This window comes from Manacus vitellinus, unplaced genomic scaffold, assembly GCF_001715985.3.
Source record: "Manacus vitellinus isolate BGI_N305 unplaced genomic scaffold, ASM171598v3 scaffold_0_pilon, whole genome shotgun sequence".
NCBI lineage: Eukaryota > Metazoa > Chordata > Aves > Passeriformes > Pipridae > Manacus > Manacus vitellinus.
In genome coordinates this window covers 22,073,744-22,145,832 of record NW_021938789.1, presented here as the reverse complement: position 1 = coordinate 22,145,832, position 72,089 = coordinate 22,073,744, and the positions used below count along the sequence as shown (strand labels likewise).

The 72,089-nt window shown below is 41.6% G+C and overlaps 1 protein-coding gene across 1 annotated transcript; it reads left to right on the top strand.

Annotated features, from left to right (window-relative positions):
• The first annotated feature begins 19,448 nt into the window (after nt 1-19,448).
• KDR (kinase insert domain receptor) lies at nt 19,449-52,214 on the top strand. Its single transcript, XM_018069257.3, has 30 exons — nt 19,449-19,695; nt 20,499-20,589; nt 21,094-21,290; nt 22,441-22,565; nt 22,897-23,065; nt 24,304-24,443; nt 24,638-24,806; nt 26,266-26,377; nt 26,470-26,633; nt 27,451-27,607; nt 28,692-28,812; nt 29,407-29,515; nt 30,259-30,603; nt 31,411-31,557; nt 31,714-31,845; nt 33,496-33,602; nt 34,031-34,166; nt 34,428-34,532; nt 35,743-35,856; nt 36,908-36,996; nt 38,690-38,846; nt 40,314-40,414; nt 41,983-42,105; nt 42,243-42,354; nt 42,742-42,841; nt 42,958-43,063; nt 44,141-44,292; nt 47,757-47,853; nt 47,950-48,038; nt 48,900-52,214. The coding sequence occupies exons 1-30, from the start codon at nt 19,449-19,451 to the stop codon at nt 49,117-49,119; spliced, it is 4,233 nt and encodes a 1,410-aa protein (XP_017924746.3). The 3' UTR covers nt 49,120-52,214.
• Nucleotides 52,215-72,089: the final 19,875 nt, after the last annotated feature.

Below are 72,089 nucleotides of genomic sequence, written 5' to 3'. Positions count from 1 at the left end.
GCACACAGACCTACTCATCAGAATGTAATCTGGAAAATCTGGAACATTTTGCATTCTACTTCATCCATCGCGCAACCTCAAGATGCCACATCCTCCCTAACTGCCACCTGTGGCTCCTAATTCCAGAACTGCAGGCTAAACACTTGCACAATTTTCCAGCAACTTAAATTTCTACTCCTGGGCAAAATTCATTGCTTCAGTGACTCATCCTACAGCTGTTTTGTGTGGGAATGACAGTCACTCATGGTGATTCCATGTGTTCATTGATCTGCTTCTCATTACAGCAGGACAGACGGCCAGAAATCCTGCTACAATGGCTGCTGTATTAAGAGACTGTGTTGGCCCATTTTGTCTGAGTCTGCGAGACCAGTCCTGTGTTGGTGTACATAGTCCTGATGTGCAGGAACTTTCCCAGCCCTCCAACAAAAGGCTTTGCACTCCCATCTTGTCTTCATGATTCACAGGGATGCAAGGTTTTCCTGGTCTCTGCCTTTAGAGCTGCAGCCTTGGGAATGCATCATTCAACACATTGCCACAAGGAGGTGGGGAGTGGGGACTGCCCAGCTCCTGCCTGGTACAGTGGGGTGGAAGGATTCAGCAGGGGCACAGCTTCGTGCAGGAGAAATCCTGTTTCCTGTTTGTCCCCTTTTTAAAAGAAATCTAAGCCAACAGCAAATAAAAAACCTCTTGCTAAGACTTATAGACTTAGGACTGACTTAACACTGAAGCAGAACCCTTTCCAAATGTGGTCCCCTGGATGATGACAGAAAATTCTGGTATGGCAACAGAGAAAGGCTGCCTGTGTCTTTTCTCTGTAAGCAATCAGAGGGCTTCAGAGCTCAAACTTCAAGTGTGTAAGCCTTTCCTCTGCTACAAAAGCTATTTCTATTAATAAATACATAAAATTAAGGGAGAGCTTGGGGTCCCATCATTCCACCTCAGCATGCAATAACAGTTGTGGGTAAGCCCCATGTGAGAAATAAGTCCTCACAGCTGCTATCCTGTTAACTTTAGCTATTTTGTTATTTTGGCTAAGTTGTCAAAACGTTCATTTCCTGATGTCTGGGAAACTGGCTGAGCAGCATATACAGTGCTGGGCTCTGCTGCTTGCTCCTGAGATAGAGGGAGGCTGGGTATGAGAGTGCTGGCCTTCAGCAAGTGGTAATGCAAAGAAAGGACTGCTCTTACTTCCTCAGCAGCAATTTTATCTTATCTACACACACTGCTCTTTCCAAATCAAGACCAGCCTTTTCATTATTATAAACACTGGAGAGTGGGAAAATATTCCCTGAGGCAAGAAGCAGCACTTGAAGTAAAGCACTGTAATGGAAACTGCCACATGCAGCAAAATTCCTCACTCCTTAAGGCATATTCCTGCTCTCAGTGCAAAAGTTGCTTTTGCTCCAAATAACACACAGCCTAGGGTCAGCTCCCTGAGTCCAATGAGACCATATTAAAGGACAACATGTTGAGTCACAGCTTTATATCATGCAAGACTTGCTCTCATGAGGTACTGCAGCTGAGTGTCCAAGCTGCAGTCCCATGGTACATGTCAACATAATACATGTCAACCTCAAAACACTCTCCCTTTTTTTGTGAAAGGCATGGGAGACACATATATGCTTAAAACTGAGGACACATGCTCAAACATCTCTAGGAATATCAAGGGCAGGACCTTGTAAGACTGAACTAAACCAAACCATTGTAACTGGACGTATATGGGGTCAAAAGCATGATGCATTAGAGGTGATGTCCAAACTCAATTCCCTTCTTTAGAGAAGAAAGTTGCTTATTGAAAAACAAAGGGTTTTGTCACTGAACCCTATTAAATTTTCTGACCTCTCCCACCTCTTCTTCCTGCACTGTGGTGCTGCTGTTTTTATTAATTATTACTCTTACCGTGGATCTGCTTGTTGCTCACTGCTGTATGTTTTGCAGTGCTGGTGTATCATTTTACCCCACATTTGCTCCAGCAAAGTGACTGAGCCTGCCTGTAACTGGAAGACGGTGTTTGTGAGACCGTGGTCAAAGTGCACCGCACAGCACAGGATGACAGCCTCAAAGTCAGCCCTGCAGCTGTTGTGCTTCTTTGAAAAAGGCCTCAGTCAGCTCTTAAAAATTTGCTGATGTTATTTCATTTCCATCAAGCAGGCCAGGAGCCCCAGAGCTGTCTCTTTCCCCATCTGCTCTTGCCCTGCCTGCACACCTCACTGAGAGCTTGCTGGAAAGGTTTCCTCTCTCTTTCAGAGCCTGCTGGCACTCTGAACCAGGTTACTGTGGTGAGGTGTTCACAAGTGGTCAAAACTTGACACAGTCTTGAAATGTGATTGTATCAGATAAGATTTTGCTTTTTAGTAGGTATAAGCTTTTTTAATCATCAACTTGCAAAAGGGAGAAAGAAAAGCAAAACTTGTATGAAGTCAAGGTTGGTGAAAGCTGTTTGCAGAGCTGTCCTCCAGACTCTGTGCCCTCAGGAAGGAACAGGAGAGTACAAAGAGGGAATCGTGAATGTGATTCAGTCTGCAAAGGCAAGTGACACTGTTGCTTATACCAGTTCTGGAGATGATTTTTTTGGAAAACAGGAAGCTTTGCAGGGAGCATGATCCACTAGACTCAGTTGACACAGCAGCATTACGGTGCAATTACATGATTTACCAAATCAAACCTAACTGCTTTCTGTTAACAAGGGATCAATCGCTGCTTCCCAGCTTTTATCATACATTCCCTACTCTCTAGTAATTGCATGATTATGGGTTGTGTTGTTCTGTTGATCTGATGGAAAACTGTTTCTTGGAGGTGGGTCTGTGTTCTGCCAGATGAGCTCGATGGACTAACTCACTGTAACTGTATAATTATGACTGTAAAGGGAAGTAACAACTTATGCCGATGGGTGTAGCATGGGATTGTTCCCTTCCAGTGTGACCTGGATTATGCTGGAAAAGGTGAAATATTCAGCTTCATTTTCAGAGGCCACATCTGCAGCATTGGCAGGACAGCAGTATTCAGATTAGCCCTAAAAGCAGGACTAGGGATACCGGTGTCGAGAGTGGGAGGGATCTGTGTTTCCTCTAGGACCGTAACACTAATTCTGGCCCTAAGAAAGCCACAAGGATATATGGCTTAGGCTGGGGGAGAGGCTGGGACCATCTTTCTCAGAAGCAATCTCAGCTATCCCACATATGAAGCACAACATGAGGGCCTGAACCTCCTACTGTTTGTGGGCAATGTAGGTGAGTTACTACTAGTAAAACACAAGTCCTAAATCAAAGGTTTCCATTAATGTCAGTACATGTATGTCATGGTGAATGATTCAAGATTTTGAAAGCTGACCATCCAGCAGATTTGGCTATTGCTACAGCTATGTGGTCAAAAATTTGTTTAGCTGCCCGGAAACATAACTTCATAGTCATGTGCAGGTACGTTTACCATGGCAGGGAGCACAGTGGCACTCAATACATAAAAGGAAGATGAGAAATCAAGCCATGGCATCAACAACACACCTCTGAGCGAGCACAGAGATTTTGTGCCCATACTGGCAGTGACTGATTGTTGAGTATTTTTTATTAGCAAATGGTGAGCATGACTTGGTATCAGTAACATATAAGAAAGTGGAAGAGGGAGCTTCAAAACCACTTCTGTGTTCAGTGATGCTCCATTGTTGTCTTCCTTTAGAGGTGTTTGTCTGGATGTATGTATCACATGACTGGAAGGTCTCTAGCTACGTCTGTGTTGTGGAAAACCTCAGAAGCAGGATACATACCGGGGTAGATGTGATGGATTTAGGTGTCCAGTTCCCTATCTCTTCAGTCTTCTTCTGTCCCAAAGGATATTGCCCTTAATGAACCCTTGCAGTTTATAATCTTTTCACAAACTAGGCACTTATTCTGAGATATTTTATTTTGCTGGATTGTAAACCACATGGATTCAAAAGCTGTCACAGAGGTTGATAAGATGTCCTACAGCAAAAGCAGCAGCTTCTGAGAAATGGGTGACAGAAATCACCATGAGTTTCTCCAGCCCACAAATCAGACTTTTTTTTCAAAGAAAAACCAGCATTACTCTGTTTTCTTAACCATTTACATTTCTTTTAAAACAAGAGACTATGCATAAAATTTTGGGTATCTGTGGACTTATTTATGCCCAAGCAAGTACTTGGACAGTAGATAAAATCAAGGAAACAATAACTTGAAAATGTGTGAAAAAATACCAAAGCTTGCATGATTCCTGCCTAGAATGAGCATTAGGAAATTATCTGAACCATTGAAATGAAAGGCAAGATTTCAGCTTGTTTCACCATCAAAAGAATTGAGCCCCGAATGGGTGTAACTGTTATATGAAACAGTGTGCTGGACTGGATTGTCTGTGAAGAGGCTGATGCCTTCTGTAAGTCTAGTTTCACTTTTGAGCCTTGAGATTCTTTAATTTGCATTATTATATCTTAACGTACATTAATTATGCCTTAGTAATTAATTATTCTCTGATGACTAGAAATTTAGAATAGACAGGCAACTTTTACTGAAAAACCACCGAGGGAAAACTGTATGAGCCTTCCTGTATTTTAGTCTTTTTACTTTTACTCAGATTTAATAAGTATGGAAATTTCACCATATATTATGTTATCATTTTCCCCTTAGTTAATCTTGAGTCTTGAAAGCCCAATGTGCTTCAGATGTTTATGGGCAAATGTATAGTGAGTTTCACTGAGCTTACTATATAGAGCAGCGCCTGCTTTAAAATGCCCTATAGGAAGTGGGGTGGGCATACAAAATAAGAGCTCTGCTTCTGATAGTTTATTTTCCATCATTTTATTTTATCTAGGTCTGGGTGTGCTTGCCACTTTCACTGGAAATCCATGTTTATCTCTGAGTTTTAAGAAAGAATTCAAGAAGTAAAAATCAAGTGGAAATATCCCCCATAATAAAGGGGGCTATTAGAGCCTTTCCTACAAGATTCCTTTTATGTGTGAAATATTTATTAGTCCTTGCCTGTTCATTATTTGAAGGGATATCTGAACTGGTGTATCCTTAGGGAATCATGAGGGGAGCAGAGGGAATGTTTACAATGAAAATGGTGCTTAATCTCCATGAATGACAGGAAAAGATTAAGCAAACTACAGATAAACCATCTTATCATTCAGAAGTATACATGCTGAATGTGTTGTAAAATAAATACACCACTGCTGTTTAAATCCTTTGTGCATCAAAGGACCAGAGGGACAAAAAGAAAATATTCACCTTAAACAGGATTTATGTGGACTCTCCATCCAAAGATTTTAAAGAACTTCCATTGATCCACCACTTCAGTCTAGCATCTGAGCTTGTCTGGAGGTCCCTGTTGGACCTGGAAACTCTATCTGCATGTTGTGCTTCCTCCATAGCCAGAGTGATGCTGCTTCAGCAGCTCTGTATCTCTCTCCTCCACTGTGATTCAGAAATTAGACAAAGTGGCCTCTGGTCCACCAGGGTAGTCTATTATACAACACAGTAATCAACTCACATATTCAAGAAATGGGTGGCTTGGGGTTTATGCTCTTTTTGGTTAGTGGTAGCTCAAAACTGTGGTTGCTAACACTGGACTATCAGGCTCTAATACAACCTGTGAAAAACCTACGTACTTAGAGACTGTGACTTCTGGATTGACAATTGTAATTTTGAGAAGTGTTTCATAGCAGGAAAAATTTCTGTGCCTGTAAGACCTATATCAATTAGGTAAGAGCTAATCTGAAGGTTGTCTAACTCTTCAGATACTGTGTTATTTTCCCACTATAACCTCCTCTCTCACAACTACAGCATTTTTCTACCACTAAACTCACCAAACCTAGATGTTTACAGCTCTCATAAAAGTTCGTTTTGCAGAGCCTTTCCTAGAGTCTGACATCAAATGAAAGCTCTTCCTCATGCAGTCCATTACAAGTCCTCCAAGGCATAATGACTGCATTTCCAAAGTACCATATGGATATTACTAACGTTGATCACTGAGCTAAACATAGGGGCAGTTTCGTTTACCCCTGGAAGAGGACAATGTACAAACCCTTCAGTGTGATGGGTAGAGTGTGGAGGAGCCTGATTTGCTGTTGTATTGTGTAATCTCTCAAAGTAAATCTCTTCCAGGTTAAGGCTGTCCCCAAATATCACCTCCCAGATTTGACACAAGCTTTTCCATGTATCAGAACTTCACTGTCTAGCACTGAGTGTTAATGTTCACTTGGAAGAAAATGATGTCTCTGTTCCTACTGCATAAAAAGCCCCACCACACTTACAGTGGAGGATTATATCTTTCTCTATTACAGTTTATAAAAGTAATGACTTCAGGTAGATACTAGATGAAATCCAACCATTAAGAGTGAAATATAATCTGTTCATACTGAAGAAATCTAGATTAAATTTACCAGTGGAAATAACCTTACCATACATTCAAACCAATTGTAGCTGAATTCCAAAGATGTGCTCCTGCCCTGTGTACACAACTTTTGCAGTTGTGTCTTTTTTTATAAAACCAGCAGATTCCTATAGGCTGCACAAACACTTCCTGATAGATGGAAGTCGGTGTCCTTCTTTGCGTAGGTTCTTTCTCACATGTAACACTGACTGCTGCTTTTAAGAAAATAGATCTGACATCAGCTCAAGGGTGAAATTCTTTTTACTAGGTAGTGGAACTGTCTGTGTGAGGATCTATACACTGCAACCAGAAGATCATATTTCAGATGAAGAACTACTTTGCATTTCTTCTTTCATCACACTGAGCCAAAGTCATTATTGACTTCAGAGAAATTGGGATTACTGAATTTGGGTTACCGTCAAAAGGATTTTAAAGCAGAATAAGCCTGTCAGAAATGTTGGGGATTTTTTCTGTGTCTTTTGGGGGGTTAGTTTCAAGTGGCATTTTAGATACACTCGCATTAACCAGTGACTGATGTTCATGCAGAGTTTTCCAGTCTGCATCAATGCACAAGAGGTCAGAACTAGACTTCCTTTGGAAGCACTGTGGTTTCTTTGTGGAAGGCTCTGGCCTTTCATTTGTCTGTTATGTGCAATAAATAAATCCAAGGTGCTTTGGCATTTGGCACCTGAAGTACATTTGAACATAGTAATACATTAAAACATCTAGTTTCTGAGCAGCTGAACTAGCAGAGCTTATTTTCCCATGGACTTGTGTCCTCTTAGCAGTCCCTGCAGTGTGACCCCAGCTCTCATGCATATTTCCATGCCCATTGGGCCGGAGCTTTACCTGTGCTGTGAGCAGTGAGGAGCTAGGAAGAGGTTGACTGGCAGGCTGATATGTGTATGCCCATTAGCTGTCTGGCTGCTGTCAGAAGCATTACCTGTTGCCTAGAGGAATAGTGAGCTGAGCCTCTCTTCTCTGTCTAGATGTCCATTCCCACAGACATAATTAACTGTGATATTTCTAACCCTCTTTAAGAAAAATTGGTCAAAGAATTCAAAAGCCCAGGAGAGTGGGACTTAGAGATGGACAAACAATGTGATGGCACAGTTAATTTCTTTATGACAACAGGCTAAAGCTCGTAAGTGTAAAAATCTCTCCCAAGAATTTGAGCTATTTAGTTTGTTTCCCAGTTTGAACTGGGCATGGGGGAAACTGCAAGTCAGCACATATTAGACCACTTGCAGTCCTGCCTAAGGAAGAGTTCCAACTGGGAGCAGTAGGATTTCTCAGAGCAGTGAGGTTTGATTAGAAGTTCTCCATTCCCATCTTGCCCAAAAGACACACAAATGATCTTTGATTTGAAAATGTTCTTGATGCTCAATTAGGATTCCTTCTGAGTTTGGTTGCTTCATTTATGAAACTCATTTTTTCCACGTGTAACCACAAGTACACAGAAGACAATGTCAGTATCGAGAGAGATGCAGTCCTAGGCCAAGTGCTGTGGTGATAGAGTTAGAGGGATGGAAGTTAGCAGCTACTTCTAGGCAAAGAAGGATTTTGTGGTGGAGCCCTCATTAATATATTCTGGGCTTCTGTGGCTTTCTGAAGTCACTGTGCTGCTCCTTGGCCTGCCTTGTTCTCTTGAGGAACACAGCATTCATGGGGCACTCATCTGGGAGGACCTATTTCCACTGCTCAGTCACTGTCCTTCAATGATATAGCCTGAACAACAGCAAGTGGGCAGTAATTTCACTTGCTGTTGCACCAGGAGAGCAGCCATCTCAAGAGCTGGATCAATTAAGGTAAGAAAAAGATGATGTTGAACTGTAATTGGACTGAAGAGCCTTTTTTTCTTCCGTGCCTGAACATTTGGGAACAGATACGTTTCTGCTCCTGACTCTGCCTTTTTAGGCTTGTTTATTTCTCCATTAAATTATTTTCTTGATGATGTCTCCTGCTCACCTCCAGATGTGGCTATTCTCTTCTGTTTTCTAAGAAACAGCATCTCAGAAGGAGAGATGCTTATCCAGGAAAAATTACCAGAGAAAAAAAATAGCGGGAAAAAGTGGGATTGGGAATACTGTGCAAATGGTTTTTTTCTTTTTTTTTCTGGCACTCACAGCAGTGTCTCCCTTGAAAGAATAGGACAGATGGATTTGGAGAAACAGAGCTCTGCTTTTCAACACACACTGTAACCGTTGTGTGCCATTTTGCAAAGGCCAAGGTCCCCATCCCCATGAGGCATTCATCATCCTACCCAAAGAGGCAACGTGCCCGATGCTACATGGTCTTTGGCTCTTTTTTTACTGCTCAGCTATCCCTGCTGCACACTGCAGTGGAAACACTGATTTGTTTTCCATTCACAAGGGTAGTTTGAACCCAAATACATTCCCATCACACAGTTATCATATGGGCCGATGAAAATAATGAACCCTGGACATGGGGAAGGTACAGGATGTGGTTGTGCTAGCAGAGCCGGTGTGCAGGTGGCAAGCCCTCTCAGCAGAAGAGCCAAGGGTCAGGAAACATGTGGAGCTAAAGGGGCGGAAGAGAAAGTAGGGAGCCTGGGCTTAGTTTTCCTGATGACATGCATATCCAAGGGGAAGGCTGGAAGCTGCAGAAAGTGACTTTTGCTGACTGCACCAGGCGGGTGTGGTAAAGCTGCCTACTTATCTGTGCTCTCCTGGCCAGCTGGGGCCATGCTTCATAGATCAAATGGATTAAGGAAGGGAAACAGAATTCAAAGTCCTTTGACAGCTTTTAATCGGGAGCTGTCCTTCTTTTTTTTCCCTCCACTTGGTAGAAACCATATACCCATATTTTCCCACTCACTTCCTTTAATAACTAGATAATGTTATTATATACCAGTAGGTGTGTTATTCTCCTAGCATGTTTTGACATCCATACCTTGGATTTGCCTGAAATATTTGTGCACTATTTCAATCAAAATATTTTCAGAGGTTCACATGAAAAAAAAAAATCTAGTGACTGAAATGATGAGAAGAGGATAGCAAATTCACAGTGAATAAAGTAAATAACTTTATAAATTAGTTGAAGAGAAAAGATTGAGGAGACAGAGGCTTATTCTACATAGTGACTGTTCACACATCTGTGGATGTTAGACAGATTTGTTCTTCGCTGACTAGTTGCTACATTTTCTAGGTTAAAAAAGCCATTGTGATTTTTAAGAATTCAGAAATTGCAATTTTATGCTTAGATTCTCACCCTTTACAAATCAAATATTCCTGTATTTCGAAGACCGAAATAAAATAAGTCTTGTTGGCAGATATCAGTGACCCTGATCTCAATGTCTTCCTTCCTTGAACTGCTCAGTTACCTTTTTCTTGGCACACTACAGTCTGCAGATGTCAAAGAATAAGGAGGTGTGTGTTGTGTGGTGCTAACACTCCAGTGTTGGCACAGTACTTCCTGCAATAAAGGGTCTAATTTCAGGCTTATGGAGAATTCCTGCTGACTCACATCCTGTGGCATTTTATAGACAAAAGTCCAAAACCAGATAATCTAGGGTCCATGACAATCCTACAAAGTTTTCACCTTTTTCATCTAAATGGTTGCTTGCTCCACTCATTTCCAATGGCAGTAGTTGTGGTTTCAGGAGAAAGTTCTTCCTACTAATTTAAGCCTGGAGCCTTGGCATCCCTATCTACTGCACCCACGTAGTTTGCACCGTGTCATTCTTGGACTCACAATTCCCATCTCACCCCTTCTCCGTTGCCCAGTATTTCACTGGTGGTATCAGCTGCAAAAGCTACCACGGAATTATAGCCTCTGCAGAGAAAGCAATGCCTGGCAGTGCTCCACCACGTGGTCTCCTGTGTATCAGTTTTCCCGGTCTGTGGTGGTCTGTACCCAGGGCTTGCCTGGAAAATGTGATGCCAGCGATGGAAAGGAACAGAGCTGGACTCTTTCCTGGACTACTTCCTCACATGCTGGATGATTCTCTAGGAAACCCTCCAGCCCCTCCCAAGGGTCTGTTCTTTCCTTATAGTTTCTTTGGCATTGTTAGACTTAATCAGCTCCCTTTGAATCTGGACAGGAGTGTAACAAGTAAGGGTCACCTTGGTTACTCCCACAACTGAAAGGGTGGTAATGGTAATGTATTACTTATAAGCACTGAATCAGCAATTGAGTGAAATGAAATAATTTCAAAATGCTTATCAGCTATATTTACTGTGTAGTTAATAAATGCTATACTAGTAGAATTCCAGGAATGTTCCTGACCTCTCACAAAGTACAGATATATATGTGTGTTTATAAATGTATATATTATAGCCCCATATATATGAGTGTACAGTTACTGCTAGTCTTTTTAGAATAATCTCAACACAGTGCTAAGGTTGCTACTACATATGATCCTAAAATCTTCCTGGATAATGCACGGGCTCTGATCCCTTCATCTGCTATTAACTGTCTGGCTCTAACTTCAGTGAGGCTCAAACTGCTCATAAATATTCCTCTTCTCTTGTAGTAGAATTTGCACTTCTGTAATGAAGCATCATGTCCCAGTGGGCTCCTTTTGCTGCCTGCGGTTTTCAAAGGTCAGACTATATGTCCTAATATTTCCTTTTGGCCTTAGTGATAATTCTGTGAATTTTGCACATGGCTTGTTCAGGCATCCCTCTCCAGAAAACAGTGTGGAATGTATTTTTTAACCTTTGATGACAACCTTTGGTGAGACAAACTCAGCGAAGAATACAGTCAGTGCCTGGTCACTTCCTTGCCTTTCCTGTTGATACTTTTCTTCTGGTTCCCACATTGCCACACATCACCTATTAAGTGTTCAGAGGATTCATTTAGCAACAGCCACAGCAGAAAACAATGGGAAGGTGGATTGACACTTGCTATGATGTTTCTTCTTGAATGAGATATATGAGAAAATAGTCATGTGATTAAAAAAAAGGTGTAATCAGTCAGTCACCTTGTTCACAAAGGCAAAATATATAGCAACCAGAGTTTTGGGTTAGGGTTTCTGGCTTTGGGGTGAAGAATCTGATGTGAGGATTGAGGTAGTCTGCTTCTCCAGACTGTTGAAAGTTGATTTGTACCCCTGTAAACAGAGGAATTTGATCAGCAAAGAAGCCGTGATATTATCCCTGTTCCTTTTCAAACCTGATTAATTTGTGTCCTGAAAGGGAAGTCTGAACAGAAGCTGAATTTGCCCTGAGTGGACTAGTTCTTTTTTTTTTGGAACAAATGATGGCAAATATCTCATAAAAATGGGTACAAAATAAAACAAAGAAAATATTAAGAAGCAAATACATTATTAGTTGTGATGAACTTTTACATTTTGTAAAAAAAGGTGTTAAAAATCAACTTCTGTATTACAACTTTAAAGGGTTTAATCACACCTAAGATATCTGCTGTGCAAATAAATTTTGACCATATCATACTTAAAACAAAGCTTGCTCACTGCTGAGATAAAAATAGTTCTTCACAGGGACTCTGAGAGCCAGCTGTACTAGAAGTCTTTAGAAGAATGGAAGAAAGATCTCTCCTGTGTCTGTGGGAGCCCTTGCTGTGCCTTTTATGGATCTTAAAGTTCTTTATGTTCTTATGCCCCTACATTGTGTCCCGTAAGACAATTCAGGTACTATTCAGTTATCCTGGCTGTGAAAATGTTTGTGAAGAAAATTAATTACCTGGGAGGAACCAGTTTGGAAGTTTCCCCAAATGCTGTTTAAATGGACTGGCAAGAGTTAGTTGAGAAAGAAAGAAGTCACACGCTGTGTGCCATTGGCACTGATTTGGGAAAGTTGCTTGATACAATTTTGAACCGTCATTATAAAACGTTATTTGTACTTTGGCAACTACTGATACATTTTAGAAGTCCTCATCAAGTTATGCCAAGAGGTCTCTCCCAGGAATTTCTAGATGGAACTAGGGAGATGTGGCTAATGGTTTGAAGATTGGATGCTTGTTTGTTTGTTTGTTTGTTTTCTCAGTTTTGTTGCTGAACACATAAAAAATGACAACAAATCCAGTCACTTCAAGCCTTCCAAAAAAAGATATAGAAGAGGTATCAGCTCCCTCTGATCATATTAGTTCTTCTAGTTGAAAAGAAATATTGAAATGTTATTGTAGGCTGGATGAAGTGTTACATCTGACTCAATAAAGAAGTGCTTCATTTTTGGGCTGTCCTATTAAAGAACAGGGAACCACAAACTGTATTTCTATAAATTATGAATACATGCGACTTGAATAAACCTGAGAAGACCCTCTAATACTACTTCTAGTGTTAACCAGAATTAAATTTCGTCCCTGACAAAGATCTGATAGACCTGATCTTAAACACTGCAATTGATGTCAGTTCGAGACTGCACAGACAACATTATTCAGTGCTTAACTGCCCTGGAAGTCAGAAAATCTTCCCCATTATCTGAGATAAATCTCCTGTCCAGAAAATTATTTCCTCTCTTACCCTTGGTGGCTATAACGATAATAGGTCAGGGACTCCAGCCTTTCCCCGCTGGAAGGCTGTTATCACACCTGTCTGCCTGGTCTCTTCTTCTAGATTGAACAGTCTCAAAACTTTCAGCTTTTCCTTGTAGGCTGGGTTTTCACAATTTCTGACAGCAATTTGCTCTCCTTTGAGTTGCCTCCAGTTTCAACTTCTAATCCTGTTCCATGAAGTGCTGGCAGTTTTTTCCAGTTGGTGTGACCTGTAAATTTTAAGCCTGGTTCCCTAGGGAAATAGGACTTACCTAATCATGCGTGTCTGTTTATTTTTTCTATCTACTTGACTCATAATTTTTTAACTCTTCTGTCAGTTTCAAGCAAACATGACAGTGCTTAAATATCTCTAAGATATTCGGTTCATCAATATTTCGTTTAAGAAGTGGTAAGATGTAGGAGAGACATCTCATTAGACTGCAAACCAGTGAAAGGCTTCAACATGATAAAATCCTTAGCAGACACTGAGGCACCTCTATTGCAGAAACGTGTGACAAACAACAAACCCTTCATCTGGAGATTTTTCCTTATGTGATATTGGACACACAAACCCCCTGGGAGCTGTGTTGCATTGCTTCTACTCCTGACACAATGATGACTTGTAAGAATATGTTGGATATGCTGGCTCCCTGTAAGATACATTCATAATTTTTTTTTTATTTCATAACAAACTAGTAACATATACCTTTGGCAGTCTGTTTCCCAAGCATTTAGACTTCCACCACCACGTAAATTCAGCTGTGGGAGGCCTGGCTTCAGGTCTGGAGAAAGCCTTAGACACCACACTGTAGCAGATGGCAATTTCAGGTTTTCTGATGGTGCTGTTCCACATTGAACAAAATCCTTCAGAATTTGCAGTTGCAAGGTCCAGAATCCAGGTCATTCCCCAGGACTCTCTTTGTGAATAGTGTGATGCTTGTGCCTTTTTTCAGCTTTAATGAATATTAAGGGAACTTGCATAAAAACACATCCATCTGGACAAAGTGTCTAAGGATGCTGCTTTCCACTCCTGCAGCATGGAGGTGAGGGTACTCTTGTGAGGTGCAAGTAGCTTCATGGGAGGGGATGCAGTGAAAGCATGCTGCACCAGTGAAATGTAGAATAAAGGATTTTATCCTTCTCCAGAAGTTTTGTCAACCTGGGTTTGGAGACTTTTTTCACAGACTTTCAACTTTGAGCCCCATAAAAGAAAAAGAAAAAACAAGGGGGGAAAAGAAAAACAAATCGTAAAGCAAAGCAAAGCAAAACAAAAAAACAGGAAAAAAAATGGGGCATGTGACTTACTTCTGTGCAAAACTATGTGGCCTCTCCCTGTCACCAGTTGCCCATCCATTAGCCTAACTGATCCAACGCCCAGACACTGAATTACCCTCTGCTTCCTGCTCAGAAAGTGATGCTTCAGAGCTGCTTCCTGCTGCAAGTGGCAGAGAAATTTCCAGAGACTTCAGCCACATAAACAACTAAAGCATTTGTCTCTTCTCCACAAAGCCCTTGCCCCACAAAGGTTTGGTGGGGAAAACCAGCTTGGAAGGGAAAAAAAGGAACAACTCCTTGAGTGGAGGGTGAGTAGGACCCTGTTGTCCTGGCATATCAGTTATGCAGTTTTAGGTCGTGATGGGGACAAGCAAACAAACAGTGAAAGATGTTGAATTTTTCAAAGGTGTGTCCCTAAAATTCCACATGCCTCCAACCATAATTACATGCCTAGGATTGGAGAGACATATTCAAGGCACATTAGGGTAGTCTGGAGCTTGACAGCAATGAACCTACTCCTCCAGTTTTGTTACCATCAGCATCCAGCCAAGCTACAATAAAGCTGCTTTTGGGATGTCCATGCACGCCAAATTCACACCTCCTGTTTATAGATGGGCATAGCCAAATACAAGGCACGTGTCCCTAGATTCCAGCAAAGGTCGCAACATTTTTGGCATATTCTTAAAATAGAGTCATTCAGATCTCGACCTTTAGGCAACTCTCTCTGAAAATGGGTGAGTTTGTGCCGCCTTCTTCCTACTTCCATTCCTCTTCTCACTTGAGATAGTTATTATTTGATTTCTAGCTGGAAGGTTAGATTTTGTCCTTTGTAGTATCACTTGCAAACCAGCATGTTTTCTGGGGTCTATACATGAAGTATGTGTTATGGTAAATTTATTTCTGATTTTGCATGTCATTTACGTGAAAAATGATGGCATGCAATGTTAAATGCATGCCATCTCATTTTCTTGAAGCAGCATCTTGAATGTGCTTCCTTGTCTGCCTCAGCAAGGTTTATCAGTGTGCCGGTGATGTGTGCCTGAGGAAATCCACACTAAGGCCAAGGGTGCAGGCTGCTGCAATGGGGCGGTCTGCAATGTAGACAGAACTGAAGGTAGCATCCACCCTTGCCTTAGACACTGAGGTGCTTGTAGTCCCAGCTATAGCACAGAGGTATGACCAGGAGCAGGTACAGCTCTGGGGTGCCACATTCCATATGTATTCTGCATGGCATGTTGACCACTTGCAAACTTATCAAGCTACATGAGCAAGAAAGCACATAATCAGTGTTCCCAGGGTCAGCCCTTATCTCCCCCCAGGTTTGAATAATTTGAATAATTAATTTCAGCAATTTATCAAACAAAAGGCGTCTTGGCCGCTGCTGTGGCTGCAGTTGCTCTGGCCTCTAGCTGGACTCCTCAGCTGCCTGGGAGGCCCTGATGGGGCCAGAGAGTCTTAGAGAGCCGTGAGAGGTCAGGGAGGAGAGGGGAGGGGGCTTGTCCGGTTTCTCTGCTGCTTCTCGGTGTCTTATTTTTAATGAGCTTTTGGTGACCAGAGGAGCAGATACACAAACAAAATCTCATTGGCCCTGTTTGGCCAAGGCTTCATGCTCCCTCCCATTGTACGGACCATTCCCAGGGACCCTTCATGGACACAGAGCTTCCCCTGCATGCAGGCTGCAGCAGAAAGAGGCTGCAGGGAAGGAGGAGTGTTCCCAGGGACTGGGAACACACTTGTTTCAGAATGGAAGCTGCTTTCTGAGGGGGTCTGGGAGATGCTGTGTGAACAGGGAGTCAGTCTGACAAAACATGGAGTGATGCATAAGGTCTGATTTCATTCTGTCTGTTGGCTACTAGCTCTCCTGCAAGTCTCCATGTCCAGTCTCATGCCGGGCTGAGATCTGCTCCTTCCATTTTTTCACTGGCACTGTCTGGCCAAGGCAGGAACACTTTACTGAAGTACACCAGATTTTAAAAGTCTTGACGGGTTTTCCTGTTACTCAAGGCAGGTGAGGATGCTGAGACAGAGGCTAGGGTAGATTTAGAAGCCGTTGCATACTGTTTTCAGATTTAAATTCTCTCTGGGGAGGGAGGAAATCCCATCCTGTACTAACTGAATTACATTAATATGATTAGCTTCTCTCATTAGCTCCCCATGGTTCAGCACTGATAGTCTCTGGTGCAAAATGGGCTATACTAGATATTCTACAAGTCTAAAGGATAACACAAATGCCCGGGTGGAGATCACAGCCTAAAAGGCTGGATAAGAAAGCTGTCATCCCTTGAATCACTGGAGTTTTGGTTTTGTAACCAGACATCTGTATCCTGTAGCTATCACAGTAGCCGTAAATTAACATGAATCTTTCACTTGGATTTTAGGTAACTGTCTTTCTTCTGTGCTCAGGTTGATTTTTCTCTCAGAGGTTTCCCACAGCATCTTCCAGTGACAATCCACTTGAGAAAGACTCATCGAAGTTCAAAATAGGAAAATCAGTGTAGCAAAGTACATATGACATCGTACATCCTGTGTTGGTGTAGTCACCTCACATCTTTTCTAGCTCTCACTTACCCAGACACCTACCATTTTCCATGATTCTTGGTTCTAGTTTTTATTTGATCTTATGAGAGGATTAGTCTCACCAACACCACGTATGTAAGTAATTTGAATCAGATGAAAAACCCTACATCTGTTGAATGACACTCCAGAGTAAAGTTATTCTTGTGCTTAAATGTTTACAGGTTCAGGGCCCCACTCAAGTATCTGGAGTGTAAAGAAGTTTTTTTTCTTATTGGCCATGTCCCTGGTACTACAGTGAAGCAGCAGTTCCTGCAGCATTATTCTAGTTAATAAGATTTACTGACAGCCAGGCAAAGCACTGGAGCATTGTGTCCCACTTAGGAAACATGGTGTAAATTCTGAAATCTCACCGGGATCACTCAGTGAGTTAAAAACACTTTGTGCTTCTGAAATATGCAGTTCCCTGTGGATGCCCAACAGTTACAACATCAAAACTCCTTGCTACCTGCTGCTCAGTTCGGTGTGTGCACTGACCAGCCAAGAGGTTTGTGTGTTTGAGGGGTCAGCCTCCCTCCTTTAATTCCCTTCCTCAGGACACTGCAGGGCAGAAGGAGGCAGGGTACATGGCAAGTGCCAAAGGGCCTGGGGAAGTCTAGCATTCATCTATCTTGGCTTAGATACGCTTAGGGCAAACAGTGGGTATTTGCTCCCATAACGCTCAGGCACCAAAATAATTTTCAACAATGAAACCAGCCACCTCCCTTCAAAACACTCACTTAATAGCAATTAATGTGCATGAAAACAGAGCCCAAGTGGTATTGCAGCAAGTTCTAGCAGCACATCATCTGGCTAAATTTCAGAAGACACTTGTTAAAACCAATATAGTGACATATTTTCTACAGTTGCATTTTGGAAACTCACATAGGAATGCAGAAGACACTAAAGTGAGCTACCAGTGATTTTACTGTGTTCTATAGATCCTTAATAATTTCATGTAAATTGTTTTCAACTTACCCCTATAATTTCATTTTCTTTATTCACTAGCTCAACTGCATTTGAGGCAAACGGTTCTTGCAGGTCATCCATCCCCTATCAAATTTTTTTCTCTTTGTAGTCAAACCCAACGAAACCAGCATCATCACAAATAGTTACCAAAACTGGCTTTTTTAGCAGTAGGTACCCTTGGTTCTCACTAGGTATTTGTAATTAGCACAGAAACCCGATGTGCAGCCTAGTCTCAGCAAAGGTCAGTTGTTGAACTCATTGCCAGAGTTCCCAAAATCACTTAGAAATACCAATGACCTGACTTGTAGTACAGTGGATGTGGGGATATTAATGAAGGCTGCCAATATTCTGGTTTAGGAACTCATAAGAATAACAAGTGCACATTTTATTTGCATAGTGTTGACTTGCCTCTTGAATCACGAGTCTTCTTTGACTTTCCATGGATTTTATTGGATCCCTGGGAAAAACTTGGCTTCTCCCACTCCCTATATCTTTCTGTGAGCAACAAGGGTGTAATTTCAAAGGAAATTACACTCAACCACCAGTACGGTAAAACAGCTGGAATTGCATTGCATGCAAAATAAAATCACTGCTTCATTAACTTAGTCATCTGGGGACAAGCTCCTATGCAGATTTCCAGGGAAAGAGGAAAAGGTAGCATATAAAAATACATATATGTATACGTGTACATAGTTATGTATGCAGCTGTGTGTTTCTATTTACCTGATTGTCTACCTTTTTAGCTATGCATCTCTCTTTGCAGATGTATTTATTTCTCCCAGAGGCTTTACAGTTATGTGTATGGATAATGAATTAATAACCATGTGTTTATTTTTCCTGAAGGACAATCCCACAAACTTCTCTGTAACAGTCACTGGTTAGTAATTTTGATAAAAAGGTATGGTTCCAGTTGGGGGGGCTCATTTTAGTAAAACAAAGCCAACATTTGGTATGAGATGGGAATGGATACTGACATGGGGAGCATCCCACAGAAAGCAGGATGTGCTGGGGGGTGGGAAGGGTGACTTTTGCAGGCAGTTGTTGGATCCCATCAACTGAGATGTGGCCAGTTAGGGTGATGGGTACATGCTACATGATTAGAAGACTCCCATTTTGCGGACTCAGCACTGACACCGTCTGACAAACCCGGTGGGATGAAGTCGCTGCCAGCAGGAAGATGACCGTGTCCCACCGACAGTGCCCAATGGGGCTGGCACTGGGGATCTTTTCTATTGAGGGGATTTTAACAAACTCCAAAAACGCACGACGAAGCACCAGGCGACCCTGAATTTCAGTGCTGAGGCTCTCCTGCCGCCGAACAGGGAGGAGGGAAAGCTCCCGGGGCCCCTCCGAACCAGGGCATCCCCGGCGGGATGCGCCGTGAGGACCGAGGGGGCGGGGCCACGGTGGGGTGGGCGGGGCCTCTTCCCGGGCCCCGCCCCGGGCACAAGAGGGGCGGTGCCGCTTCCCGGGGTCCCGCATCCCCCGAGCCGTGCGGGGCGAGTGACGGAGCGGAGTAGTTTGGCTCGGCTCGGCTCGGCTCGGCTCGGCTCGGCTGCCGTCGGGCAGAGGGTTCGCTTTGCGCCTCGCAGCCCCGGCGGCCGCGGGATGGAGCTCGGTGCGGCGCGGCTGCTGGCGGTCCTGCTGTGCCTGGCTCCCGGTAAGCCCTCGGGGAGCCCCGCGGTCCCTTGTGTCGGGCAGCCGCTGGGGTCCGGCAGCCCCACGGGACCCCGAGGAATGGGATCGGGGAGACGAGCGGGTGCCGAGAGCGGCGTGGGTGCGGGTTTCCCATGGGGTTGTCAGGGCTGGTTGAGCGGATGAGGCAGTGCGAGCCCCGGGTGGGACGGGACGTCCCTGGCTGCGGGCTTGCCGACCTCTCCTGTACTGTCCTCTTGGTCTCTCCTGTCCGGCCGGCTGGTACTGGCTCGCCGGAGAGGACTGCCTGCCATGGCATAGTGTCCTACTCGCTTGGCTTCAGCATCACTTGTCGTTTCCGAGAGCGAAATGTCCCTGAAGCCAAACGCGGGAAACCCGTCATCAGCGAAGAACCTGCTCGGAGTTCAAGTGATTAAAGCACGGGGAAATGCTAGCGAAGTAGGCAGGTCGCGGTGTGGCCGCGCGTTCTCTGCCCGTTGTAGCCGGTCGAGCTGTCCCAGTTGGGGCTGCCGGCTTGCCCTGGTGATGGGAGCAGCCAGGGCGGACTGAAAGGCTCTCCTTGTGGTACTCCCAGATGTTCCAGAGGCTGGGCTGGTGCCTCAGTGCAAGCACTACCACCCAGATCACAGCTCTCACAAGCGCCAGTGCCTCTGGGTGTGTGCGATGCAAGCCCTTGTGCTGATAGTCTGGTAGTAATAGATTTTTGCCTAACTGCTTAGGAGGAAAGAAATAACTTTAGAAGATCATGGGATCTCTAATTTGTGACAAACTTTAAAATAGTTTCTTCACATAATTCATTGATCAACAGTCTCAAAGGACTAAAGTATATTCAATTTATTATAAGAAAAGTTGGTAATCCCCAGGGGAGTGAGATCATCAGATGAAGGTTCACTTAGTTTCAATGTCCCACATCCTCCTGTTAGACCTTGAAGTTGGCAATGCAAGAAAACAGGAACTCCACCCTGGCTGGCTGAATTGTAGTGCTCTCCAGCTAACTCCTGACCATCTGCCTTTGCTTCCTGTTATGACAGAGTTTTTGAACTTTTTGGGATGTGTGAAAAGTCGTTATTTACCCTTCACTGCTAAGTAGCTGATGTGAAAGTGTCCACTTAAAACATGCAGCATATTCCTAGATATAATACTTTTCTGATTGAGTACCATTTACTTTGTTTATTGGGTTTATTTAATGGGTTTCATACATGTTTTTGCAGGTTTATTTATTTCTCTGGATCAGCCAACCCTTAACATCCAAAAAGATGTCCTCACAATAACCGCAAATGACACACTAAATATTACTTGCAGGTAAGGACAAATCTATTTAACATGATTTTGATGATTGGTAATTTATGTAGAGAGTTTTTGTGCAAGATCACAGATGATGTGATCTCTTCCCTGTCATTACTCCTGTTTCTCCCCATTCCCTTTGTGCCCCTGCCTCACTTTTCCCTGACAGGCTTTAGAAATTGTCTGAGGGTTGCAGCAAGAGAGAGCTGGGGAGTGCAGGGTAGCTGGGAGGAGGAAGCATCAGCTGGGTCCTTGTGGAGCCCGCTGGTGAGCCATGCTCTCGATGCTCTCTTTTGGATGCTTTGTCAATTAGATTCATCAGAATGCAAATTTTCAGAAGCTTCCTTATAGCTATTAACAATAGGTCGAGTATGTGAATGTATTCTACGTGGCTTGATGCTCTGCGTGATGGGGTGAAGTCTGTTCCTCTCCATAGCGACTAGTGGGGCTGGAGTTCACCACCCAGACATCAGTACTGGCACTTATCACATACGTATGTTCCTCTAACATTTGCTTTCCCAGCGGTCAGAGACCACTGGAGTGGTCCTGGCCAAACAACCAGAGCAGTGCTGAGAAGCGTATCTCTGTGACAGACTGCAGTGATGGCCCCTACTGCAAGACACTTACTCTTCTCAAAGTCATTGGCAATGACACAGGGGACTACAGATGCCTTTACAGGGACAATCAGGCAGCTACCACCATTTATGTTTATGTTCAAGGTAAGTGCTTACACAGCTCTCAGGTGTCTCTTTCCCTAGCTTCAAGAGAAAAAGTGGATATCAAGTGTCTCAAAACAGTTTTGATGCTAGAATTTATTAATCCTAGAATTTTTGATTCTGTGAAACTTTTTCCTTGTTTTCATGTTGAGTAATTAAATGTCAGTATGCTAGTTGCCCTCAACACAAAAGCCTTTGTACCTATAATTTTGAACTGACCTGCCATATGCAGTACATGGTCTGCTATTCTCCCTCACCCAGAATTTAGCACACATATCTCCACTGAGCTCTGAGCCTGTCCTCATGAATGCAGAGCTATTACTGACCTGAGCAGGAGTTTCAAATGAGAGAGGATTACAGAGATTCTACATTTGTTAAAACTGGCAGGTCCAATCCCATTTACAGTTTGTACTGATACCATTAAAAAGCCTCAAAAACCCACCCAAACCTCAAAACATAAACTTCCATACATTTGCTGACTGTGGTGGTAAAATCTATTTAGGCTGTAAGAGCTCAGTTTTCAAACTCAGTTTTGTTGGCAGCAACGCAGCTGAGTGTCACAGACACTGAAAAGCCTCCAGTTATACTGGAGTCAGCTTCAGTACATGCATTCACTGAGGCATCTGCCTTTTTTGCACTGATGGCTTCACCCTCATTTCCATATGTGTCCTGTTTTCTTTTTATTGTTAACTTAAAATTACCATTTTGAGAAATGAGAGGTTATTATGTACATGAGTTGCCTTGTTTTATATCATGAAGGTAATTTTTTTTTGTCTGACTTTGAAAAGGATGCTGCCATCAGGGGAGCCAATGTAACATGTCACTACTTTTAACTGATATTTCCTGTAATACTTATGCAAGGAAAGTCATGCTAGGGTAAATCAGTTTTTTGTTGGCAAAAGGACTGCAGTGGCAGGAAGCCATTTTCCAAAGTGTGCACTGCTGCTGATAACCATTTTGAGAATAACGATATTCTAAATCTGGGGGGTGGGGTATCTATCAAATATGTACTCCTCATTTAGTCTCATTACTTCAGTGTTTCATCACATAAACTGATTTGAGAAAAAATGCACAAGGAAAGAACAAAACTGGAAAAGTTTCCTCCATAATCATGTGACAAATAAATCCATTTATCAATTGAATATTCTTCTAGATTACAGATCACCATTTGTGACTTCAGTTAGTGATCAGCTTGGCATTGTGTACATCACTAAGAATAAAACTGTGGTAGTGCCGTGCCTTGGAACTGTATCAAATCTCAATGTATCTCTACATGCGGTAAGGAAAAAGCTTGTTATTTTTTCAAAAGTTAGTTGAAATCACTGTGGCATAAATACATTGCTTGAAGTATAAATACATTTCATAAAAACTTCTTTCCATCCTTGGGAATTTTACAGCCTATGGTTACAAGATGAGTGCTGTAACTGTACTTGTCTATGGCCCTGTGCTCTCAAAGTGCGTACCGATTGCCTGAGCTAGGATGTTAAAAGGGGGACCTTTTATGGACCGTTATGGAAAGGGAGACCGTTATGGAAAATATTGAAGGTGAAAATTCAGGGTTGTTTGATTTGTGAAATCTAACCATGTATTTTATCAACATTTCAAACAGAAATATCCAGAAAAGATATTTGTTCCTGATGGTAAATCCATTTCGTGGAATAATAAAAAAGGCTTCACTATACCCAGTCACTTAATCAACTACGCAGGCATGGTCTTCTGTGAAGCTAAAATAGATGATGAAAGCTACCAGTCTGTGATATACATAGTCGCAGTTGTAGGTAAGCCAAAGTTTTTATTTCTCTGTAGCCAATGTTCTTTTTCTTGCTACAGCATACTGAACCAATTACATCCACTTGGACACTAGATTATTCAATACTGACAATGCAGCTAATGCAAAATGGATGTTGAGATATATATTACTTTTCTTTTAAATGCAATGTATTGTGTTCTTTCTGGTTGATTGTTGGGAAAAGTGCTTCTATTTTTAGTATTTTACATAGATGTCAGGGATTTTAATGGTTTGGTTTTTTTTTTTCTGACAATGCAAACCTGTTTCCTAAAATCAGTTATCCATGATGTAAGTCATAGTTGAAGGGAACTGGAGGCAAGCATCCATCAGCAGCAGATGGAAAGAAATTGCTCTGAAGGAGTACCAAGGGAAGGGGGTATCTGAAGGTCGCACTAAGGGCTAGGTTGTCTTGTCTCCTTAAAGACCTGTGTCCCAACTCTCACAGGGGTTTGTGCTCTCCTGGTATATTTTGTCAGTTGCTCATCAAAACCTAGAAATAACACAATGATTCTGTAGAGGCTTAAGCCTGAGCTGAAACTCAACAGCTATTTCTCTATTAGCTGAGGACACAGTGACCATTTCAAGTGTCCAAATGGCACCAAGGTAGTCTTGCCTGCCTTGTCAGGAAGGCATGGCAGCCCACCCCTCTTTACTCTGTGCGGCAGGTGCTTACTTCTCTAACAAATTCACAAGTCCCCACTCTAACCTGGACCAAATTCAGAATATCTGTAGAATTTGTGCATTTAGAATATTCTGTTTTGAAATATTTTAAATATTTTATTGTACAAAGTAAATTTTAGATAATTTTGTGAATGCCCAACTGTTATTTTATATAAAGTTCCTGCTTACTGCGGGGGATGGGTATATATCTCCTTTAGTTTTAGGTCTCACAAGGATAAGAAGAATGTGTCTAAAGCAGAGGAACTGTGTGTGTCACAGTTCCCCGCCTGCTCTCACCACTGGTGGGGCTCTGGCCAAGTGTATACATCCTGTTGTGTTGCTGTCCGACGGGCTCTCAGCTGAGAAATGCTCAGGGTGGGCGCATCCCTTTTCTTCAGGCTCTTTTTTACACCCATCATCATGATGCACTGGGGCATTGAGGGGCTTTTTTGTAGCTGGGGTTTCAGTGGGAGTTTTGATGAATTCATCTGGGAAATTTGGTGCTGAGTACCATAAAGAAACCTCTTCTTACCCCCATGTTTTTTGTGTGCCTTTTTCTGCCTCTAGGATACCGAATTTATGACCTGACGATGAACCCCCACTCCCAAGTAGAGCTGGCAGTGGGAGAAAAACTTGTTCTCAATTGTACTGTAAGGACAGAGCTGAATGTAGGAATTGATTTTAAATGGGACTACCCTTCCATCAAGGTAAAGTCATAATAACTTAGAGGTGCCCACATCACAACGAAATTTGATTTAGACATAATGTCACTTCCCCTTTAAAATGTTGACAAAGCAGATGATAATACACAAAGAAATTGCTGGTGTATACAAGTGTGCAAAAGGTGGCAGAAGGAATAACAGTGACATTTCCAAACACCTCTGTCTCTTATCTATTACAGGAAAAACGTGCCACTATTAGGGATGTAAAAACCACTGCAGGAGAAATAAAGAAGTTTGTAAGCACCCTTACCATTGACAGTGTCTCCTTAGGCGACAAAGGTCGATACACTTGCGCAGCATCCAGTGGTCGTATGAACATGAAAAACAGCAGTGACTTCATTATCCATGGTATGACATCTTCAGTTTTGTTTGTTGTTTCAGATTCAGGATTAATTACTGGGATGCAGAAGGCATTTTGGTGATGAATCTAATGACCGAAATGAACCAAACTACAGCTACAATATTTTGTCTTGCAACTGCTATGGGATTATTTTTATACCACAAGCTTAGCTAATAAGATTTTAAAGGATGCTGTATGTTACTGAAAGCTGTAGAATCCCATTGAAAAGTGGGCAGTAAAATAAACTGATGTAAGACTCTGATCTTCTTCAGTGTTGACCTTCTTAAGTTCCTGTAAAGCTGAATTTGTGTAGGTGGCTTTGCATAAGGGCTGCCTGTTCTCACTGTCGGTGACCTTAAGCTAGATTTTGGTGGCTCTGCAAGACAAGAGTCTGGGTCAGCATGAATGAAGCTAGGAAAATAAAACTTACAACTTTTACATTATGAATAGATGAATCAAATGGAGTTTTGGTCATACGGAAATGATGCAAAGGAAACAACTTTGGCTAAGTGCATAGATAAGTATGAGGCCACATCCTACAGCCTTTTCTCAAGCCCCTGTTGGGCACGGCACCAGCAGCTCCATAGGCTTTCTTCTAGAAAAAAAAATTGCCAGCAAGAGAATGGCTCATATTTAATCACTGAGTTGGACAAAGAGGTTTATATTTTGGAGGAGACTTGTTTTCTGGAGGTTCTGATTCCGGGGCCAGAATATTAATGGCCCTTTTAAAAAAAAAATAAAAAACTTCCAAAATTATTATGGGCACAGTGGTTCAAGATATACTGAATTTTCTCCTGAGTTCTTTGTTTCTCTTCAGGAGCCAGAATGAGATTGTGTGCTATACTGAGTGTAGCAGATACTAAGTCTGTACCATCCTAAATCGTAGTCAACAGGGTAATCGAGTCGAAAGGCTAATCACTGTCTTAGTCTGAATGGAAGTTCACAGATATTCACAGAATATTCTCAGTTGGAAGTGACCCACGAAGTTTATAACTTATGCCAAGTAATGTAAATAATTTCAAAATTGTCTGTGACTGCAGTGGTTCAAATACATACTTGAAAAGAGGCTGAAAGTATTTAACTTTATCACACTGTAGTTTTGAATACTCTGATTTCCTGGGATGAGTATATTGAGAGAGTTTTATGATATATCCGTATATGTGTATACAGGTCTGACACTAGGTCTGACAGCTGACATAGCTGAGAGCTGAGTCTTGTCTCTGCTTTCCAAAGCTTCTTGGTGGGGGAACTGGTCTGTTCCTCTCTGTGAAGGAAAGAACTAGGTTTTCACAGTGGCATCTTTTCAGAGCCCAGTTTGGAGCCAACTGTACTTTACCAGTGACATCTTGTCACTAGCTTCTATTTGTCATCTCCTGTTAAGTGCTAACCCAAATGGAAAGCACTTACACTTTTGTCCATGTGGAAAGACCATCTAGTTTAATTCTTTTTTATTTTTTTTCTCTCCAGAAAGTCCTTTTATTCATCTGGACAGAATGGAGAATGTAATTGAGACAAGGCTAGGTGACACAGTCAAAATTCCTGTAAAATTTAAAGGATATCCTTCACCAGAGGCTAAATGGTAAGAACTGGCATATAATGTGTTTGAGAAACTGAGCTATTCTTAGTTAAAGTAAGTCTTTAAATATTCAAAGCACTCTGTATTTTCTTCAGGTATAAAAATGGAAAAGCCATCAATGCAAATCATACAGTTAAACTTGGATACACGTTAGTGATCACTGCAGCAACTGAAAGGGATGCTGGGAATTACACAGTCGTCCTTACAAACCCTGTTAACAAGATGCAGAAAAGACACACATTTGCCCTGCTAGTGAATGGTAAGTGGAATACCAAAGAGGCGACTCTCTTTCACGTGTGGATGTGGTATACTACCATCCCTAGGCTTAAATTCATCCCATAGCTGTGAAGATTTAAGTGCCAAAGAACAGCACTTGAACCTCGGCCCTGGGAGGGCAGAGGTGGCCCATCTCTCCCGGCTCGAGGATGTGCCAGGCAAGGGGCTGCAGATTCCTGGTATTGGTGTTGGGATGATACTTTGTATGTTTTGTTTTGGTTTGAGGTTTTTTTTTCCTGTATATTATTCTTTGCCTCTGTGTCCTGCTCTTTTCCTGCCCTTCTTGCTGGTTGTGCTGGTGGAGTCCTCCTCCACCCTGCTCCATCCTGGCCCAGTCCTGCCTCACCCATCCTTCCTGCCTCACACAGGCTATCGCCCCTCTTCTATCATGCCCTGTACAACCTTCCTCCTCCTCCTCTACCTCCTCCTTTCTGCTCCCCAGGAAGCAGCCTATGCTTTGAAGACAGCAGGTCTTGAAAAAGGCAGTGAGGCTACATGCAGTGGGATCAGACCTGGGGAATAATATACATTTAATGGTTGAGCATGGTGGTGAGAGTCCAGGGACTGCATTTTTAACCATGGGGTAATGAAGGGAGATTTTATAGGAGATCCTAAGTATTGCATGTTGAGGTCCTGATCCTCAAAGTGTTGGGCAGGTTTACTGCTTCCCAACATGTCCTTGGAGATGCTCTGTGTTGCACTTGGATGTGGGTCATAGTGTGAATTATTCACCATGGGTCTAATGCATGCATATTGGGGAGTAATTAGCAGGAGGTGTAACCTGCTGCTCTGTCCTCCAGTCCCCCCCCAGATTGGTGAGAACGCGCTGATGGCCTCTGTTGACTCCTACAAGTACGGCTCGACGCAGGCGCTCACCTGCACTGTCTACGCTGTCCCACCGCCCACCACCATCCTCTGGCACTGGCAGCTGGAGGAGGAGTGCACATTCAGCCCCCAGTGAGTGCTAAGTCCTTGCTAACTTCTGCAGAGTATGTAGGTCTTGAGGGATGGTTGGGTTGGGTTGGGGTTTTTTTGGGTGCCTCCTTTATCCAGGCTTGTCACTCAGAGCAAACCCAATGGCCAATGAAGAAAAGATTGTTGTACTTAATCTGCAGATTGTTGCAGGCAGGCTCTGCCAAGGTCATCATTGTTGGCAGAGGCAAGGGCCACCCGCAGCGAGGATAGGGCAGTGCCTGCAATGTTGCTGTCATGCTCTCTTGAAGGGCATCTCGACTTCCATGGGGTTTCAAATCCAGCTGTTTGTGTGCCCTCCCCTCAGATATTCCCGTGAGCTGCAGGCCCAAAACTCTATCCCAAACAGAGGAAATTTGCTGTTTATGCTAATTACAGGTCCTAGTGGTGGTTTTTTTCTTACACTCAAGTGCTGAGTGTGATGGTGCTCTTTATCTGTGTGAAAGTGTATCTCAGAGGAAGTGCACTGATTGATGTTGTGGAATGATAGAGAGAGTGCCTGACTGAGATTCATGCAGCTTCTCTTATCTGGGCCTGCCATAAGCCCAGATTTCCTTTAAAAAAAAAAAAAAAAAGCCCAGGAAAAAAAAAAAGCATTCTTCTTTCCTGTTGTTGTTTTCAAAATGATTCCACTAGTTTCTTCCTTTGGTGCCTGGTTGCTTCCTACACAATGGCTACCATCCTCAAGAAATTCTTGTAGGGAGTTCAGCGATTTCTATGTCTCTCTGTCTTCCTTTGAACTAAATCAATTTGAGTCATCCATTTATGAATGGAGGTTTGTTCCCAGAATAGCTGCTTTCCTCCAAGCATCATGATTAAGCTGACACAGGCAGATTAATTAGGAAATTCACCTTTAGGCTTGGGGGCTCCTTATTTTAAAAAGAATGAAGGTCTGAGAATATAGGGTGCAATTTAATAGAAATGTTTTGAGAAACATTCCCAGATGCAGGGTATGGCCAGTGATGCATCTGACTTACAAAAATCTGCATATTATAAGGAGCACACAAAATCACTCTCTTGAAGGGCAAACATTTGTCTTATCTAATGCATATGCCTACTTGTATTTCAGGAAAGGTCGCTCAGGAGCCAATCCATATGCATGCAAGAAATGGAAAGTGATCTCAGAGAGAAAGGGTGGGAATCAGATTGAAATTAAGCACCGAGTTGTTACTATTGCTGGGAAAACAAAGGTTAGCATGTTTTATTTTCTGTTGGTTGGGGATGATTAACCCTGTTCAGCAGTCCACGTGTCTGGAAATATATCACTAGAGACTCTTTTCACCTATTGTTAAACTTGGAGATCTACTCTCAGCTAGTCCTGCAAGCTCCTACTGAAGCCAAGAGGCAGAGATACACTCTTTCAAATCCTTTGGACACTGACCTGAAGTGAGTCTCCATTGCAGAATATAACTTACTTAGATTTCAGTGCTTACCTTTTAGTGATCTGAAGTTAGATGAGTTAATCTTGCCAATTAACTTTAATAGAGAGAAGCTAAGAGACTGAAGAGCAGAAAAAGTTGAGTGCAGCATCTGTTAACACATATACCAAAGTCTGTCTTCTGGCAGGCTGCTTTTTCATGTTTTCTTTTGCCTGATTGTTACACACTTAAGGACAAAACTGTGAACTTCAGGAGGGGATTGTGCTCCTGCCATGTCTTGGATTTGTGCTTTGGAAGGATTTTTGGTTGTGCAGATACCTGCAGAGCCCTTTGCTGAGCTGTTGAGGTAATCAGGCATACTTGAGCATGGATATAGTATGAAATTGCTTGATTGTTCTTTTTCAGACTGTGAGCACCCTCATGATTCAAGCAGCAAATGTATCTGCTTTGTACAGATGTATGGCTACGAACAGGGCTGGGTCAAGTGAGAGAGTGATCTCCTTCCATGTGACCAGTAAGTGTACCCTGTTGAGGACAGCCATGTTAAATTAATGTCCATCTATTTTACTAATGAAAGGCACTTCAGTGCTGTTTTTTCTTGTCCTTTATAAAAGCCCTTAGTTCTGTAGGATTTTAGTTTTTCCTGATGTTTTCTTTAGGCAGCCTTTAAAGTCACTGCTTAATTTGAGCCAAGTGGTTAGTTCTACTGGCATCAGTGGAGTGGCGGTCCTGTGAAAATGATGCAAGATGGGCACTGTATTCCCAAGAGTGATTACTGCTGGGCTTTTGCAGTCACTTAAAAGAGCTACAGAGAAATCACGGTAGTGTCACAAAATGAGGAAAGACTGTAAGAGCTAAGACTAAAATTTCCAAAACCAGTGGCAAAGAGCTTCTGTCCTTAAAAATCAGTCCCCATATTTACATGCCAAAATTTATTTTAACCCAAATCTAAAAGTGAACCATAAGATAGTGCTAAGAATTGTCTTTGCTTGCTATAAGTTTCTATGGGAAGAGTAACTTTATTCATTACACAGGCCTTCCTTTGATCTATTTGAAATGTATTACTTTTAATGAGATTGTACTCCTTAGATAATTGATTAGTTGACTGATTGATTGATTTTTTCAGTGTTTCTTTTCCTCATTTACAACTAGATAGCATGACAAAAAGGATATATTTCCAAAATTACTTTTTCAAGTTAATGTTAGCCACAAAATGTACAACCAAATAAGAATTTCTTTTACTTTTTTAACTTTCAGGGGGTCTTGAAATTAGTCTCCAGCCCCGGAGTCAACTCACAGAGAAGGATAACCTGTCCTTGCAATGCACAGCAGATAAATTCACCTTTGAGAAGTTGTCATGGTACAAACTCAGCACTCACGTTTCACAGACTCCCTTTGGAGGGCTGCCCATGCCTGTTTGCAAAAACCTCAATGCTCTCCAGAGGTTGAATGAGACAGTTTCAAATACCAATGGTGAAAATGTCACCTTAGAGCTCATCCTTCGTAACATCTCCCTCCAAGATGGAGGGGACTACGTTTGCATTGCTCAGGACAAAAAGGCTAAAACACAGCACTGCCTGGTGAAGCACCTCACTGTTCAAGGTAGGGATCTCTTACTGTGAACCAAAATGAGTGGCTGTGTATGAAAATAACTGCAGTAGTGTTAGTTTTTGGTATCTTCAGGCTTTGCATGTGTTTGCTTTATGGTGCACTCAGTTTGTTAAATAGATTTAGACTGTCATTGTAACATGGACCTCTGGGGCTTGTCCAGGCAGCAGGGACTATTTCATGAGTACCAGTGAGGAAACACTGACTGAACCACTGTGCTGTGCACAGTGAGTTTGGTTTCTGCGCAAACAATGGCATGTGTTTAGCTCAATAACTTCTCAGCTTTACTTTTCAAAATACATTTTAGTCTGTAGCTCTACATGCATGTGTGCATTCATATCATTAATGCTACTGCTTTGTGTCACTGACTCTTGAGTCTGAAACAGTGTCTATAGTTTAAAACTGCCATGAAGTGATACTGGTATTCAGGCGCAAGCAATGCGAGATGATAATCAATCAGCTTTCACACAAATAGTGATGACTTTGCTTTGGGACCTAAATGTCTTGGTTGATTATGCGTGTTCATGGCCTGTCCTGAATGGACATTTAATGGATCAACAGTATCAGACCTCTTGTAATGGCCCTGGAAATAGAAATGTGAAGGAAGCAATTTCTCAACTATTCCTTCTTCCTTCAGCAATCTAAGCAGTTGCAAACCCATTAGAGCAAATTTCAACAAATTTCAAACACTGTTGAAATTTTCTTGGCTATTATGTTTTTTTCATGTCATGTGGAAGTTTAACTATGATCTGGATATTTTCCTTAATGGTCTGTAATTTTACTGTATTTGTAAACCAACAGAACCCATGGCACCCACGCTCGTAGGAAATCTGGAAAATCAAACAACAAACATTGGTGAAACTATAGAAGTGTCATGCACAGCGAATGGCATTCCTCCTCCAATTATCATGTGGTTTAAAAATAATGAGACCCTTGTGGAAGATTCAGGTGAGGATTGCTCCTTTGCTATTATCATTTAAAGGCTTTCTTTCATGGGACTCACTGCTGATTTTCACCATGGAAAGTTTAATTTTGAATTTTTAACAAAAACTGCCATAAAAATGGCATAAAAAGAACTAAGAATCATGATTTTTTTTTTCCCAGGTATTGTTTTGAAAGATGGAAACAAAACACTAACCATACGTCGAGTGAGGAAAGAAGATGGAGGGCTATATACGTGCCTTGCATGCAACATCCTTGGATGCAGTAAAGCAGTGACTTTTTTCTCAGTGGAAGGTTAGTGTTAGCTTCTTTCTAGACTGTGCATGAAATCTTTAGAATCAGTAAAAGGAAAATCTACTGGCTATCCTGATGGGAGATCTGAAAATACACAATTAAATTTGTGAAGAGTCCTGACCATTCCTATCGAGCTCAAATTGGGTGCTGTCGTAGCTGTCATAAACCCAGCTGTTGAGGTTGGTGCTTTTTTTCTACACCATATTATTTAGTGCTTTTCAACAAAAGCTGAATCCATCCGACTTGTGGTTGCAAAGAAAACTCTGTCAATCTGTATTACATGCAAACCTGTACAACAGAGTTTACTTAAACCTGCAGATATACTGGGACATCTCTGTTGTCTTGGTAACATAATTGTCATACTGTTTTTTAACACAGTATGTTGTACTTTTCCAAACTATATAATTGCTCTCACAGCATCTAAGAAAAACTGTGAAGACTTTGTGCAGTCTATTGTGGTTGTTATCCCATTTCAGTGATAGAAACAGGTAGTGCTTTTGATTTAGGGGGTTCCAGCCTTAGTCCACCAGGCTCCGAAAGCAGCATTTGTGAGACCCGTGTCTTACCTGGTCCAGTCCTATTGTGGCACAACACAGTGCAATTTACAATGATATGCAATAATTCTTAGCAAGAGGTTAGTCTGCAGTCTGAGTAGCTGGAACCACAGTGGGCTTTCCACTAAGAGGTGCAATGAGAAGCCTCAAATGAAAAACTCCTTGCCCTTGATATTAGTACATTTGCATAACTTAGTCACTGAACCCTTCACAAACCTCTGTCTTATAAGTCAGGGTGATTGATCTATTCTGTTAAGGTAATTAAAGCAGTATCCTGTTATTCTTGTAGGTGCCTTTAGGATACTAAGATGTTAGAAAAATGTTTAGATGGGGTGGAAAATATCTACAGCTGACGTGGTAAATATGGCTGAGGTGCATCTGTAAAAGTCAGAAATCTGTGTAGGACATACCGTTTCACTCCAAGAAATTTATAGTGCTGCTCATGGAGGTTGTGCAATGAAGTGTGCTACTGTGTAGAAAAATCTGTATGGTGCAAAGGATGAAGTACAGGAGCATGATATGGCAAACAAGAGCTGACGAAGAGAGCTGCCTCTTTGCACTAATAGATGTTCAAGTGGTGTCTGCTGGCAACTATTTTACTGGAAAAGAGACATTGTAAATAAGACCTTATTATCATGTGTTCTTGTAGAACCACATTTTTTCATGCCCCAGCTGAATCATGTCAAGAGACAAGGGAGAGATTGTTCTCTGGGTCATTCTCACAGCACTTTATTTACTATATGATGGGGGTGCTTTTTGGTTTCTGGAGAAAGAGTAATTAATTTTGGGTATTTTAAAACAATTATTTCTTTTCAAAATGTGAGATTTTACTTTTTTATAATTGCCAAGGGTCCAGACACTGTCCTTGAAACAAAGTTGATGCTGAGAAATTGGGCGATGTGCAAAACAGCATGAAACTGTAATATTCCAACATAACCCGCCAAGCTTTTTATTTTGTTTTGCTTTCGTTTCCTTGCTCCATGTTGCACTTTTAAAACGAACCTTCTGAACAAGGACCTCCATTCTTTACTTTAATGAATGAACAAAACAAATATGCTTCCAACTATCACTCAAATATTCATTTATTTCTTCCCAGGCGCTGAAGAGAAAACAAATCTGGAGCTCATTATCCTCGTTGGCACTGCAGTGATTGCCATGTTCTTCTGGTTGCTTCTTGTAATCATCCTCCGAACCGTTAAGCGGGTAATGAAAAAATTCTCATACTGTCCTATCAGCACTGGTCTTGCATGACAAATGAGAGCTGACTTGAGGCCTTTTGTGTTGCTTCTTTCCATTGTTCTAAAATCAACAGACACATTTTTTCACTCCATGCCATAACATTCTTGCCTGGAACCCAGGGCACAGAAATTTGTTTTTAATTGAACAGGCCCTTGCAAGAGAAAAAATGTTTCATTTGATTTTGTTTATTAAAAAAAAAAAAAAGAAAAAAGAAAAAGAAAAGAAAAGTGCAAGTAATTAACAGTGATCACACTCATGATGACATGGCATAGGGAAATGGTAGCCTGGCATTTCTGGGAACTAATGAAACACTACAAAGTGATTAAATGGCACTTTGCCTGTACATTGCCAGCAAAAAAATCTGTGCAACTGCAACTAATACCATTTTCCAGGCCAACGGAGGGGACATGAAGACTGGCTACTTGTCAATCATCATGGATCCTGATGAAGTCCCTATAGACGAGCACTGCGAACGGCTCCCATATGATGCCAGCAAGTGGGAGTTTCCCAGAGACCGGCTGAAGCTAGGTGTGTCTTCACTGCATGAACCATTTAGTGATACTGCAGCCAGCCCTACGCTGGGGGCTGTTTCAGGTGCTGGCTTGCCATGGGGCTGCCCTGCTGCAGGATCCCCGGGTGAACTCTGTGTACACATAGAATATGATGCATCCTTTCTACATTATAAGATCTCTGTTAATTTCTGATACATGAACTCAGTTTGGAGTTGCTTTTTATTCTACATCTTTTGCCCGCTGTGCCAAGCAAATGTGTTTGTGTTCTCACTTCAAGGTAAACCTCTTGGGCGTGGAGCTTTTGGCCAGGTCATAGAAGCAGATGCATTTGGGATTGACAAAACTGCTACCTGCAAAACAGTGGCCGTCAAAATGCTTAAAGGTAAAAATAATGACTAAAACTTTACCTTGAATACACAATATAGGGATAATTGTCAACACTATAACCAGTAGATAAAAAAAATCCAAATATTCGCACCAGTGGTTATACAAGTTTAGCTTAACAGTTGTTATCATGAAGCAATGATTAGGGGAAGTACATGCCTTTTCCTCATAAATAACTGGAGCACTGTGACTGTGGTTTCATAGCCATTGCTTTATAGTTCTACTCAGGTTCAGAAGACAAAGTTGCACCTGCAATCAATTTTGTGTCCATTTTTGCCTTATGCGTCTTGGTAGGGAGCTTTCTGCAAGTCTCAAGACAATGGCTTAGGCACGCTCCAAAATGAGCTGTAGTTTGGAATAGCTTTCTCTTCACTTTAAATCATATTATACTGCCTCACATTTGCCATAGAAATGTTGAAATGTGCGGTTTCCACACACATTATTCCTAAAAAAGACATAACTGGGACAGCAAAATGGGTCTGCCAGCACCTGGGGGCTGTATTCCACCCTGTGGTGTACTGGAAGAAGGATGAAAAAGACGGGATTTCTGATGGTGTGGTGTGAGCAGTCAGAAGCGCAGGCAAGAGCTGTTGCAGACTCATTGCAATGGGATGAACAAGCCGTACTGTCAGTAAAAACTGGAAAGCCTTGTCCCTCCAGCTTCTCAGTGCTCAGGCAACCAGCAGAGAGCTGCCTCCTCTGCCCCTCTCTGCCCACTGCTTCAGCTCTTTCCTCTTCCCCTTCTATATCTGGGTGATGAGAACACCAGCCATATCTCCAGGCTTTTGGTGAGGCTGCAGGCATGTTTGGCCCTGGCTCTATCTCCCCCAGCCTGTGGACCCACTGGACCCTTAGCATAGACCCCAGCAACGACTATGGGACAATGTTTCTGTGAGGGTCAAACAGCAGAGTACAAACTGCTCAAAAGATCTGTAGGAAAAAAGGTGTTTGCTACCCTGAATTGTTTGTGTTTCTGTTCTCATGTACTGCCCTCTGCAAGCTTTGGGAAACGTTTAAAAGCAGAGCAAACTCAACCCTGTCAGGCACGTGCCTAGTTTTCATCAGTGTCCTGCAGCATAGCTGGCCCTGGCTACCAGCCAATAAGGCTTCTCACTAGATGGGCCAGATAAAGAAGAGAAGAGAATGGGGAGGAGGGCAGAACCTTCCTGTCTGTGCTGCTCCTGATCTGTGTTGTTTTACCTCTGCAGAAGGGGCAACCCATAGTGAGCACAGAGCACTTATGTCAGAGCTGAAGATACTCATTCATATTGGCCATCATCTCAACGTTGTCAATTTACTTGGAGCCTGCACAAAGCCAGGAGGTGAGTGACTTCTCAGTGGGTGAGAAGGTGTTAAAGAAAACCCTATTTCTGCCATTTCTCCTACATATAAAATTGAGTTTCAAAATCAAGGGTGGAAGAAGTAGTCCTTTTAAAAAAAATCTGATAAGGGTGAGCAAGTCTAGAGGTGGAATAAGGGCTCAGAAGCCCTGAGTTCAACATGCAGTTCCTTAGTTTTTCTATCACTTTGCTTTTCTGTGCTTCAGATCCATCTTTACATTGGACACCCCACATGTAACAGACTTTGGAGCTGAGTCTAATAACACATTTAACAAGTTGCTCTTACTCTTGTCACCAGGTACACTGTTACTGCAAGTTGTGACTTCCCCTCTCTGGATGGACTGTTGGTGTCTCTGTGTGTGTGTGTAGGAGGGGAGGTTGCATTTTGGAGTCCAGCTCTGTGTGGATGAACCTATTTAACTTTATAATCCAGGACAGATGTTTTGTTTAGCAAATCCAGCACTACAGACTAATTTGGAATAGATTCAGTGTACAGTAACTAAGTAATAATTTTTCAGGGAAGCTGACTCGTTGGCTTATTGTGGGATCAGAATTTAATTTGTAAAGTTCCATGACAGAAGTCAGTTGTTGAGGGAAACATAGTCCATAAAGATTTTTTCCTTGTTTATTCCATAATAAAATAGAGATGTCCAGCATGTGGAACCTAGGATGGAATTTTATCATTGTAGCATATGTCTATATGAGGTAAATCTGAGCATGAAATACCACATTTATACTGTACAGTAAGGCATATATGTCTGAAACCAAGATTCCTGTTTTAAATTTTTAGTTCTTTCACATACGAAATTAAGCCTATGATTTTCAAAAGTGTCTGCTTTGTTTTCCTTCCTTATAGAGCAGAAAAATGAATAATTTCCCTGCTTCAATTAGATTTTTTTATTGTTGCTGGTATTTTTAAAAATCTCTAGGTAGCAGAATGCTTTTTGAAACGTATGTACTTCTAGTCACAAATTATGCTGTGAAATAAGGTGGGATGTAAATGGTGTTTCTAAGGAATTGCTTTGTTGTACAGGCCCACTCATGGTGATTGTGGAATATTGCAAGTTTGGAAATCTGTCGGCTTACCTACGGAGCAAGAGGAGTGAATTTGTCCCATACAAGGTAAGGAGTCAAGGTTAAAAAAACCAGTAAAGTGTTTGATTTGGTGGGGTTTTTCCATGCACAATGTTTCTTTTTCTAGTGCAGACTAAAGTGGCAGTCCTTGGGGATGCTGAATGTCTTAGTACTTCTCATGGGAATGAGAGATGGCAAAGACATCACAGGTCATCCAGTCTTTCCCCTGGCCCCTGCAATGCAGCGGTTTTGTTATTGTTAGCTTAAAATGTGCAAAGGAACTGGGCTTCCACTATTTCCCTTGGCAGATTATTTTACACTTGGCCATATCTTTCAGGAAGTTTTTTCTGATTATCAGCCTGAATTTTTTCCTTTCTTAGTTAAGCTCCAGACCACCTTAAATAATTGCACTCTGTTTAGTGTATATATCCATCAGATATCCATAGGTATCTGCTATCACGTGATTATCCTTTCCACTGTCTCCTTATCTCATTGTTGAACCAGGCTATATGTTTCTTTGGTATTATTAATAGTTTGGTATAATTGATGTATCTCATGAGTTTACATTCAGCTTTTTACCTCCCAAGTCCTTTGCAAAAGGGAGCTCCATCACTGCACCCCCTCTTTGCACCTTGGTTTGAAAGAAGGGGAAGGATGGAGACTGGCATTTTCAAACTCATTTCTGGGCACCTCTAAGAGGGGTCTGATTTCCAGAGAGGGTTGAGAGGATCCGTCCTCCCCAAGGGTGAGATTGCTGGATGAAGAACATGACTGCATGAACCCAATGCTGAGCATCACACTCAGGACCCTCCCCTTTTCCACATACAACCAAGAGGGAGGTCCCTGGGCTGTGCTCTGACACACTGGTAGACCTGAGTCTCCCTGCAGCTGCTGTGTTTAAATCAGAGCTTCTTCCTTCTGCTTGTTGGTTCCCCAGAGGGTTATTTTTCTTGATCCTTGGAGACAGTGTTTACTATTTTATGTTGGCAAAAGCAACTTTCTGCATCTTCTTGTGAGGTAAAAAGATAAACGAATATCTGAGAGGCCTTGAAGGAAGAGACGGGGTTTCACAAGGGTGCTGACCCTTGCTTACACAAGCAGTGGGAATGGGAATTGGCAATGTTAAAAACCAGCCCTGCCAGGGAAAAAAAAGTACCAAAACAAAGCAGGAGAAAATGGATATGTGGTGGAGGAAGCCTGTGGAGTTGGATTTCTCCCTGGAGGCATTCAGTGGCTTAGGGGAAGAAGGAAATAACTCAGATTGCGATGGCTGCTAGGGTTTTGGCCAAGGTACAGGTTTAGTAGAAGGGCCTTTGCAGCAGTGGGAAGTAGAGCTGTAGCAGTACGGAGAGGCTGGATCATATGAGAGGGGCTCTGGAGCATTCATCCATGAGTGCTTCACAAGGCTGAGAAGGCCAGGTCCTCAGTGTGCATTTATTCCCTGGCATGTGGAGATGTTGCTGGAGTTTGTCTGGGAGAATGGAAAAGGAGGAGGTGAAAGTTGAGCTGCGGGGTGGCAGAAGGTGCTCCAGCTGGTGAACCGGTGTGGCCACGGGTTGGGTTTTGCTGGTACTGTCACTGCACCAGCTGGGTGCCCCAACCAGAGCTGGCTTGGAGCAGAGCAGCTGATCACACCAGCACTGGGTTTCCCTCCCTACCTTCAGTGGCAACCTCGGCACAGACCAAGCTTCTGGCACACTTTCAGCTTTTGATTTTTCTCACCCTCCCCTCATATTTCTAGACCAAATGTGCCAGGTTTCGGCAGGGGAAAGAGAACTACGTTGGTGATGTCTCTGCAGACCTGAAGCGACGGTTGGACAGCATCACGAGCAGCCAGAGCTCAGCAAGCTCTGGCTTTGTGGAGGAGCGGTCCCTGAGTGACGTGGAAGAGGAGGATGGTAGGATATGTCTTCTCCTGGTGTTGGAACAGGTGGCATTGGTGGGGCTGATGAGGGACATTTGGGACTGTGTGATTTCTGAAGCTCCCTCAAAGCTGTGTGTATGATATTATTTGGATGACCAAAGTTCCTGAACTTTCAGTTCAGCATCCCAAACCTCTCAGCCCAATCCCGGATAATGTTCCATCTGAAAAGGGTGCATTGTTAATGCACTGCCTTTTGGAGATATGTCTATTTAATGTCCCAGTGTCTTCAGGGAAAATTGCAGAGCACAAACTCTGAAGGCAGTGCAAAAAGGGACACACCAGAATGCTAGCTGAATTTCCTCAGTGTTTACGCAGAAGTTAAATACTGTGAAATGCTATCTGCTTCACTGCTTATTAGCAGAGAGGTTGCTTTGCCTTCCCTGGGCACAGGTGGTCTGTCTGGAACAGGAAACCAGAATTATTCACTCATTCAAAGTCTCCCTGGGATATACATACCCTCTGCAGTGGTTTCACTGATGCATTTGCCATGTCCTTCTTTAGCAGAGGCAGCACAAAGTGCTCAGTGCTGCCATCTCAGAGACAGCACTAATTTCATCTAGAGGAGGGATCAGACTAGTCAGGAGAAAGAAAGGCTGTAGCTCTACTGACTGTACCTCAACTACTACTAAATATCATTTAATGCAAATTAAAACATCAGTATGTGAATGGGGAGGATGATCTTGTAGTTTCAATGTGATCTAATAGGTAATGTCAGGCACGCACTTTATGCATTTCCACACCATTTTAGTCCTTTTTAGTACTCTCTGGTGTAAACATTGACCCTCTAAGATGGGATATTGTGAGAAGTATGTAGACCTGAAGCAGCCCTTAGGAGTGTAGCCACCCGTGTTCTGGTTCTTGGTAGATTTCTACTTAAAATCAAGAGCTGAGCAAAGTCACAGAGTTGTTTATTTCAGCAGGAACTAAATGCCTAGATATATTTAGATATTTGAGTACATTATTCCTCCAGGTCACTAGAGGATGACGTTAGGGTTCCTCTACCCTAAATTAGCTGGGGCTTTTGCCAAATTCAAGTCTTTCTCCCCGTGGCATTTTCTTTCCCTTTAACAACTAAGAAAACCCTCTCATTCATTTCCAAATTCATCTGTTGAAACCACAGCAAGCTTTACTGTCCTAGGAACTTGTGAGCTGAGTTTTGGTTGTTTCTCTTTTGGGATTATTTTGCAAATCTTTCCACTGGTGGGAACTCTGAAAATGAGCAAGGAGGCCTAGGGTATAACCCATCATCTCAAAATTCATTTTACACAAGACTAGTTTGGTGAAAAATGGGTTTCGTGTTAACTATACAGCCAAAAAAAGGGCTCGGTTTGCTCTTCTGGTTCGATGTGGTGTAAGGTTAAGATGAACTTTTACCTAACAAGCAGTTATAGGTGAAATCAGTGACAAAGGGCATGTTTGACTGTCATCTGATTCTTTGCAGCTGGTCCTGAAGACCTTTGCAAGAACCCCTTGACCATGGAGGACCTCATCTGTTATAGCTTCCAAGTGGCGAGGGGAATGGAGTTCTTGGCTTCACGCAAAGTAAGGAACTTCTCAGGAAGGGTGGCGTGTTATTTGTTTGACTGTAGGAAGTAGTGCTGTGGGTCTATGGAAGGAAACAGCGTGTTCATCTTTGGACTAGCAGTCATCCGCAACATTTTCTTTTTGCTGTAAGACATGCTCAAAGCATTAATACTACAGAGTGAAACAGCCCATGCGTTTATTGACACAAATGTTAGTGAACTATACAAGGCCACCAGTTCACAGAAGAACGGTTAAGTAGTTGGAGGAGGGGAGCTGACTTATATGGATTTTATTAAAAGAATTAGGGACAAATCCCTGGTAACTGAAGCTAAACAAGAGTAAAGAAGTTTGCTCTGAGGAGGTTGCCTGTACCTTGTGCAGTGGGATTGGAAGGGCAATGTGAGGAGAGACGATGCTCACCTATGAAACTTCATGGATGACTCCTTGGAGAGTCTCTTGCCAAAGACAGCCTGGCAGTCAACAACACCTCACCTGAATTTTGGCCTTCTAGAAGTACTTTTCTGTGATTTGAGCTTTTCTGTGTATGTAGAGCCCACATTTCAAAGGATGTCAGTTCCAGCAAGAGTGAGGAGTTGCCTGCAGTTGTATAGAACAAAAAGTACTTAAAAAATCACAGAATATGCTGAGTTGGAAGGGACCCACAAGGATCATTAAGTTCAGCTCCTGGCCCAGCACAGGCTTACCCCGAGAGTCACACCATGTGCCTGAGAGTCTCATCCAAACACTTCTTGAACTCTGTCAGGCTTGGTGCTGTGACCACTTCCCTGGGGAGCCTGTTCCAGCACCCAACCACCCTCTGGGTGAAGAACCTTTTTCTAATATCTAACCTAAATGGGAAAAGAAAATCAAAGTGGGGAATACAACACTACTCTAGAGTTCAGGCTAGGTATTCAAGAGTAGACTTCAGAGTCTTTTTCTAAAAACATGCTTTTGTCTATCTTTCATACATCCTGACCAGTGTGCATATGTAAAAATGCCTCTTTCCAGAACCTGCAGTTTTAGTCCATATTAGAAGCAAATCTACAGCCACTTTCAGAGCCTGATTCTTTTACTTCAAGCTATTGAGGTTTGACTTTTGAAGTCTTTGGGTTGTTGACTAAGCTGTTGTTATGCATAGGTAGAGATGTGGACTTCTTTCTCTTGTAGTCAAGATTAGTTTGTGTTGGAATCAAGTCTGCATTTTAGTGTGGTGTTTTTCAGAAAAATAGTGGAGTACACAGATTTGAGTGAACCTAAGTAAATCTAAAGGTAATCAGATCTGAACCTGTTTTGTGTCAGCTGCTTAGGATAATTAATTAGACAACTTCAAAGGCCTTCTCTGCACAGTGGATAAACAGATGCATGTTTGGACTTGGGAATACAAGTCTCCCTGAGCCAAATCAGTTGTGACCATCAAAAAAACACTTAAAATCAGCAAGTGTTGATGCTGAGGTTTCTTTTTCTTAAAAGGTTTTAAGAATTAGCTGGCCTTTGAGGGTAGAAGAGCACATATGTGGAAGAGATCAGCCTTGTGGACAGAGCTGTGACAACAGGCAGCATATGAAGTTGTTTACTTCTCTTTGCAGTGCATCCACAGGGACCTGGCTGCTCGCAATATCCTCTTGTCAGACAATAATGTGGTCAAAATCTGTGATTTTGGCTTGGCTCGAGACATCTACAAAGACCCAGATTACGTCAGGAAAGGAGATGTAAGTTTCAGATTCTCTGTTCAATAGAGAATTAATATGAAGTCAGGACTTTTTTTCTGTGTTTCCCTCAAACGGGTTTGTGGAAACTCAGTGTTTTGTTAAACTGTGATACATTTTTGTTTATAAAATTCTTTCAGGCCAGACTACCACTAAAATGGATGGCACCAGAAACCATTTTTGATAGAGTATATACCATTCAGAGTGATGTATGGTCCTTTGGAGTTCTGCTGTGGGAAATATTTTCATTAGGTGAGTCACTTTAATTTTACTGAGCCATCTTTAAACAATAGAGTCTGAAGAAAATAGTCACAGTGTTCTTGGATCCTCTGTAGCATTTTCTTTTACTTCTTGAAGAAATCCTGTATATTTTTCTCTGTCAAAGTAAAATACTCAGATTTTTTTAAATTGCAAATGTAGGAACATGGACTTGCAATATTTCTTCATACAATTTCAATATGTGATGATGTGCCTTATTTACTCAATCAGTTGCTGTTTCCATCATAAGTATAAATTGTTTTCACATCCAAATATACTGAATTGTCTTATTAACACAGGCCATGGCAAGTTATTTGTTTGAAAATTAATACCAGAATTTAAGAGTCTAATGCATTAAAATTGCCATTGTATTCATTTTAGGTGCATCACCATACCCTGGAGTGAAAATTGATGAGGAATTTTGCAGAAGACTGAAAGAAGGAACAAGAATGAGAGCACCAGATTATACAACACCAGAAATGTAAGGAACTGTTCTTCCAGCTACCCACATTTACCCTACAATAATAGCAGGTGCTGGAGCAAGCAGTAAGTGATGTTTTCTTTATGCTGATATTTTAATTGGTTTTGTCCTTCTAGGTACCAAACAATGCTGGATTGCTGGCATGGAGATCCTAAACAGAGACCCACATTTTCAGAGCTGGTAGAGCACCTGGGAAATTTACTGCAAGCCAATGTCCGTCAGGTAAAGGAATTGTATTCTCTGGTCACGAAAATCACCAGCTGAACACCTCCTGTCCTACCAGCCACCACATCATCCCATAGCTGGGTACTGTCTGCTGGAACTGACAGGGAGCCTGGGCTGCTTCTACCACTCCCGTTATTGACCAGCAGTTGGGTCACTGACTTGCAGAGAATACTTGTGGGGTAAAGGTCCCAGAAGCTGTGTTGTGGTAACCAAAAACCATCTGTCCTGCCAGCAAGGGTTTCTCATGACACCATTGCTGTCTTGCCAGAGAGTTGCTGGCATAGACTCAATTCCCTGCTCTGCTGATGATTTCTCTGCATGCTGCAGACGCATTTCAGCAGGTAGCTCCTGTTGATCTTACTGTGCCAAAGATGGATATCTTAGCATATGTGAGGGTGTGGGCTGCAACACTTTTAATGACTATCCTGGAAAACAAGGATGCAGGAATTTCACTGCCTGTGAGCAACTCCATGCAAATTAATGTATTAAGACTTGTCCTGGGTGCAGGCATCGCAGTAGGAGAGCTCACTCTGACCAGGTGGGGTACATGGGTCTCTCTACCAGGTTCTCTACCTTGTAGCTTCCTTTTTATTTACTATGGAAGTGGACAAGGCCAGGGCAATAGATGTGAACCCACTGGATGAAGGACACTGGGTTTGGCCGTGTGATTCCCTATTAGACAAGTTCTCCCTTTCTATTGATGATGATGGTAATTACCTGCCCTTCCAAACTATCAGGTTCATGTACTTTGTGGCATTGGGAGTCAAACATTACTATAATCTGTATTTTTTTTCGAAGACATCAATAAAAAGTTCAGTTTATACATTATGCTACAGTATATTATATAAAAATCTACTTTTTAAAAGTTTAAAACTGCTTGGAAGTGGTTCTTATTAAGTTTCCTTCTTTTAATGTAGCTGCTCCTGCAAAGGTGTTATAATGTTCATAGTTTAATAAAACAACCAGGGTAGCACTGTTGGTCTGATGCATTCTCCACATACGTGCATGTAGCTGTTTTTGTTTGTGTGTCTCTGTAGCCTATTTAATTTTGTATTTTTTCACTGCATTCTACAGGATGGTAAAGACTACGTTGTCCTTCCTTTGTCAGTATCGCTGAATATGGAAGAGGATTCAGGTCTCTCTCTCCCAACTTCACCTGCTTCCTGTAGGGAGGAAGAGGAAGTCTGTGATCCCAAATTCCATTATGACAACACAGCAGGAATTAGGTATTTTATACGGTGGACATCCTACTGGGGCCTCTGGGTTTTGTTCATATGGGGGGCAGGGAAAATGAAAGGAAGAGACTTCAGCTGCCTGGTTCATATTTAACCTTCTCCATACAGATGAGTAGAGATTTTCTAGGCAAAAGCTAGTTTCTTACCTCCCCAAATGCTAGTGGCTTTTTTATATATTTTTAATGTCGCTACCCTTTTAAGGTATTGTATTTTCATTTAAAGAAGAAAAAGCAAAAAACACAAGAATATTTGTTGTTTGTTTTTTAAGAATCAGAACACATAAAAGGTTTTACTGGTCCAATTCAGTTGTGTTCACACACTTGTGTTGCAGCTTCCTAGAATATTAATGGTGATAGATCTATCATTAATAACCTCTCTGGCGTTTCTCCTCCTAAAGTGAAATGTTGGAAAATAGGTCATGAAATGATAGCCTAGGAGAACATAACATAAATAGTGTTGTCACTTGGTTTTGTCTGCTGCTTGCTTCTGGTGGGCTGCTGAGGCATCCACAATGGAGCAATAGTGGTGGATGCTGTTGGGTATCATGGCAGAAGTGATTCCCCAGTAAGGAGTTTGTACTAATGCACTGAAGGGGCTTATGTTGGACCCTTTAAGGACCTCAGGCATAGGATGTAAAGGAGAAAAGTATTTTCTCATCCAGTGCTACCTAAGATCAAATTCAGCCATTTAGATGCTGGGAGCCCTGGGTCGCTTAATACAATTTCAGAAGAAGGAGAACAGAAAGAGATGGATACAACCATAAGGGCAGAGATGGACTCTATTGGCAGGTTTCATGTGGTTTCCGTGAAGTGGAGCCCTCTCTCTCAGTGCTTGTATTATACCCACCAAGGTTCCCAAAGATTTTTTCGCAACAAAATGTCACTGCAGGGTGACATTTTTATGTGGTCCCAGAAAAGACTAGGTAGGGCACACTGCATTTCACATTTCAGTTGAACTTGTGGTCCTACAGCTGAACTCTCAACCCCGTGTTTTATTAATGGGACAGTTCAAACTATAAATATTTAGAAGACAAGAAACCATGGTTTAACACTGAAAACATCACACTTATTTTCCACTTCTAATACTTCCTATATGGCCTTTCCTGGTCTCCATTTCCTGTTATGAACAGAAATAAAATCCCTCTGCCAACCTTTTAAGGAGATTGAATCTCTTTTCTCTTGTCTTGCAGTGTGACAGGGTTGTGAAAGCACTAGGGGAAACCATGCTAGGACAGGCAAAGTGGAAAGGTTAAAACATGTCTAGGGGCTTTATTCTTCCATTCTGATACCTGAAAATGATTTTATAGGCATGGATCTTAGTATACAGATGGTGAAACAGATTGATCTATTCAGAAATGTCTTTTTCAATCTTCACAGAAGTACAAACTATGAGGAAAGGCTGATTTAATACAGTCTAAATCAAAGCTAAGGAGGAAAGCAAGCACAGGGGAAACATGGAGAATATAAAAGAATATTTAGATTACTGATGTAAATTAAAATCAGCGGGACCTCCTAACATCTGCCATATTTGGCTTAGAAAATAGATATGCAATTTCTAAACCTTGAAATATTGTGATTAAAAAGTAGGTGAGGTATAGAAGATTTAGTGTAAAGTGTAAAGATAATGCCTGCTTTTAGCAAGAACATAAAATGTGTAGTTCTTAAATTGTTTGATTTGAATTCTAGCAACAATCCTGGAATAAGCGATCATATAAATAATGGTAAATGCCTACAGGAAAATGAATTAACTAAAAATGGCCAGCATGGATTTGTGAAGAACAAATCAAGTCAAACCAATCTGTTTCATTTTTAATAAGAATAATTGGTCTGGAGGGTAGCAGAGAAGGTGGATTTTGATTTCATGTAGGACATTTTTGGCCTTTTTTTTTAACGGGACAATCTATTACAAAATGGAAACGCATGTCGGGAAATACTGTCAGGACATCAGCTGAGCTCTTACTGCCACAGGACAGAAGTCAGACTCCATGCGTGGCCTCTTTCTGTCTGCACACTGTTTCTGGTCCTGTTTGCACAGTGTTTGGCTTAAGCAAGAAGATCTCGTTCATTGTAGTCTTGTAGGCTGACTTTTGTCTGGGCTGAGCAGAGGCAGCACTCCCACACCTGGGAGGTTATTCAGATCAAGAGGCTGGGATTCTCAGTCCTCACCACCTTGGTAACTGTATTTCTGGCTATGCCGTTCTTTGCCTGTGTGGACGTTTAAATGCAAACACACAGGTAGCTTACAAACTTAGAAGGCAAGTTGTGGAATCATTCAAGGTCAGGCTGTCCAAGAAGGTAGATTGTCCATTAGATGTGTTTGGTCTTGGTAGCATTGGATGGAAAGTAGTTTAGATACTACTGCTGAGTAACAGGAGCAGAAGACATGGCCAGTGCAGAGTTTGAAATAACTGGTTTTGTTAAGTTTAGGAAGAGAAAATGGAGAGGGAACATAGTAACAGTTTTCAGAATATGAAAAGTTGCACCAAAGAGGGTGCTAATTAATCTTTCTGTGTCACCAGCATTAGGATAAATTTTATTTGCAGCAAGTACTTAGATTTAATATTTGAAAAACCTTCTGAAGTGTGATTGAGCACCTGAGCAGGCTCCAAATGGAACTTGTAAAATCCCTGCTAGTTTAAATGAATGTCTGTTGGAGATAGGCAGGACTCAACATAGCTAGACTCAAAGCTGGGAAATATGGCGAATGATGCTTTTAAGTTCCTTCAGTTTTGGCCTTCAGGTGGATGCAGGGTTCTCTTCTAACTCTATGGCTTTTCCTTCATTAGCTGTTAAGAACATAAATTTGTCCTGTTTTACTGCCCTGTTTAACTGGGACAACATCCATTTTATTCCATATTCACTTAGGCAGAAAGCTGAGGGTAGCCATTTTGTTTGCTGTATTAGTACCTCCATGAAAGTCAATTTTATTTTTTTTGCCCAGTAATTTTTATGGATGTCATCCTGACCATAGGGCTTCTTTAGGAGAAGAGCTTTCAAAAGAGATGTAGCACTCCCTGTCCTGATCCCCACAGTTTAAGGGCAGCAGTCTGCTGAGTCTGCTGTTGTTGTCCTAGGTCCAGCCAGGGGTCTTAGAAGTGCAGTCCAAAGGAAGAGACACATGTCTGTGCTCCAGGCTCCTCTGTTTATTGTACTTCTAAGCAAACCTTGCAGGAAGTGAAGCCCTCCAGTGTAACTGAGGAAAGAAGCTGTTTTCTCAAAGCCATTTCTTAGAATTTGCTCAGAGATCAAGATTGTCAGGAGCAAAAGGTCAGAAACATGCCATTTTCTAGGCTGTTCATCCTTTTCAATAAATGGATATTTGAAGGTTTGCATAATATGTTTTGACAAAAGGATTAACTTTTCTGAAGAGAGATAAAAGGATTCTGATATCATTGTGCTGTTTGCAGCCAAGTCGTGGATAGTGGACACAAAACTTTTGTTTTGTTTTCTTTGTAGTCAGTACCGACAAGGTAGCAAGAGAAAAAGCCGCCCTGTGAGTGTGAAAACATTTGAAGATGTCCCATTGGTAACTACTGTAAAAGTTGTTCAGGAGGTGAGTTTATCTGTTTGTACATATTTTCCTTCTTTTAATATCTTTTTTCATGGTTTTAATCCTTTTCCATTTAATGCATTTCTAATATCTTTGCAGGAAAACCAGACAGATAGCGGGATGGTTCTTGCATCTGAAGAGCTGAAGACTTTGGAAGAGAATGATAAACAAGTGAAAATACCCTTTAGGTAAGGCTCAGGGATATGATCATAGGATTGAATATGATCTTTTACCTGCAGTATGTTAGAAGACTGATTGGTTTGTTTAGAAGAACAAATCTTTTCTTAATGTACTTTTCAAAACAAAGAAAGCAAAATTGTGCACTGTACGCCTGGTCATCCACATTTGGTACCAGGAGAGGAGAGGTAATGTAGCTGTTGGGAGCATCAGTCAGCACTCAGAAAGGACTTGCTGCAATAGCATCAACCACCCCTTGGAGGTACTGAATTGATGCACACAACTGAGCCATATTTATGAGGGCCTGTCTGAACTGGTAAAGAGCTCTTTTTTTTGCTTGCTTTTTCTTTCTTACTTTTTTTTTAATAGCTGACTCTTGAGTTTGCAGGATGTACCTGGGTGTGTTTTCAGAGGATTGTACAGGGGTTTCATTGTGCAGTTCACAGGAAGCACAATGGTGTTCATGAAGCTGAAACCTCACGTATGCTCTTTGAGAGCTTCTCAGGAATTTTTTTTCCCCAGGATAACTTCACTGTGGACAAAGATATACTGCAGTTACAATTGCACCACTGCTAAAATAAAGCCTCTAAAAGTTTTCTCTCCATTTCATCTGTGGTCGCAATCTAACTCCTTGTATCATCATAAAATTAAACATCTTTTCCATGTGTTAGTGAAATTAGGACATATGAAAAGGTCTCTCCTTACAATCAAATGCATGTTTAAAAAGGCTTGAAGCCAGGCTTGCTAAGTACAGCATTTTGCTTTGGTTGTTGCCGTGATGGAAAGCAGCTGCCATCTCCAATCTCCCACCTACCCTTCAGAAGACAGTCTCCACAGCTCTCTCAGTGCTGTTTCTGCTTGTCTTTTTTTAGCACGCTGGTGCCCAGCAAGAGTAATGAATCCGTTATGTCCGAAGCCTCCAACCAGACAAGTGGGTACCAGTCGGGATACCACTCGGATGACATGGACACCACGGTGTACTCCAGCGAGGAGACTGAACTCTTGTGTGTGCGGGAGGCCTCGCCCCCCCTCTGCCGCGCTCATGGCCTCGCCTACGATGGCCCCGCGCCTCTCACCCCCCCACCGCTCTAGGGGCAACCTGGCAGCTCCAGATTCCCCTGGGATGTGCCTTCACTGCCTGGCTGGTAGCATTCAGGTTTGATGTATAGAAAGACGGCATCCTTGGGACTAAGAAAAGACACTCATTTTTCCTGAAGAGGATGCAGAAGCAGCTGGCAGCAAAACTGTGCTGTGCCGGGCTGGGGGTTCTTTTCTAAAGAGATGCTGGTGGCTGAGGGTGCCACAATGTGTGTGCTGTGCCAACCCTGTGGCAGAAGCAGACCCTGGTGATATGTCAAGCATCTGCCTAATGCAGGCAGCATCACAGCATTCAACTTAACTGTTTCTACTTGTACGAAATAATGGCACAGCCCTGCTTTTAGTTTTGGTTGGGTTTTTTTTGTTTGTTTTTCCCTTTTGTGGCTGGACTCCAGGAAGGAAACAGTGCGGCACTGGCTTCTTGTTTCTCAGAGTTATTCCTTGCTTGTACCTTCACAAACAAAAAAAGGAACATCCAGCTCAAGGTTCTGGCACCCACTGACGGCCTGAGACTAAACATAGGCTCGGCTAAATATAGGTCAGGATGATGGTCTCTGTCCTTGGCAGAGGAAAAAGCGTTGTTGTACAAGACCTCATGAGCTGCATTTGCTTGCAAGACTTGCATGGTGAAGTTGGTTAGTAGGGACAAGGCAGAGCATTGAGCCAAGTGATGGAACACAGGTGGCAGGGCCTCATCTCTGAGGATGGGCCTGCCCCCCATCATCCCCGGCACCCTTGTCACATGCCAGATGCCTACCTGCTTCTGAGCTAGCCTGAAATTGCTGCAGAAAATACTCTCCTCCCCCCAGATCACCAGTTGGGTAGCCTCTACAACAGGTAGAAAAGCAAATGTAATTTACCTTAGGACCACAGGAAGCTCTGTCGTTCTGGTGGGGGATCCTAAGGGCATCCTACCTTCTTGTCTCATCCCCCCTCCCTCAGATTTAGGTCTGACTCATTCTCTTTGCAAACTCTAAGTCTGTTTGCAATGGCAGAGATATCGGTTTATGTAGCCTTGGGAATTCATGACTGGTTTCATGGCAGCTCTGATCTTCTACGAGTGGTGAAATTGTGCCTAATTGTTGGACAACTTCTTACCTGTGCTCTTGTAGTCCCAGAACTTTATTGATAGACACAATGCAGACTACAGGATTTTAAAATGTAAAGCTATTTCTACTGAAGTTTTTTTGTATTTTTATAAGTATTTTTTTGTTTGTACTTACTAAAATGTCAAATGCTGGGAACTATAAATATAAGGCATATACAGTATTTATAGCCTCTTTATGTAGAAATAAATGTAATATATTAAAATATAAATATATATTATATAATGGATATTGTACTATTCACACTTTGTATCAGTGTTCTGTAGCATTGCAAAGGTCACAAAATTCTTTAATATCTAAAATTTTCACTTTATTAAAAGGGACTGGAAATTTAGAGTTGGGGGCTACAGTAGATCTGTTTGCTTTTCTTATATACTTTCTATTGACAGGGAATATTACAAAGGACTACTTTTTTCAAGTGTCATTTAATGAATCTAGTTTTTTATAACATCGTCCAGGTCTATGAATATTTCAGTGGATATGTGTAGTAAAGAAACTTCTGTGACTTTTAGCAATTGGGAATACCTTTAGAGAAATGATCAGAGGAATAGACTGCTTGTACAGGATGAATCTCCTCCGAAAGAGTTAATTGTGTTCAGTTAGGAAATGCTTGATCTAATTGTATTGTGGATTTTGCCTGGGTAGTGGCAGTTTCCCTTAAAGCCTTATCCATCTTTTCCCGCTTGTGTTTCTTCTAGCTCACAGCTTAAATATTGTCCCTGCTCTTGTGCAGTGAAGTCCTCCTTTATTTAAAATCTGTACTTAAAGCTCTCACCCTTTCCTTCTGTTTCCCACTTTTTGACTTTCTCTTCTGCACTGTGTAGGTCTTTGTTCTCAGTGCAAGGTTGTTCACTGTTGGGGTATCAGGACTCAAAGAATTATAACATCTTATGTTAAAGTGCAAGTGAAGTTAAGCCACCAACTGCAGACTTTAATTCTGCTTCTCTTTATTGCAGTTTGAAATGAGACCTTTGTAGGCTACTGCACAGTGAGAACAGTTATCTTGGAAGTGGGAGATCTCACTGCTAAACTCTTCTCAGGCTGAATATGTGATTAATACCTTCTACACACAACATGCATCCCCCAAATACAAGGCTGTGGGATATCAAGCTTCAGATGTTTCTCCATTCCTTCTCCTAAATCTAAAGCATTTTACAGCCAGGAAATCAGGAGCTGGGAGGTCAGGTGGAAAAAAACGGGAGAGGCTTCCTAGGACTTCTGTAAGGGCTTTCTAGGAAGGACTTGTATTTTCATGTATATATTTGACATTTTTCTTGCTTCCCAGGCAAAGGTCTAGCCAGTAGAGTATGCTCAACAGACAACGCTACATTCTTTAACATCCCCCCTCTGCAGTAGTCTTCAATATCTTTAATGAAACTGTTCCTCTATGTATTATTATTATTATTATTATTATACAATGGGCATAAAATACTGACACTGGCAGAACCTTGATGAGCCACCTATTAGTGAACCCTGACAGTGAGGTGGAGATGGAGATCTGTCATTGATATCTATCTGCCCTAAACCTGGACTCCCCAAGGTTTGGGATGTTCAATTTAAACATCTCATTTTCTAGTTTTGGTTCCTCTCTGGCTTGGTGTAATACAGGATACATGCCACATACATGGAGTCAGATGCTTCTCTGTGTGTTTGCAGTACTTCCAAAACAGCTGTCCACTGTAATGCAAACTGACGAAGTTGCAAGATAGCCATTTCAGACAGTGAGTTCTCACTTATAATCCTTGTCAGCCAGTGAAACTCTCTTGTGGGTCCAAATAATTTTAAATATGCCTGGAAAATGTGGGAACTAACATAAACCTGCTTTAGGAAAGGAAATTAGCTTCTTTTTAAAAAAAAACTAAAAACAACCCACACCATATATTCAGTGTCAGGAGCTAGCAAAAGTTCTATAAGTGTGTTCATATATTTGGCATCCAGTAACACAATTCTTTTCTTAGATCACAGTCATTACATCCTTTAAAACACCTGGGCTTTTTGTTGTATTCTGAATACAGCACGTTCAGCTAAACCCTAGTCATGACACATCTGCCTTTTAGATGCTTTAAATTCCAAAAAGGATATTTTTAAGGAAACAACAGACGTATAGTGCACAGATTTGCAAATGCCTTGCAAACCAGTCCTAGCTTTATCTCCATTCTCCAGCCATGCAGTCAAGTGCCAACATTTGGATCAGCATCCTTACCTGTGAAATCCAGCCTGGCTCTGAGCCCAATGAGCTGCAAATAGAAGGGACACTTGTGAGATTATGGATCCAAACATATCACTCCGAGCAGCTGGGTAGGACTGGGGAGAAGCAGTGACGGGATTGACTCATCTTGTTCAGAAGAACTGCCAGAATGAACGGTGATTGCTGGTGCGTTTGGACATGGAAACAAGCAGAGCCATGCCAGAAACAGGCAGTTTCAGGGCTTGAAGATGACTCATGCCAGCTCTTATCGATGTAAACACAGCCCACCTGAAGAATGCAGGGGCGTTCAAGTATGGTAGGTAGGTACTTCTCCCTGCAAAAGATACTTAAAAAGTATCTCATTCTTTGCATGGAAATGTCTTGGCAAATCCAGTCCTTGCCTAAGTTTTTCTTATTAATGCATCTCGAATTGCAAGCAAGTGCATTTCACACAAAAATAAAAGTATTATGATGATACTCCATGTCTTCTGATATGGTTGTCCCCAAAGATCATGTCGGGATTTTTGGGACAGTGGGCTTGTTAATTCTAAAAGCAGTATGTGACTAAAACGACTACAATCATAGAACTGGTGACATTGGGGACAAACATTTCCTCCTAATGGCATCTCTTTTTGATGGTTCTAGGGCTGCAAAACATGCTCCAGATATAAAGCTGAAATTCACTATTTTTATGCGAAACATTCCCAAACCATGAATCATCTGAGGTTTCCCCTCATCACTGATATTTGAGTACACACCCTGTGTTACCTCGCAGTATGGGACCTCACAAAACAAGAGCAAGGGCAAGAAAAACAAAGTTAATGTTTGCTTTTTCTAATCCACAAATTTATTAGGGACAGAAGTTAACCAACGAAGACCTTTTATTTGGACTTCAGCCCTGGATTTTTATTCTGTCTGGCTGAGTGTTGCATTCTCTGTTGTAATATATGTCCTCATCTTCTCAACCCCTGACATTTGGGCTGATTAAGTCCTAAAAGGTCATTGGGAAACATAGCAGGAGCTTGTAACATATGGTGCTGATAAACATCTCAGCATCAGAGATAAGGAGCTGGTCAATGTAATCTTAGGAAGCTCAGGTTTTGTTGCCATAAAACTATACACATTGTAAAGCCTAATCCCTACACAGCTTTAATTAGCTGGTAAACATATCAGATTCATGATGAAGGGTGTTCTGCTTACCTAGATGTTATTCACTGACTGCCATCGGTTGGTTAAAATGTGAAGTATCTCTGCCTTGCAGCTTGTTAGGATGATGTGTTATGGTGAATGATTGCTGCTCTGGAAGTTTTGGGATGAGGGTGGCGGAAGTGAATGAATTTGATTTCCGGACCCACCCACACAGCCTCTGCTGCCAGGTAAAATGGCAGTGCCATGTGGTTTCCTAAGTCCTGGTCAAATAAAAGACTTTCTTAAAAGGTGGAATATATGCAATTAAATTTAATTCTCTCTTTCAGGGTGAGCTGAAGCTGTTCAGCACCCTGCAGAGCTGTTTCCCTGGGCTCCATGCCGCTCCCTCTTTCAGTACAGTCATGCTAAGTGTTGTTATTAGCCACGGTTTCACAAAAGCAAGTGGAAATGTAACTACTTTTATTTCTCTTGCTCTGTTTTTACACTACAGTCAGAGGCATGATTGCAACACATTGTAGATAGGCATAAGGTAGTTTTCATCCTGCCAAGCTAAGCAGCAGTACCAGTGAGGGTTTGGCACAGAATTGCCCCTTGATAGTGGGGCACACAGCAAAGTCCATGCTGCTGGCACTGAGCTCACCAGCAGAAACGCAGCCTCAGGAAAATCTCTATATGTGCTGAAGTCACACTTCAACTGCAGCATCTCCGCATTTGGGAGTAACCACAGGGCTGCATGTCATATCTGATTACTGGAATTTCTTGCACTTCTGAGTGGACCCCACTAACCCATGATTATACCTGTGTCATGCACTGCAGCAACAAAGATTATTTGTCATGTTTCGTCTTTTTGGTCCCAGAATGTCATTCCTATAATCTCTTCCCAGACTCAGCTGAGGCTGAAGGTTGCAGACTCCAGGTCTATGGACCATGGTTAACTCTGCAGCTGATGGGAACCAGCAGGCAGTGGTGGCTTTGGGTTTGGGACTGGCACTTTGCCTGGGCTTAGCAATGCTGTGTTGCATGGAGCAGAGGAGAGGAGTGAAGGGCTAAAAGAAAGTTTTAATGATTGTGTATGTCCTTTTCAAATATCCATAGGTCCTTATACTGAAGAGTTTTGCTTTAGCATCAGGAAGCAAGGAAGAGCAAAGGGATTTTGCTCATTAGAGACCTTTGAGTTGCACTGTGGGATGAGAAGACCAGCGCTGCTTACTGCTAGTTACATAGATGCTGCTTTATATTGCATATTTAATGCAGAAATAGGGCTCCTTTATTCCTAGGAAGGATAATAACTAAAGTTTTCTGGGGTTTCACTTTCAGACTTGCAGAGTGCTCCATTTATTACTCTGTTCACCATGTTCAGGTTATGGTTTAAGAGCTGATCAATTGGGCAAGGCAACTGAACCAGCAATGGACCCTTATGTTTAATATCCGTCGATGGCTTTTCCTCTTACTTTTTGAACTCATGTATAACCCTTAACATCTGCAACATCGCGCAGCAAGGACTTCTTCCGTGCAGATTTCAACTTGATGGCCCAAGTTATTTTCCAGTACACTGACCAAGTTTTCCCTACTCATTTTCTCCATCTCCATGTTACTTAGGACTTTATGGACAGCTATACCCCCAGTTGCTTCCTTTCAAGTCAGAGTATTCCTAGCCCATAGTAAAATCTGTTTGCATCTCCCCAAACCTGTAAACAGGGCCCCTTGCTGAGGTGACATGTCTGGCATGGTTCCCAAGCAGGTCTCCACAAGATGCCCGGCTTCCTTTGGGAGGAAGGAGTGTGTGGGACAGTCAGCAGAGGACCGTGTTTTGTCAACCAATTTGCGTGACGGATGTACTGCAGCATTGGCAAACATCAGTCAATGTCAAGATCTGACTTTGCCGGCATCTTCTTAGTGTTGCTATTTTTGGCCAGTGAAAAGTTTCCGGGGATTGGGCTGGGCTTGTCTCCTGTATGCAGCATTGTCCTGTTCCCAGGCTACTTGCTCTGGCTCCTGGCTGGCTGCTGGGAAGGATAAGAAGCAGAAGGCAGAGGTTGTATGGGTGAAACACAGCACAAACAGGAGCGCCATTTACCACCATGAACCAGCAGAACAGAGGGAACGCAGGGCCTATCTTATCAGTTACTTGCTGAGTTAAGACTCGGGGGTATAAAAACTCTCTTTAAACTCTGAGTAATACCCATAAACAGAGCTTTTAGGAGATAACTTCACCAGCAGAATTTTTTTGGTGCACTTATGTGTAGTTTTATATTACAATCAGAAAGACATCTTTATATTGTCTGATAAAGTTCTTAAACTGGCAACAACTATTTAGCATTACAGTTTGGTTAAGTACTAAACCAGCAGGGAACATGCAGCTAAAGTGATACAATTATTAATATATTTAATGATATCAGAACAATGGCTTCAGCCATTTCGAGCCTACTCTTGGGCTAATGTTCCTAATTTTTCAGGAGAATTATTAAGTTTTATTAGCAATTTGCATCTCTGTATAATTATATGGCTATTAGAGAAATCAATATTATATTACGTAGAGTCCCTTAATAGCTATACTGTTTGTTAAGCCTGTTATAGGGCCAGCTTTGAAATCAATTAAAGAGAGTTTTTTTAATTCTGCTGAAATTGGGCTTTGCATGATGAGATAGATGTCTTAGACACTGAAGAAAAGGTTGCAAAATCTGTCCTCAGTCCTAAATCCTTGCATTCAATTGAGAGTTTTACAAGTAAATTGAAGAAAATCATTGCTGTATGTTTAAAAATCTTCTCCCCCCCCCTTTGTGACTCTGAAACTTCATTAAAATTCCTGACCACTACCTGGCTTTCAAGCAAATTAAAATATTCCTATAAATATGTATATTCAAACCACTATGCCATAAACACAATTGTCTCTTACTGCAAAAATTCACTGATCCAAGGTGAAGAACGGTTTGCCACATAAGTCTGTGACAGATTCCTCATCTGAATCGATGAAGCGCTTTTCATTTTTCATTATATGATACTTTTTCTTTTCTAAGAGCATTTCCTTAGATAGGTTTGGGCATATGACAGTCAATCAGAGCTTAAATATCATGGTAAAAAATGCAAGATATATCAAGGCAGCTTTCATTTCATGAGCTGTACTTGCAGTATACATACTTTCAGTGTAGCTCAGCCCAGCATTTCTCTGACACTTACTCTGACATTAGGTGGAAATGTCACCAGAAGAGACTGCCCTACCTTGGCCTAGAACTCTCAGGCTTAATCCTTACCCCAGGTTGTGTGGGGGTTTTGTGCTAGCAAAGGACAAAGCTGACTGAAAACAAATTGGGGTGGGGTTATTCGGTTGATTGGTTGGTTTTCTCAGGTTACTTTGAACTCAGACAACTCCCAGGATGAAATTTGCTGAGCACCACAGCTGCATGGCAGCTGTAGGAGGGAAAGCTGTGGGTTCTGGCAGTGGTGGAGAGGTACAGCTTCATTTCTTCCTCCTGCTAACACTGCTTGTGAAACTAAAACCATTGCAGCCCTTTCCTGAGGTAGCACAGTGAGTCTGTGTGGCTGTGAGCTGCAAATGTGGGAGAGTCACCCTCTGCTCCCATCCTGGGACATTTCTTGAAATGGTAAGGCATCTTTCCCTGTTCACTATGTACTGGTTTCTTCTTCACTAGCTGAAAGGATTTCAAGCAAACTTGGAGGTATTCTTTCAGATGTGTAAAACTCCTCATCAAAAGAGCTCTTTCCATTTCTTTTGGTTGTGTTACAGATAATAAGATAATACAGAGAATAGATAATACTTTGCTAGCTACTCACATAATTTGTGTCTCTCAGAAAAAGAAGAGTTGTAGGGAAAAACTCTTTTCTACCTCTTCCAGCATAAGAACTAGTGAGAGTGAGCTGCAAATACATTAATATAGTTTTCATCCATGCTCAGTAAACCTGTGAAATTCTTTTCTAGAGATTGTTAATATTTACATGGGTTCAGAAAACTGTTGAGCAAATTAATGGAAGAAGAAAGCATTCAGACATATTAAAAATATAAGACACCATCGCAAGTTCAGGAAATCTCTGAGCTCCAAATTGTGCGAAACTGAGACAAGGTGTTTGTGAGAAGATTTCTGTGTGCTTATCCTGCTCCTGTAGTGTTCATTTGGCTTCCACTATTGACTGCTAAAGCTCCTGGAAGGGTACTTTGGTATACTGTGATATGACCCTCCTGATGTTTTTAAAAGTGAACTTGTAAGCTCTTATAGTTATTGTCTTGACTCGTTAATTCTCTGTAAGAGTTACAGTTTTCAGGCTGCACATAAATGTGTGTTTTTCAACGTACACCTAGAGTGTTCTGCACTGAGCACCATATAGATTGGTAAAATGAATTCTGATACATTGCTCTAAGTAGTCCTGAGCCCTCAGAAAATGAGTGTTTCACCAAAGAGAGGGTGAAAGGGCAGTGGATCAGACACCATACTTTGCATGAATGGCTGCAGCCTACAGTTTGATTTCAGTGATGCTTCACTGCCACTGTGTACCAGCCACACACCTTATAGCTCATGCAGCAGTTGTTGAAGAGTCATGTAGCCTCTGGGTGAGAGATTTTAGGCCCTGATTTTTAGCCTTTTCACTGCAAATAAACAATGCATTCCTGACATTTCAAGTACACAAGCAGAATATCCTCAGCTCCATCAGGCTGCTGACAAGTTGTACAGAGGAAATCTACTACAGCCTCAGGAACTGATGAGTTTCCTACTCATTCTCGACAAATTGACTGGTGCTAAATATATATATCCTGTATTTCCACACAATCTTGGTGAAGAAGGCAACCAGTTTACTCTTTTTTTTTTAAGGCGGAAAAAAACATAGGGTGAATGTAAAGCAGTAATTCATAAAGGAAAAACTAAATCACATTTTTCTTATGACTCCATGCTTCTAGCTCAAAGTTCACTGAGCACAACATCAGACTATGCTCAGCAAAGCACAGAGAGGGAAAGCTCATTGACACCACGGGGGTGCCTGTGTAGTTAGCAATTTTACAAGGAAAAACTTCCTGGAGACTAAAGCATGGAAATGTCACATAACTGCTAAAAATGCTGTTTACTTTGGTGTCTTTGTATGTTGCCTTGTGGCATCAACCTTTAAGAGATAGTCAGATATTCTGACAAAAGATAGCTAGACACAGTGAGCTCAGTCCTGCAGCTGGTGGGACTTATACATCCACAGTTCTCTGCAGACAAATAAATAAGTGTCCTGAATATGAGCCTGGGCAGAAAAGCCCCATCAGATTTGCAGCTTGGTATTTGGTGCACATGAGCACCAAATACCTGAGAGTGCTGCTACAGCTATGTCAATCCGTGCAAAGCATATAGGTGAGGGATCTGGATGCAGAGGTTGTACAAACCATGTGATACATACAGGTAAGAGACTTTCACAGGATCATAACACAGCATTTAACCTGTCTGGCTTCTTCCAAACCTTTCCAGTAAGACTGAAGAAACCAAATAGACAGCCTGTTAAAGCTGTCCTCTGGGAAATCCAGCTCCCTGCTTCAGCTTACACCTCACTATCTGTATCCTTTTCCAGCAAGCCACTGTCTCACTATAAGTCTTTGCCCATGAGAGGTATGATATGAGCTTGTAAACTTCTACAAATATTGCTGTAAGTCCTGAGGCCCCAGGAAATTTCAGAAAAAACTTACTTTACTCCCCCTTTTAAAATATTCTACCTTAAAAGTTTCAGATTAGACTTTAGGTGTTAACTATTCAGATAGGGTTTTTTTCTTCTTTATTCTCTTGCTTCACATACACACTGACACCTTAACATTTCAGTCCTCCCCACCATCTTTAGAGCAAGAATGTATAAATCTGGTCTAGCTTTTCTTAATTTTTGCTGGGGATAGATGGAGGTGCAAGCAAGGCTGTGATTGGCATTGTCAAAGCAGGAGCTAATCAGCCCCTGTGAACAAATGTTTACTGTTCTGATAGCAAAGCAGTAGGGAAAACTCCAGTTACAGCTGGATTTCTCTCAACACAGCCCTCTGCAGACAAGGGCATGTTAAAATAAAACTTATTAGAGGAAGCATATGCTAACATTACCTGAGGTTGAAGTAGAAGAGGAAAGCAGACAGGTCTGCCCTCTGAGCCTGGAATCAGCAAAGCTGAACTGGCCATGGATCCTGCTCTTGTGGTCAGATTGCTTAGTACCTAATAAGTCACAAACTCCATTTGAAGTCTTTTCCCGGAACTGGACTATATACAAAATAAAAAAAATGGAAATCTAGTGGACTCAAATGGTTAGTTAACTAAAAAGTTACTGCAGGGGGCAGGAAGGGAGGACAGGCAGACAGTGTGATTACATTAGAATGATTTCGTGCCCAGGATCTGCAAGAAACACCAGGGTGATGTTATGGAAAACGTTAAATGCCATACATATCATGCTACAACCATTGAATACTTTTTTTTTTTTCTTCAGAGAGTCCAGGGAAGACTTGAGAGTTTTCTCTGAAGTTCACTGGATTTTTTCCCTCATGTAAACCTCCTCCCTATGAAGACCATAATCCTGCAAAAGGAACTATGTGAAACTGTCCTCATTAAACACAGGAGTATTGCACCTTTGATTTTAATCCAGCCAATATATTGCAAGTTGCTGTCTCTGCAAGATCTCACAAACGGTGCAAAGAAAAATCATCTTTTACTGGTCTCACAGTTTCTGAAGCCCATGGGACAGTATCGGTGGAAAAAACCAAGGCCAATTAGACAACAATAACCCAGGCTTCTCCCTACAAAACAGCAGTCCCCTCCCAATGCAGCTAAAGGAAGCAACAAGGCAGATGAGGAAGGTAAACTTGGGATCTCAAAGGAAAGAGTCTCTGGTATTTATAAAAGTCAGAGGTTCACACGGAAACTTTGTAACAGCAGTGATCCTCTCCAATCTATTTCAGGACACACAGCCCCTTTTCCGCTATAGTATTTGACTCCTTAGTGCTGTAATATTTCTCCTCTTTCTTTTAACTCTTTAAGTGAAAAACCTTGTACTAATTTGAAACCATATCAGCAGCTAGAATACATGAAGTGAGAGCTGAGCACTAAAATTCATTTCATGAATAAAAACAGAAAAAAACCCAAACCACATCTTTAGCATGTGAACTGTAAGCAACAAAGCCATTTGACCCATCATGGTCTTCTGTGATGAACAAACCCACATCATGGAAAAACAGAAAGGGAAATTGGCTGCAGCAGATGATGTGATGAAGCGCAAAGAATGCTGATGCATGCTGTGTTTCAAATGTTAATACCCTCTGAAAGAACAGCATGGACTGTGTTCAGTGCCTTCATACAGGATCATGGGGTAATTCAGTTTGGAAGGGCCCGCGGAAGGTCTTTGCTCCAGGCTCCTGCTGAAGCAGGGCCAGCTCTGAGATTAGATGAAAGTGCATTTTACCACCCTCTTTGAGTCACTGATGTTAAACACAAGCGTTTCCAAGACAGACACCTGTGGTACTCCACTTGTTACCAGCTTCTAGGTGGAACGTGACCTGTTAACCCTCATAGCCTGATTATCCAACCAGCTTTTCAGCTATCTAGTTATCCACCCATTCAGATTGCAAAGTCCTAACTAGGGATACAAGAACATTGTGAGCAGCAGCCTCAAAAGCCTCACTGAAAGTTCAAGGCAAATGTACTGCTCTCCCCTCACCTGCAAAGCCAGTTATTTTATCACAGAAGACAGTCAAGTTGATCAGGCATGACTTACCATTCATAAGTCCATGCTAACTGATACCATTCACCTTCATTCCCTTGTATGCCCAGAAATATCTTCCAAAAATACTTGTTTCAAAATTTTCCCAGGCATCAAAGTGAGACTGGTCTGCAGTGCCCTGGATTGAATTCCTTTTGGCCTTTTTTGACCATGTATGTGTAGCATTTGCTTTTGTCCAGTCATTAGAGAGAGGCTTCTCCCAACTTTCATAAGGGGGAGGGGAAAATTTGGTTTCAAAATGTTCCTTCAAAAAGGAAAAAAATTGCTAATGAATATTGCTCTTGACTGTAGGAGTTTTCATATCACAGTTAGTCCAGGCCTCTCTAGTAGTCCAGACCTTTCCTGAGTCTTGTTAATATAAGCCTTTAGCTTTTCTCAACAAATTGGTTTGAACTTTCTAACCTCAAAGGTTAAGCCTGCTACTCAGTGAGTATCTCATATTATCTGCCTTTATAAACTGGAAGAAGGCCTGAGTCATCCCAGCTGTAGATGTTTGCTCCACTCCTGGCAGGATTTTAAAATTGCGGGTTACACCTGTTTATCATCTGGAATGAGAAAAGCAACATGACTCTCTCTGTAGCAGCCCCGTGTTTATCTGACACCTCAAGCTCAGGATCATGAGATCCTCAGGAGACCACGTTTCAACTTGGTATCCTGATTTGTGGCCTCTAATTGTTTGTTTTGAAAACAGAACTGTCACCAGCATCCCTTGAAGACAGAGCTCTGGGATTTAACTATGTTGTAGCAGTCACTTGATATTACTGCTAAAATGAGAGAGCATATTGATGTTAATTGAGGTCAGCATCTGATGTGTTTTAATGACTTCTGATTGCTGCCATTACAACCATTATTACTACTGCTTACTTTTCTATAACCTTCTTGCTCATCCATTAGGTAGTATATCAGTTAAACAGGTTTCTTCCAATCATAATGAATGGCAAATGAGGGATAATAAGAAAACTTCTGCTCCTTGAGATTAATGGAAGTGTTATTTCACCAGCATCATATTAAGCTAATAATGCTGAAAGACATAGCATTTCCCTTCTTAAAAAAAAAAAAAGAAAAAGAAAAAAGGGAAAAGGAAAAAGATATGATTATGCACATAAATCAGTTATAAAACTTAAAAGCCACAATTCCAAAAAGGAATAAGAGAGAGTGAGACACCTGTCAGCACCATCACCTTGAGTAATCATGGCTTCTGGTCTAATGGTAAATACTTTTTTCTGCTTTGACTTTGGGAAGATATCTCAGTTTTTGGATGCCTGAAAATAATAACAGGGCACATAATTTACAAGTACATTCAGCTGTGGTTGTGTCACAAGGAATCTGATACATAAGTAGTGTGATATGTTGGACAGAAATGCTGGGGAGTGTCATACCATTCTAGGCCACCTCAAACAAGATACTGAGATGGTGAAAGAATGAGCTAGCATGGGCTAACAGGAACCTTCAACAAAGACCTACAAAGAACCAAGATGTCCTGCATCCTGGTGCAGCAACTCCACTCAGCAGCATGGGCTGTGACCAGTTTTATGGAAACAGGGAGACTCGCTGGATGGGAAGTTGAACACAAGCCAGTAGTGAGGAGATGCTGAGGGAGATGGGTTTGTTTATCCTGTGGAAGCAAAGGCTGGGGAGATACAACTGCTCTCTTCAGCTACCTGTTGTAGCATACCTTCTTGGAGGTACAGTGTAAAAGGATAAGAGGAAAGGGTCACAGTTAAGAGCAAGCGGTATTTCAGATGGGTATAAAGAAAAGCTTTTCAGCATAAGCACTGGAGAATGTTGCTCAGAGAAGCAACTGTGCAGATTTTGCAAATTTGGTGGAGAAAAGGCCCTAAATAATCTGATCTAAGTGAAGTTAGCCCTGGTTTGATCAGAACAATGGACCTGATGACCACCAGAACCCCCTCCAGTCCTAAGTTATTCTATGACTCAAAGTGTTAGGTTGTACTGGAAAAATATTTCAGCAGAAAGCTTTCCATGGAGTAACTCTGCTCTAGTAAAAATGAAAATATTTCATATGTATTTTTACATGAAACTGGAAAAAAATCTCAGAAACACTTTTGGACAGCTCAAAACTGACCTATGATGTATTATTTCAGTTGTTACATTATCTGTATACAATTTTTACTAATCCATACTGTAAATAGATACCTATATGTGTATTTTCTATTGTAACACTGAACTACTGTGAAAAGGAAAGAATTCTATATTATCAAATGACTGTGAAAAGGTCTGGTTGATGTTTCCAAAATTACGCCGTTTGGAATACTTTCTGCAAAACTTTACATACTTATAGTTATTTTCTGATAAAGAAAAGTTAGACTTTCCTGAAAAGGAGCGGATAGAAATTTTATCATCTATAAATCACATACTAACTATCAGAAGTGATAAAATGTATCACAACGAATACATCCTATTTGTGTGCTGACTCACACAGAAGCTGCCCATCTTCTTGTTCAAGAAAGAAAATTTGCTGTGTTATCACTTGTTGCTTTCAATTCTGATTTCTGTATCATCTGTGTGATAAAAGGTATGTATCACCAGACTGAGCCAGGGAAGAAGAAAATCATCATTTAGCTTTGCACATCTTTTGGTTGAAGTTGTTTTAGGGATTACCTTTCAGAAGGAAAACAATTTTAGCATATAAACCCCTCTGGCCAATGTTTATCCAAGGCAAAGCATGAGGACACAACTTAGGTGTGTATAAACAGTTAATTTCATGGAGAATTAGTCTGTATTTCGGGGACCAACAGGCAGCAAGGTACAGTGTGCTGCAAGCTGCCACTGAATCTCAGAGTGCCTATGACAAGAGTTTTAGTAGAATTTGTAATATTATTCAGAGTATTTATCTTTGTAATAATTTTTTCTGCTATGATATTAAGTTTTTACCTTCAACAACACTCAGCAACAGCTGAGGTAACAGTAAATAATATTTATCCTACTTATGATTTTTAAGGCTAAGGTGCTTCTCTGGAGGCTCTGAAGTCAGTCTGTCATATCAGGACCTATAGCAATATATTTTAAATAGAAATATATTGCACAAAACAAATATAAAAGAATCAAAACAAAGTATAAAATTTACCATATAAGTTTTGTGTTTCAGGCAAATTTAAAATAAAACTAGGAGCTGACTGGCTCTGCTTCTGTGTGATATGGCATCTAAAATGAACAAAAAAGTCAACAAGAACATCAGGGTTGTTACTTCCAGGAAGCAATCTATTTTTAATATTATAAATGCTTTCCTGTTTTCTTTTATCCAAGATTTCTTCAGCGTGTATGAAATTCAAGGGTTTAAACATTTTTTTTTCCCTTGGCCATGGTATGCAATCACAGAGATCAGCATTTGTTATTTATTTTAAGAAAGCCTCTGCACTATATCAACTGAGAAGGGTAACATTTGTAGGCTTTATGGTTCACATGTGTCAACCTTGTCCTAGGTGAAAAGCTACTACTGTTAGAAAGCTTGTGTACTGTGTATTCATCTAGTGTACGTGGGATACATGTTCTGAGACTGAGAGCAGCCAGGATATCAACTGATCTGAAATTAGATTATCCATGTTAGTATTTTTAGTTCTTATTGAATTGGAAGCAAAATGAGCTCAAAAAGAAACCATCAAATGGCTCCAACTGAGATCAGTGATAAACAATGTTTTTTTCGCACAGCAAAAAACAGAGTAAACACAGTCCAGGTTTGCTCTGGCGGCCATGCTTGTAATACAGCAAGAACATCCTTTTAAATTCTTGTCCTGTCTGCTGCTACAAGCAGAGAGCAGTGGGTGTTAGAGAGACTTCAGGCTTTATGCAATCTCTGTGGTGGCTGCAGCACAGTCTGGGGGTGCCAGGGGAGCAAAGAGAAGTATGCATATGCACGCCTGCATGTACAGCAGGTACTCATATAAGTGGTTGGCCAACACATGGGGTCCTACAGATTAGGAGGAAAATCCAGTGATGGAGCTGATTGCTTCTGTTGGATAGTGAATATCTATGAGAAAATCACATTCCTCGTTTTAATTTGACAAGAACTTCAGCCAGTAAAGCCAGTCAAGATGCTGGTGTTGCGATGCAGCTTGATAATCCCCTGATTTTACTTTGCAAGGTCCCTTTCTCAGTAAATGGATCATATAACAGTTCCTGAAAGCTGTTAGCTGGTTTTGCTAAAAATCGCTCAAACCTTGCACAAACCACTTTTATAAATAATCTTCATGTTTGAATTTGTCAGTGTGTTATACTACTTCTGTTCTTTATTGCAAATTCAGAAGCTGTAATGCTGTCCAAATGGGTTTTTGAGTTCACCTCTTCACTGGGTAATGAGATGTCTGGTTTTCAGCCTCAGTCAGAATCCCTTAGACTCCAGATCATCTTATAAGTTTTGTCTTATGACTACACTGTTTGCTATTCTTATGCAATGTGTACTCAATAGTGAAAAGTCATTATATAAATTGTTATTTATGCATCCCGACTCAACCTTAAAGCTGATTTGCCTATACTCAATTGCTTCCCCTCTTACTCATGTCCACTTCAGAGAGTGATCTGTATTTGTGATGCTCCATCCTCTTCTGTCTTATGACCATTTCTTTATTTCTGAAGCAGAATTGTTGCCCATTGTAAAATGAGTTTAATTGTTTTCTTGTTCTTCATGCTTTGTCGTGAGTCATACCAGAACTGCTGATTCTCAGCAAGACACAGACCTGGAGTTACAAGGCTCATAAAGATCTGCACCCATCTTCCTTGTTAGCACCTGCTTCCTTTTCTAATGCATTAGTACAGTACAAAATGTAAGTAATATGGCAAATTCCAGGGCCATTCCCAGTCATCTGGCATCCATCCACTGACCTTGGTCCACAAACTGAAGACCAGGTGAAAGCCTGTGAGTTGGTTCATCGCCAGTTTACCCTAGAAATCCTTGGTAGCTTTCTTATCCGCTAGGAATACATGACTTCAGTGGTCCTCCAGTAGCTCAGGTAGAGTCATCCATTTCCCTCCCAACCCTAAGCCCCCATGCCTTTGTCTTCATTCTTAGCTGTTTCCCTGTGTTGCTTCTATTGCTGGCTGTCTCCAAGCCACGTTCTGATGGTCTGTACTCAATCCAGATGGCTCAGACTTTTGCAACACTAGGAGGGAAGCACCATTCATGCAAGGGCATTGATAGGCATTCCTGCTTCTGTTAAACTTCCAAAGATAACAGTGAATAAAGATTAGCAGATTTAACATCTTTGGGAATGGTCTAGATGATGGAACAGAGTGTACACTCAGCAAGTTTGCCAGCAGTACTAATCAGGAGGAATGGCTGATACACCAGATTATTGTGATGCCGTGCAGAGAGACCTGGACAGGCCAGAAGAATGAACTGGCAGGATCTTCATGAAGTTCAACAAGGGGACATGCAGAGTCCTGCACATGGGGAAGAGCAACCCCAGGCTGGGGACCAAAAGTCTGGAAATTGATTCTGCAGAGATGGCCTTGAAAGTCCTGGTGGACACCAAGTTGAACATGAAATAGTTCAGCAACTTCCTGGACTGCACCAAAAAGACTGTCTCCAGCAGGCTGAAGAGGGAATATTTCCTCTCTACTCATTGTTGGTGAGACATCTGGAATGCTACGTCAAGTTTTGGGCTCACCAGTTTAAAAAGCACATGGATACACTGGAGTGAGTCTGGTAAAGGTAATAAAGAAATAAATAAGGTAATAAAGAACTGGAGCATTTCTCATATACGGAAAGGCTGAGAGAGCTAAGACTATTCATTCAGCCTGAAGTCTCAGTGGGATCTAAGCTACATGTATACATACTTGATGGGAAGGAGTGATGAACAGCGAGTCAGGCTTTTCTCAGCGGCACCCAGTGGGCAGAAAACACAAACTGAAACACAGGAAACTTTTGTATTGTGAGGCTGACTGAGCACTGGTACAGGTTGCCCAGAGGGGCTGTGGGGTCTCCATCTTTGGAGACATTCAACACCTGATTGGGAGTGCCTGTGGGCAACATACCCTGAGCAGGGGAGTTAGACTGGGTGATCTCCAGAAGTCTCTCCTATCCTTGCCCCTTCTGTGATTCTGTGATCTTTGAAGTATATGAAGTGGGATGATTATGTCTCTCCCCCTTTCCAGGGTTAGAAACAGACTAAATCCCAGCCATAATAACAATAAAACTGATCTGAGCCTTTATTCTTATGGATGACTTCTACAATATCCTTAAAAACTTCTGGTTTCTTTTGGGAAATATTTGTGTTTATTTCCTAAATCCTTGTAGGAGGTCCTTTCTGCTAGCAAGAGCCAAGTTGGGCAGAGGTTTCCCAGTGCGTCTGTACTTTTAGTCCCTGTCAGGCAGGCTGCTGTCCCTGCTTTTCCAAACCATGAGTGTTGCAACTGGGCTTCCCACTTTTCCTAGAGTTCATTGATTTTGTTCCTGATTTAAAAAAGCATCACAGGCAAAATACCTTTCATATGCTATTTTTGTGAAGGCTTAAAATTCTGTTTAAAACTCTGCTAAACAGGTTCTTCTTTAAATGCATAAATCATGGACAAATTTTAAGGTATGTGAGAATCTCTACTATTTGGTCATTCTTGGTTCAGTAGAACCACAAAGTTCTGTTACCTTTCCACAGTAAACCAGCCAGTTCTTGACACTAGCTCGTACTAACTGAAGCTCCAGGCTTCCCAGGAAGATAAAATCAGGGGATGGAGTCAAGTATCAGATATAATCTGATTTATCAGGTATCAGATATAATCTAATTCTCTCAGAGATACATTGTCCCTTTCCCCTGAATTTTCTGAATTCAAATAGGAAAGAAATCAGATCTTTTACCTACAAGTCCTTTCTCAAGTATATGACTCCACCAGACAACTTAACTGCTTCTGAGGGCAGTGAAATGAAACTTCAGTGTCTACTGTTCTTGTATCTTTATTAGTGGCACCTCTCACCTTTCTGCTCCTTTTCTCCCAATATCAGTTCAGACAACCTTTGGGATTGCATGTTTGTCACTTCCTAGGACAAACACAGGAAGTGAACCACAGAAATAGGTGAATGCTCTGGTTAAAGCCTTCTGTGGACTCCTGTTTTGCTAGTGGCTGCTTTGTCCTGACTGACTAGAGGAGTTCAATGGCTTCTTTATATTTTTCTTCTGTAAAAATAGACAAAATTTAGGGAGATAATCCAACACAAAGTAAGGTTTACTTCAGTATCATGGACCTGGGTTTGGCAGACTCTGGACTTGGTAACACCCAGATGTCACAAGTAATGCTCTATTCCTCAGACCTCACCTACTTGTATAGTACCTGACAATTCCCATAGAGACTGCACTTTCAAACAAAAAATCACTAATGAATAGATATACAAAGCATTAATGATTAGCACAGATTCACTCCAAACAAAAATACACAATGTCAGTTATTAAGCAATAATATGGACTTTTTTCTCATTTCACCACTCAGAAACTTACACTGTAGAAGTAACCCAAGGCTCTAGCTGATTTCAAACTACTGACCCTGTAACTGTGAAGATGTTAGGCACTTACAAGAGCTATTTAATACAAAAAACTGCTCTGCACTGGCATTTGCAAATGAGTTTCCATGGCTGACATTCTCTGCTGTATGCATTAATTTATAATTCCTTCACTTTCATTATCTGCAAGTAGTGATTTTTCCGTTACATTTATAAGAGTACTGCCAAAAACAAAATAAAAACCATGAAACAACAAGTGGCCATTGGGCAGGAAATGAATCACTCTGTCTTTGAGTGTGCTAACTACAGATACTGCAAATATACAGAACCACTTTGAAAACTTTCCAAGGACAATGCTCTGTTAAAACTATAATGTGTATTCTGATGATCTGGATGTATTATTACACAGCTCTTTGAAAACAAAAAAATGAAGTGCATAGTAAAAAAAAATCTGTAGATGTGTTTGGATGAGAACTTTTGTTTCAAATGGGCTGACATCTACTACTCTCAAACAGCACTCTAGACCCAGATCTCTGTTCTCCTTTCTAGCGTGGATTCAGCAGAATGAGAGTAAAGTTAGTTCTTGTAAGAGAACTGTCTTTTTTTTCCTGCACATCAGTGTCATCCCCAATGGTTACTGCAGTGACATGTTGACATATTTTGCCAGAGAATGTGTGACTATTTTTTTCTAAAAGGAGAAGTAAGGGTTTTTTCCATGCCCTACTCTGACACTTGGCATTTTTCAGGAAATTTCTCTGGTCGTTGGGCATCATATTGACATTTTACATAATATTTCCAGCTTGATTTGCTTGACAGTATCCCATTTGCTGCAGAGGGCTGAAGATACAGAGTTACGATCAAAGGTTTCTAGGAACCTTTTCAATTTCCTCTACTCCTACATTGTAATCAGAGCAGAATATTTAAAGAAAAGTAGCAAACCATGGGCAAAATTTAATGCTAACTCATCCTCATTGATTCAATTTAAGTGATGGGAAACACCAGCAGTTTGGATACAATCCACTACTTCCCAACATTTTACACCATGTCATATGTAGATATTATGTTTATTTCATTATCTTTTTAGGCATGTGCAGAGAAGCATCTAAAAATCAATAATAGGTGACTCAACCAAGGGATAAAAAAAAGCTAATCCAAGTAGAACATCTGTAGTTCATTTTGAAAACATCATAACAAATAATATAAAGTGTGAAAGTTCATGTAGTTTTATTTGTACAGCCGAACTCGGATCAAACTTGCTGTGTTTCTTTTCCCTCAAATTACAGCATAGAATGAGGTTTGTCACAACCATTTGGCCTTCAGCTAGACCTGCAGCTGGATCAGCTCTCAAATGCAGAGTTGCTGGAGAGTTGTTATTTAAAAAAAAAAAAAAACCAAGAGAAGAAAAAACCAGTAAGTAACAGCTGCTACATACTCATAAGAAAATTTTAAATTGAGATATTTTGACCATGTTTTAGATACAAGCATGGCAGCAAGAGTAAGGAGTATGCAGTCTTGGTTGCTATTTCAGACTACTGGAGAGGCTCCCTTCCCCATTCGGTTGCACGTTCCTCCATCACACAGAATAAGGAGCACTGTGTACTGTGCAGCCTGGGTGGAGATGGCCAATCTGCCATCACACACACCAGCTCAGGTCAGATATGTCACCTGTATCCAGCTAGCACTCCTGGCTGCTGTGAAGGATGCAATTGATATGATGCCTCAAGGACCTTCCATGACTCCTTTGTAAACAGCCTGACTTTACTACTCAGCTAGACAGGGTCATTATCTCACTTTAATGATTTGATACATGTATGAGAATCTCAAGTTTCACTGAGGGGTATTTTCATGGAATCTGATACTTGGTATGTGGCCAGTGTGAGGACTGATACACCCATGCAGGTGGGATGTGATGTGCCATCTGCCTCTGAGTGCTGCTGGCATGAACCCTCTCACCCACAACATCTTGACGACCCAGACAAGCAAGGATCTGTCATGCAGCATGTTCACCTCCACTGTTGCTGCATGGCCAGTTCTTCTTCTGAGAGTGCTCCTGCCTCAGCAGTTCCCAGAAGGGTCCAGCATTCATCTGAAGTCAACAAGATGTGGAGAATTCATCTAATAATCGCCCTTGATCAAAGACTCTGATCATATATATGATGGCTTTGGCTTCCAGCTGCCAGCTCTTGCTGTGTCTCTGGACCTTAAATTTTTCTTCCTGTCAAAGTAAATTCAGCATAATCAAACCACCTTTCATTTCTCTATTCCTCTTTCACTGCAACCCTCTTCTGTACTTCCTCCTGCAACGTCACTCATAAAATGTGAACACATTATCTGCATTGCCTCTGCTTTATACAGAGAAAAATGGTCCTCTGATGCTTCTGCCTTGCATATGCCTTCAGAGTTCGCACTAAATCTCTGTGGTTGCTACAGATCAAGTTTGGGGTTTTTTTGTGCAAAATAATTCCTATGGTATTCAAGGGTACTGGACTACCTGACCTCAATGCAGTAAAGCCAGGTCTTTCCTTCATCTTATCTGTTGAGTTCAGTCCATGGAAAAAAGACACTAGCTTCAATCTGATGATGCTGGTTGGAAAATGGACTTGTGTAAAGATTTTAGATATAGGGATTGGGTCTTAAGCTAACTAAAACACTCCAAAAAAGATAAAACTAAATATTATTTCTTGAAATATACAAATCTTTCCTGACCCAGAAAGAAGTATTTAGTGCTGTACATAAGACTGTAATGTGATTCTAGGAGTAAAACAGTGGATATTTACTAAGTGATGTAGTCTTCGAGTAACAACAAAGTGGAGGTTATTAGCTGAAATCTCATCTCCCAGCAGAGCTTGCCTTATAGGTGTGCTGAGGTCTGGTGCTCTCAGCAGGGATTTCCCTGCTGGTACTACAAAAGGAGAAGGAAAGTGGATAGAAGGTGGCAAAGGTACACAAGCAGGTACTAAAGTGGAATTATCTGACACTGAGAGAGGGGACTAAACAAAGCTATATCTCTGCTGTGCTTAAGCCCATGTATACAGTGCTGAACACTCACATATGAATTTGAGTATGTATACTCAAATATACATATTCATATACAAGAAGGAGACTCTGAAGAAGTCATAACAGTCTCATACCATTGCACACGTTGATCTCCTGTCTAGCTTTGTGCAAACTCCAGTGCCTTCTGCCCTCTCAGAAACCCCTTCTTCACACAGATTGCTCCAGGGATTTTATTTCACATTTCTTCACTCTGATACAAAACATCAAAACTCTTCTTAATTAAGTCATCACTAACAGATATTGCAGAATGCAACAGGTAATAGGCATGAACCTAAGAGAAACTCTATCT

Excerpts from the sequence above, each read along its gene's own strand:
- KDR (XM_018069257.3), top strand. The coding sequence starts at position 19,449 with ATGAGGCAGTGCGAGCCCCGGGTGGGACGGGACGTCCCTGGCTGCGGG. Across the intron at positions 23,066-24,303 it reads ATACATAGTCGCAGTTGTAG|GATACCGAATTTATGACCTG; the intron begins GTAAGCCAAAGT and ends TTCTGCCTCTAG. Across the intron at positions 48,039-48,899 it reads CAAGTGAAAATACCCTTTAG|CACGCTGGTGCCCAGCAAGA; the intron begins GTAAGGCTCAGG and ends GTCTTTTTTTAG.